Here is a 62,066-nt window from a genome sequence, read left to right as displayed (position 1 = left end):
TTTATTACATGACACCATCAGAAATCTAACTGATTAACATATCTTCTTCCACTTTCACTATTGTAATATTTTACAAATGATCTTCTCCCCTGCCCCCATCAAAAGCATTTTTGACTAAAGTAAAAAAACTTGAATGATTCAGATACAGCAGACAACTGTAAACAACTTTTCAATGCATTTCCATTATCAAAATGTGCATAATCTTTTTATATGCAAACTTTCTGATGCACCAGTTCATTCTGAGCATGTGCAAGAATTCACAAAATATATGTATAGGCATTTTGTGATTGGTTAATGGCTGTCACATGATAAAGAGGGAAGGAAATTTGAACTAACTGACATTTGTCAGAAGAAAATCTACTACTCATTTGAAATTCAGACAAAGGGGCATATTTATCAGTGCAAGTGGACATGATACAATGTAGTGTATCATGTCTGCTGCACATCGATAAATGTCGACAGCATACGCTGTCAGCATTTATCATTGCACAAACAGTTCACCAGAACTGCTTGTGCAATACCACCCCTGCAGATTGGCGACCAATCAGCCGCTAGCAGGGGGTGTCAATCAACCCGATTGTATGCCTCAGAGCAGGCGGACAAGTTATGGAGCAGCGGAGGTTGATAATTCGGCCCCTATGTACTTCTGCATTATCTTTGTTATGCACCTGTTGACTATGTAATTATACATTATTTAATGGTCCTTTATATAATCTAACTCTCTCAACATTCTTTTTAGGTTTCTACTTTCCAGTCTATTTAGTGGATTCCATTATTGAGCAGTATAAAGTTAAATAAAAACCGGACCCTAGCCTACAAAGCCCTTACTAACATATCTTCCCTTTTATATCTACGTTAATTATCATATTTGGCTAACTCAGCGAATTCCATGAGACCTATTGCACTTCCTGCTTTCATCTCCCCATATCCCATAATAGTCTCCTGTCGATCATACTTAGGATCAATTAATCAAGTGTTCCTGTTGTCTTTTGTCTATATCAGTGATAGCCAACTTCCTAATACATGGTGGCCGCAGGTCAATAATTTAGAGCCTTAAAGGTCGTACATAAATTTATGGGTATTAAACGCAAATAACCTATTTCCTAAAATGTCCAGAGGCACAAATTCAGATTTAGGTAAGGTTGCAGGATACACTCCATATGCTATTTTCCTCTCCAAAAAAGCTTTTTTCAATTTTCTTAAATCTCCAAAGCACATATTTTAGTTCCAATTTTAATCAGGTGCCATAAAAACTAATGCACATTCTGCTGTAGATAGTAGGCTTCTGCAGGAGTAGGGCCCTCATCTTCCTCTGTAAGGAGTTTATTAACTTTTATTTTATTGTCATGCTCTATCGAATATATACTCGTGTTAATTATGTATTTATTATTCTCTGTATAGTACTATAGAATAGGTTGATGCTCTATAAAAATATAATATTGTTCGTCCACTACAACATGTGGTTAATAAGTAATCAATGCAAAAATAAAACAATATTCACCTGTGATTTCTGTTCACCACAGCAAGCACTAATGCTTCCAACGAAGCCATTTATGATCTGGATAAAGCAGAGAATGACTTGGATTGCAGACAGACCCAGTAGGATAGAAAACAGTGTGACATTCCACACAACAACATTCTTTGGTTCTGCGCACTGTGACCAAGATGCATGATCCCCCAGATATCTATGGAAAGACACAAAAAGACCGTTAATGCTTTGCCATCAAAGCACACACCAGAAAGATTTTCCTGTAATTGTTTAGACATCATATTATTTAAATATTATTTTAGATTTAGTTTTTTCTTCGTGTTCTTAGAATATGTATAAGGAAACCGTAAGACTTACAGTTAATTTATCATGACAGTTGTGCCAAGGGATGTGTAAACTTCTCAAATGTCATAATGTGACACATAATATTGTATAAAAATGTTCTCAGCTGTTTTTCATAACATTTTTAAGGTAATACAATAATTCTAAAGTAGCAATACGCAAAAAAAGAGAATAAAGCTTATACCCAAGATTAAAAAAAAAAAGTTAAATGTTCAATGTAGTACTGCCACAGAAAGGTTAAATCATTGCTTCTACTGGTATACATGGGGTATAAATGAATGTTCCTTTCATCACTAGCACAAAAGATGTCAAAACATGATTATTCTATAATTAGCACAAACAGGGTTAAACCACTTTATTGTGTATATGTTTCAAACATATCTGGGTAGATTTAACAAATGTCGAGCATTTAACATTGCACAAACATTTCTAATTAAATGTTTGTGTAATGCCACCCCCTGCTCACTGGCTGCCAATCGTCAGCTAGCAGGGGCTGTCAATCATCCCGATTGTAGCGTATCGGGATGATTTCACTAAGGAGCAGCGGTCTTATGACTTCAAGCCTGAAACAATGGGGCTCTGAAGCAGCATCCGCTGTTTCATAAATGGAGCCCAAAGAGTTCTCACTCTATAGACTAGATTAATAGATGTTTGATAGGTTGTTAAAGGCCCTTTCTTGAAATTGAGCATCACTTCATCTATATTTTATACAGACCCCTTAGTGGACGTTCCTGTTATTAACGAGTTGTGTTAAGTATTGAATACATGAAATCTAACAAATGCAAACAGAACCTATCCCTGAGTGGCTAAAACAATTACAACCTCAAGAATTTTGGGAACACGAATGTTTCTTTTGTTGTAGAAAATTAGTCTCACTGGATAGAATGAAAAGTGTCTCAGAGAACTTGCAGGAAGAAGAGGCTGACTGTTGGTAATCTTAGGGTGTGGCTGGGATTTTTCATCTACACGAACACCAAGCATGCAGAATTCATAAAGATCTTATTGCTGCATGAAGTATTTTATCTTGTGATTGTGCCATGCTATTTCATATCTCATGGGTTGTGCCATGCTAATTCCTATCTCATGGGTTTTGCCATGCTTCATCATATCTCATGGGTTGTGCCATGCTATTTGAAATCTCATGTGTTGTGCAATGCTATTTCCTATATCATGTGTTGTGCCATGCTATTTCATATGTCATGGTTTGTGCCATGCTACATCATATATCATGGTGTGTGCCATGCTATATCATATCTCATGGGTTGTGCCATGCTATTTCATATCTCATGGTTTGTGCCATGCTACATCATATCTCATGGTTTGTGCAATGCTATTTCATATCTCATGGGTTTTGCTATGCTACATAATATCTCATCTGTTGTGCCATGCTATTTCACATCTCATGGGTTGTGCCATGCTATGTCATATCTCATGGGTTGTGCCATGCTATCTCATATCACATGGGTTGTGCCATGCTATGTCATATCACATGGGTTGTGCCATGCTATTTCATATTTCATGAGTTGTGCCATGCTATATCATATCTCATAGGTTGTGCCATGCTATGTAATACCTAATGGGTTGTGCCATGCTATTTAATATCTCATGGGTAGTGCCATGCTATTTCATATCTCATTGGTTGTGCCATGCTATTTCATATCTCATGGTTTGTGCCAAGCTACATCATATCTCATGGGTTGTGCCATGTTATTTCATATATCATGGGTTTTGACATGCTATTTCCTATCTCATGGGTTGTGCAATGCTATTTCCTATCTCATGGGTTGTGCCATGCTATTTCATATCTCATGGGTTGTGCCATGCTATATCATATCTCATGGGTTGTGCCATGCTATTTCCTATCTCATGGGTTGAGCCATGTTATTGCATATCTCATGAATTGTGCCATGCTATTTCCTATCTCATGGGTTGTGCCATGCTATTTCCTATTTCATGGGTTGTGCCATTCTATTTCATGTCTCATGGGTTGTGCCATGCTATTTTATATCTCATGGGTTGTGCCAAGCTATTTCATATCTCATGGTTTGTCCAATGCTATCTCATATCTCATGGTTTGTGCCATGCTACATCATATCACATGGGTTGTGCCATGCTAGTTCATATCTCATGGGTTTTGCCATGCTATTTCCTATATCATATGTTGTGCCATGCTATTTCCTATATCATGGGTTGTGCCATACTATTTCCTTTCTCATGGGTTGTGTCATGCTATATCCTATCTTATGGGTTGTGCCATGCTATGTCATATCTCATGGGTTGTGTCATGCTATGTCATATCTCATTAGCTATTTCATATGTCATGGGTTGTACCATGTTATTTCATATCTCATGGGTTGGGCCATATTATGTCATATCTCATGGGTCGTGCCATGTTATTTCCTATCTCATGGGTTGTGCCATGCTATTTCCTATCTCATGGGTTGTGCCATGCTATTTCCTATCTAATTGCTTGTGCCATGCTATGTCATATCTCATGGGTTGTGCCATGCTATGTCATATCTCATGGGTAGTGCATTTTATTTCCTATCTCATGGGTTGTGCCATGCTATGTCATATCTCATGGGTTTGGCCATGCTATTTCATATCTCATGGGTTGTGCCATGTTATTTCCTATCTCATGGGTTGTGCCAAGCTATTTCCTATCTCATAGGTTGTGCCATGCTATTTCATATCTCATGCGTTGTGTCATGCTATGTCATATCTCATTAGTTGTGTCTTGCTATTTCCTATCTCATGGGTTGTGCCAAGCTATTTCCTATCTTATGGGTTGTGCCATGCTATTTCATATCTCATGCGTTGTGTCATGCTATGTCATATCTCATTAGTTGTGTCTTGCTATTTCCTATCTCATGGGTTGTGCCATGTTATTTCCTATCTCATGGGTTGTGCCATGCTATTTCATATCTCATGCGTTGTGTCATGCTATGTCATATCTCATTAGTTGTGTCTTGCTATTTCCTATCTCATGGGTCGTGCCATGTTATTTCCTATCTTGTGGGTTGTGCCATGCTATGTCATATCTCATGGGTAGTGCATTTTATTTCCTATCTCATGGGTTATGCCATGCTATGTCATATCTCATGGGTTCGGCCATGCTATTTCATATCTCATGGGTTGTGCCATGTTATTTCCTATCTCATGGGTTGTGCCATGTTATTTCATATCTCATGGGTTGGGCCATGCCATGCTATGTCATATCTCATGGTTTGTGCCATGTTATTTCCTATATCATGGGTTGTGCCATGCTATTTCCTATCTCATGGGTTGTGCCAAGCTATTTCCTATCTCATGGGTTGTGCCATGCTATTTCATACCTCATGGGTTGTGCCATGCTATGTCATATCTCATGGGTTGTGCCATACTATGTCATATCTCATGGGTCGTGCCATGTTATTTCCTATCTTGTGGGTTGTGCCATGTTATTTCATATCTCATGGGTTGTGCCATGTTATTTCATATCTCATGGGTTGTGCCATGCTATGTCATATCTCATGGGTCGTGCCCTGTTATTTCCTATCTCATGGGTTGTACCATGCTATTTTCTATCTCATGGGTTGTGTCAAGCTATTTCCTATCTCATGGATTGTGCCATGCTATTTTATATCTCATGGGTTGGGCAATGCTATTTCCTATCTCATGGGTTGGGCAATGCTATTTCCTATCTCATGGGTTGTGGCATGCTATTTTTAAGTTTTCTGTTGTGCATATGTTAGAGGGGACTGTTCTATTGATGGTGTTTATTTTTCCCTTTTAATGAGTTTGTTCTGTAAGGATTTAAAGACATGTTTATGATGCCACTATTCTTTCCATTAGAACTAGATGAGTAGTTACAAGATTGATGCTGCTTCTTTGATTATATTGGAGAGTCACATACAACTCATGAATGTGATGCGAGTGGGTACAAATCTCTTTAAACTGTGCATTTCTTTCAGCTGTGATGTTGCAGGGAGTTTTTTTCCACAATATATTTGTTTCTCAAATGGTTTTCATTGAGTCTAGGCTCAGGCGTTACTGGCAGTGAAAAATGATGAAACAAAAATCATTTCTTTGGGTGTTACTGGTTCCAGGAAGGTAAATGCCCGGCTCTCTGTGTTATAGGTAGTCACCAGGAGTAAGATCCCTGTTTGTTTGTTTGTTTGCTAGATTGCTTGTTTGTTACTAGAAGCCATGCAGGGTAATAACCCTGCCCTGTATTTTCTACTGCCACAAAAGGGAAATAAAATTGCCTTCAGCAAAGGAGGGTGGTTAAAATTGCCTTTTTATGTGTGTTACTAGCATCCAAGGGTGCAAAGTCATTTCAATTTAAATCCTATTATTTTGTGTATTACTAGACTCCAAGAAGCAAAATCAATTCCTTGTCTATTGCTGACAGCTGAGGGGATACAATAACTGCTCATTGATGACAAATATCTATGACTTGAGTGGGGTTATTAGTATTTTAGATGAGGTCCATGATGCAAACCCCACCTGCCAGTATTCCATGTTTATATTTTATTATACTTCTATTTTTATTACGTACCCTCCATTTGTTCCCTTGAATATATAACTCCATACGCTGCCATCAGAGCAGTAGGGCCCTTCAACTAAAGCCAATGCTGAGATAATTAGACAGTAACCGGATCCAGCAATCCCTATTAGAGCTGCGAGAATTGATGACAACATCTAAAGGTAAAACCAGAAAAACACGTTAAATCTTTTACTTCCTCCAAGAACAAATTCCCACGTATTTCCCTGTAAAGACAACTTACAGCACAGCTTCTCCCACATGACTCATGGCCGCAGCAGCCACAACAATCTTCATTCTCTAATCCAATAAACACAAAGGCTGGAATAAGCATCTGGGAAAGAAAATTCAAATTATTTAATACAAATATTTATTACATAGCCCATTAAATTCCTGATTCCTCTTCCTTTTTCATTCTTTAAAAAGCACAAGAACAGTAGACCTGTGTGTAACTATGACATAAGGTGAAATATCAGTTTCTCTGATTTTGGATACACACATCTACCTAGTTTTCATATTAAAGGGAGATTTTAGATCTCAATGTATTTTGAATTTGAATAAAATCATTACACACATCATGACACATGTATTAACAATAATGCTTTTAGCAAACTACAGTGAGCTTCAGTGATGCTGATCTATGAATGTGCACTGCTTCTGTCACAGAGTGAAAGAAAACCAAAGCTCCAAGATATTGGTACCAATATGAAGATGTGAAGCTTCACCAACTGGCACAAGTAAGGGGTTATAATAAGAGAACAGCTTTGAAGAGAGGAAAAACATAAACAAGGTGGGTAGTAACCATGCTTAGTATTCAGGGGTGGTTTGACTGGGGGGCAATTGCCCCCTGAGTTGCTTTTGGTGGTAGAATCAGTGCTGATGCAGGTGCAGTGCCAGGCAGTTTATTTTTCAGATGCATGCTCTTGGGATAAAACCTATAGGGGCACATCTGTAGAGTGCACAACTCAATTAACTTTTTACAATAGCTTTTATCAGTGCCCACAGTGACTAGCAAGCACTGCACTTGATTTGCGCACATGAAAACCTGGTAATCTTAGGGTGTGTTACCGAAATATTAAATAAAAAATATTTTAAAAAAATATAATAAAATAATTACAAAGGTTTTAAACATACTGTAAATTATTCTAAATAATGTATAGAGTTTACCTATATATTTTACAGTATGTTTATTTTTTTTAATCATTTTTATTTTTTTAAATTATTAGCCCACATAATTACCACAACTTTCGTTAATCAATCCCTCTCATCCTCTATCTGTTAATATACATATTTTCTTATTTTTCTTCATAAATATAGCAACGATTTTGAAGGTAGTATGTGGAATTCATATTCTATTTACTGTAAAAAAGGAAATTCTTCAGGAGAAATCCCCCATTTTGCCCAAGCTCTAAACGCTAGTATACAAATTCTTTCTTAAAGGGACATAAAACTTTTTCTTTTATGATTCCGATATAACATAAAGTTTTATATAACTTTCCAATTTATCTCTATTATTAAATGTACTTCATTCCCTTGGTATACTTTGTTTAAGAGGCAGAAATGCAGTACTGGTAGTTAGCTGAACACATCCGATAAACCAATAAGAGGAGTCATATATGTTCAGTGACCGATCAGCAGTTACCTCCCAGTAATACATTGCTGCTCCTGAGCCTACATAGGTGTGCTTTTCAACAAAAGGATTCCAAGATAATGAACTAAACTAGATAAGCAAAGTAAATTAGAAAGGTATCCGGAGCACTACATGGGAGGAAATAGTGCTGCTACCTAGTGCTCTTGTAAATGTATAACATTCTTGCAAAACTGCGGCCATATAGTGATCCAGAAATGAGCCCGCTACTAAGCATATGTCCCTGTCTACTTCCAGCAAACAAATCTGGCATTAAGTATACAACTATGAATTGAGTTAAATAGGCTATTTTGTAACTGCAATTTGTTTGTAAAGTTTTCGTAAACCAGCAACTTACATTTACAAAGTTGGCTGATAAGCAAAAATAACCAACTTGCTCCACAAAGTATATCAGGTTACCTATCTACAAATAACCAACTTGCTCTACAAAATATATCAGTTTACCTATCTACAAATAACCAACTTGCTCTACAAAGTATAGCAGGTTACCTATCCACAAATACCCAACTTGTTCTATGAAGTATATCAGGTTACCTATCCACAAATAACCAACTTGCTCTACAAAGTATATCAGGTTACCTATCCACAAATAACCAACTTGCTCTACAAAGTTTATCAGGTTACCTATCCACAAATAACCAACTTGCCCTACAAAGTATATCAGGTTACCTATCCACAAATAACCAACTTGCTCTACAAAGTTTATCAGGTTACCTATCCACAAATAACCAACTTGCCCTACAAAGTATATCAGGTTACCTATCCACAAATAACCAACTTGCTCTACAAAGTATATCAGGTTACCTATCCACAAATAACCAACTTGCTCTATGAAGTATATCAGGTTACCTATCCACAAAAAACCAACTTGCTCTACAATGTATATCAGGTTACCTATCTACACATAACCAACTTGCTCTACAAAGTATATCAGGTTACCTATCTACAAATAACCAACTTGCTCTACAAAGTATAGCAGGTTACCTATCCACAAATACCCAACTTGCTCTATGAAGTAGATCAGGTTACCTATCCACAAATAACCAACTTGCTCTACAAAGTATATCAGGTTACCTATCCACAAATAACCAACTTGCTCTACAAAGTATATCAGGTTACCTATCCACAAATAACCAACTTGCTCTACAAAGTATATCAGGTTACCTATCCACAAATAACCAACTTGCCCTACAAAGTATATCAGGTTACCTATCCACAAATAACCAACTTGCCCTACAAAGTATAGCATGTTACCTATACACAAATAACCAACTTGCTCTATAAATTATAGCAGGTTACCTATACACAAATAACCAACTTGCTCTATTAAGTATAGCAGGTTACCTATAGTATATACACAAATAACCAACTTGCCCTACGAAGTATAGCAGGTTACCTATCTACAAATAACCAACTATTATATATGATCAATGCTACTGGCAGCCAAGAGTTAATTTTAAGACGGGACCATTTCCTTTAATAGTAGAGGTCCACATTATAATAAACCAGATGCATTGATTAGAAAAAAAAACCTACAGATAGCTTAACCAGCTTTGTGTGTAACTTGGTGAAAGGGCAGAGTAAAAAAAATCAGATTCAGTTAGGCCAGTTAAGCTTGGATGTTTTTAAAACTAGTATAAAGTTGGTTAATTGTTTTAGAATTACTTGACTTAAACCTCTGTTCAAGGGGCCAAGTTTAACTGACTACAGGATAGGTCCCATTGGTTTTTATACAAAGGATTTACTTAGAAACTGGTTTGAAAACAACTAAACAAGATAATATTTTTATAAGCAATAATGCTTTTTAAAAAGTGAGATTACCCTTGAGCATACAGGCATTATACTGCATAAAGATTAATTGTATTAGAAGATAACAATCCATTTTTGGAATGAATATTTATATCTCTACTTACTGTACTCATGTATTCTACTGTAGAATATTGTTGCACATTACAAATAAAGATAATCATTTCTCTGAGCACAATCTATTTTTTAATGGCTATCTTCAAATCCTGACCTGTTGAAGGAAGAGGACGGTTTGCTTATGTAATGTAGTCACTATGTAATACATTCCCCAGAATGTAACAGAACTTGCCAAAGCAGAAACTTGCTAATCACTAGTTTATAAAATCACTAGATGCAAACAAAAATAAAGGGTAATTCCTCCACATCAGGGGAATATTCTTTCTTACTCAAAGGAAACTACAAAAGTTTTAAATTCCCATTGTCACAATAACCCACAGTCAAGTGTGTTAGGCTGATAATCTATTATGACTACACTTTTTATCAAAGTAGGAAAATATTTCCTTTCTATGTACTATAAATAGAGTTTTCAAATGCCCTTGATTATTGTGTACAGTTTAAACCAACATTGAATACACATAAACTGGCGTCTAATTGTTTAAAAGGTCATAATAGTAAAAATCCATTTCTGCATGTGGGTTTAAATAGTATTTGCTCATTTTGTTTACTCATTTAGGTGCATATATTAATTGGAGCACCAACTTAACTTCTTTCTATATGATTATATACAATGATTTTTCATGCACATTGTTTGAGCTAATTAATTTGGATGTTTAATTTAAAAAATTTTTTTTTTAATTGTTGCCTGACTTCCATTAAGACCCGTAAAAAACAAAAAATGCACCAGCACTAGCCCAGCCACACTTTGAGTAAAACTTCCTGTATACCAGTACACGATTGTAAGACCGTTATAAATACCATAAAGTACTGTGCAGTTATAATAACATTAATCCAATTATGTGGACCAAATTACTGTATTTATTTATTTTTAATCAAAGCTCATGAGCAAATGATCAGTCACTGTATTCAGACATAGGGCTCCATTTATGAAGCAGCGGTTGCTGCTTCGGAAGTTAAGAAGTAGCGGTTTTAAGACTTTTAGGTGGCGGATTGAAATCATCCCGATCTAATCCGATAGGGATGATTGACAGCCCCTGCTTGCGGCTGATTGGCCACCAGTGAGCAGGGGGCAACATTGCACAAGCATTTTACCAGTAATGCTTGAACAATTTAAAATGTCAAGCGGACATGATTCGCTACAGTGGATCATGTCCGCTCGAAATTGAGTAAATCTACCCCTTTGTCTTTGTTCCATAAAACAAAGGCTATTTTAAAATATATTGTTTTTTTCTTTTAATTTCTATTATTTAATTTAGCACAAGCTCAACAACCCAACAACATTGAAAACAAATTTAAACCCATGGGGATTCTTATTCATTGGCAAAAACGATTTCACAATGTACAACTAAATACCATTTTTGAATAATTACAATTTATTGGGTTTTTTACATAATTTTTTTGGTCCCAGAGTGAGGCCCGGAGTTTAAGACAATTATGAGTCTTTAAATACCCTGGAATATCTAATGTGTACTATTGCTAAATATTGTTACGCACAACATCTTATGCTATAAATCTCAATGTGCATTCTTAAGCTGTAAAGAGAGAAATGATCACTGTACATGCAATACATACTTTTTCAGGTATTTACTGCTTAGCATTGCATATTACTAAATGATAATGTCATATTTATTTTTGAAAGCAATGTCATTTTTTAAATGCATTATAAAGTAACAATAGTACTGTTTCATTATTCATTACTAGGTAAAAAATAGAATTATCTATAGTATGAAAATCATTAATATTATTTTTGCTACAGAGATTTTTTTTTTAAATATATTTATTTAGTTATTCATTTTGCATTGTAACACCCCTGAATGATTTTTTTTTTATCAGAGTAAAATTCTTAGGGCTAGATTACAAGTGGCGCAAGGGTTTTTGCGATTGCTTTGCGCAGTTTAAATTGAGCTCATATTAAGTTGAGCACAATCACAATGGCGTGACTGTTATCACAATTTATGCTAGAATCATTACCGTGATCTCAGAGCTGTGGTTAACTGTTACACACATCAAAAAAGTGTCACAAAACCCATAAAAAATACATTACAAAGTACAGTTACACTCATAATAACACTATCTAATAAAATTATTTTAAAAAAAGTGCACACAAAAGTTATTAGGGCTCAAAGTAGTGTTAGGAAAAAAAAAGGCAGGCAAAGGGCTTTAACATTGAGATACATACATATACATGACTAAAGATGTATATGTATATATATATATATATATATATATATATATATATATATATATGTGTGTGTGTACCTATGTATTTATGTAATATGTATTATTATTATCATTTATTTATAAAGCGCCAGCAGATTGCGCAGCGCTATACAAAGAATAAAAACATTACAGGGATAGAGTAATACACAAACAAGTACAGTAGGGGTAAAAAACAGTTGTAGGTGCAATACTTGAGTTATACAAAAGGAGAGGAATGCCCTGCCTTTGAGCATGTATTTATATGTGTATATATGTGTTTACAGACATAAATACACCTATAAAAACATAAATACATATGTATACATTTATAGACATATATATATAAGTGCATTGGAACCCTTTGCTGTTAAATAGAAAAAAAAACGAGTAAAAGCATATTTATGCAATATTCATATTTTCATGTTGGGCTTGCGCATATTATAATATGTGATCAGGTACGTGCATATGAAAATATGCAATCGTGTTTGCGGGCGAGTCGGGTGTTAGTTTTTTTTTTCCACTTTATTTTCTCCATTGACTTCTATGGGGGAATAGGTTATTGTATGCCCAACAGACTAATTGCGCTAGAAGTAAGCTGTTTGTGCTCATCGGGTTAGCGCAAGAGAGATCATTTTTAACTTTTGATTCATAATACCAGCACAAACCGACGAGCGTAAAAAGTTAAATTCTAGCGCAATCACTGCTCTAGAGGAAGCACAAAATAACACTCCACTTGTAATCTGGCCCTAAATATTTTTTGGGTGTTTTTTTCCTACTGCACCTGGTGTTCCCAGATGCTCTACCTTCCAGGTACTGACCAGGCCTGGCCCTGCTTAACTTCTGAGATCAGACTGGATAGGGTGCATCCAGGGCAGTGTGACGGTAGACCAAATGTTTTATATATTGTACTATACTGTTACAAATGATTACACCTATATTAAAAACTGAAAATATATGTAATATCCTGCTAACTGAGCTCATTAAAGTAAACTTTTTTTATTTTTTTTTATCCAAATCAGTACTTATTTTCTATAACTCACAAGCCACAATAATGGGATTAGTCACCCTTTCCAAAAATCACTTGTATAGACTATTCTAATGCCCTTCTTGCTATAAGGTGGAATTAGTAGTTGTAAGTATATTTCTTTATTCTGTTAACATGTTGCATTGCCTTCCATCTTATTTTTTTGTGCAATTTACTGATGTACCGTATTAAAAACAAATAATATAGCCTGTAACAATATAAAATAAACAGGTGTTATGAACAAAGCTACGTGGCAAATATTCCCAGTAATAACTGTATAAATGATCTAATACTTACCAGCAAGCCAGCTCCTCCAATGCCTTCGAAAAACCACACATATCTACTCAAGAGATTGCCTGAAGCATACTTAGTTTCTCCATTAGGAAAATAAAGAAGGATATTTGCTACAATACAAAGTATTGCCAAAGTGAGAAGCAGCGAACCAATGCACCTTGCACACTTCCCAACACACATCTTTTTAGAGTCTGTTGCTAAAATCAGTTCTCTCCAAAGTCCTAAATCCTCTGACTCTTGGCACCCAACAGAATAATGGGTGTGTGCCTTTGGAGCAGTTTCTTAAATACACAGTTGTAAGTATTAGTCACCAGGGTGAAACTCATTAATATTAGATTTGACTTCTCATTATAATAACTGAGAATGTAATTACCTTTTAGGTAAACCTTTTATCAACATACAGAAACAAAGGAGGGGAATGCTTGTCAAATTATTTCAAATCAATCCCTTATTTGTATGAGTAGTCATCTCAAAGACATAGCACCAGTTCCTATGACGTTTCATACTTTCAGCAAGCTTTTAGTGATGCCAGGTTTCAGGTTGTATGTATAAATACACATATCAATTTACATGTTTTTATGTCTCCATAATCCCCTGACAACTACGGGGTTTACCAAATGTCAGTAATTATTTATATTGTTTATTCATATTCACTGTTTCAATCACTCACTAAGTATAATATATTTTATACTTTGCATTTGGCCCAATTAGTCAGTTTTAATTTCACTAAATTATACAAGTTGTTTTTTTTTTGGACTTAACACAAATTAGAAGTTGCCAAGCAAAATAGGTATTAAAGGGACATGAAACAGTAAAGACATTTCATGCAACCCACTCTAATTATGGGTATTGCCATTTTGGAACCCAGGTTTCACTGCAGGTATCTGAAGGAGATTTGCTGGACATATGCAAACACATGTCAGCACCCTAAGAAGGGAATAACCGCAATTGCGAGATCATAGTGTTCTCTACACTCTAATCCATATTACAAGTGGCGCGCAATTCAAATTACCGCAAATTAGTTTGCGTGAATTTGCGGTAAAATGCGCTCATATTACAAGTTGAAAGTTAATGCATTTACTGCTCAAACTTTTTACCTGTCCTGAACGGTCCCGTAAAGAGTTTGTCCAGATAAAACAGTTGCACTTAACTTCACTATGAACCCCTAAACCGTCACCCCCACATCGCAAAATACCTCTTTACACTATTAACCCATAAACCACCACACCCCCATCGCAAAGTAAGCTTCTACACTATTAACCCCTAAATAGGCTGACCATATTGCCGCTTTAAAAAGGGACACATATGAAAAATACATGTCAGGGTTCTCATAATGGAACATTATTCCAGCCCTGACATATGTATTTTTCATATGTGTCCCTTTTTAAAGTGGCAATATGGTCAGCCTACCCCTAAACCACCACACACCCCACATTGCAAAGTCTGCACTGCACTATGAACCCATAAACTGCCAGCCTCCCTCATTGTAAACTACCTTTAGATGTTAGTGGGTTACTTTGCATTGGTTGGCTGGTGGTTTAGGGGTTAATGGGGTAGTGCAGACTTTGCGATGTGGGGGGGGGGGCTGGCGGTTTAGGGGTTAATAGTGTAGAAGCTTACTTTGTAGTGGGGTGTGTAGTGGTTTAGGGGTTAATAGTGTAAAGAGGTAGTTTATGATGTGGGGGGTGGCGGTTTAGGGGTTCATAGTGTAGTGGGGACTTTGCAGTGGGCTATGTGGCATTTTAGCCTAGGGGTTATAAGAATTGGGGTCTTATGGCGATTCGGGTTAACATGCGAGTAGGGTGTTTTTTCACTTTTTTTCTCCATTGACTTCTTTTCAGAAGTAGGTTATTGTAACTGCACTAGCGGGAAACCTTTTTTGCGTGAGTCGGGTTAGCGCTGGAGCGATACATTTTTACTTTCAACTCATAATACTAGCGTAACCAGACACAAGCAAAAGGTTTACGGCTAGCGCAGTTAGCGCTCTAGCGAAAGCGCTAGTTAGTGCTCCACTTGTAATCTGGCCCAAAATGTATTTAGCGTTTCATTTTTTTTTAATGTTAATAAAAAATTACCTCAATGATGCAAATAGCTTTATCCAAGAGTTTAAAGCAGATTTAAATATTGTGTGGCCGTTTGCACAATGTAAGTTGTTATAATAGTGCCATTTTGATGGTTTAGTAGCTCAATGTTAGTGACCACCAGTTCACACTCAGGCCACTACTCTTAAGTGACAACTTGCTTCTTGTAGTTACTAAATAGTACTAGCTCCTACCTCTTGTCATCAATGAGTTTCTTAATCCAAGTGGCATATGAAGGTCGGCACTATTTATTACCAGTCACATCTGGCAATTTTTCTCTTAATTTTTTTCTTCAGTTGCCACATGATTAATATTAAAATATTACACAGTAGGCAAAGATGACAATGGACATTGCCTAATAAACTATTTTGGAAATAATGCTGTAAAATAAATATAATAAAGTTTTTTGAATATGTCCTTTGCATCGCAATTGCACATTTGTATATAAGCAATATTATGTATTTATTTAGAAAATAAAAAGTGCATTTAAAATGTGTCCCTTTTCCTAACACATATTGGGCTAGACCCCACTATTTAAAGGGACAGAAAACACTGTAGTCATCTTAAAGCCTTACCTTAGATTAAGCTGCAAATAGCCTCCTGCACCCTTTCTATATCATGCAGCAGGAACAGTAAAAAAAAAAGTTATTTTAAAATGATTATTGTTTCTGGCCAGCTTGAAATGGCTGCCAAGCTCAGCCCACTGATGACATCATGATCTGGGCTGCATCTAGGCACTCTGCTGAATAGCACTGACAGTCTGTTAGATCCAACTAGTGAGCCTTTTGTGATTGGATGCTATATGCATCCCAGATCATAATGTCATCAGAGGCTGAGCTTGGCAGCCATTTCAAAGTGGCAAGAAACAATATTAATTTTAAAATATATTTTTACCTTTCCTGCTGCATGATATAGAAAAGGTGCAGGAGGCTATTTGCAGCTTAATCTAAGGTGAGACTTTAAGATGTCCAAGGTGTAGACTGTCCCTTTAACAATTAATAGTAACACCAAAAACCTCCAAATCTATGACGGATTTTGTTGTTGCTCTCATTTGGTTCTTTTAGAAATAAAATATAACCTGGTTTATTGTGGACAAAAATTCAACAATATATAACTATATTGGCACCCATTTAGTTACACAATTTACATAATATATGTAATGAAAGAACAGGGAATACCTTCTACTGGTATATATGAATTGTATTGGTTGATTAAGCCATAAGAAATATTAAAATAGTTAATATTATGTGAGAGGAAGAAAAAAAATGGTGTGTTTTTATGATCTCTATAATGTGGAAAACACAACTATTCAAAACAACTTAAAAGGACACTGAACCCAATTTTTTTCTTTCATGATTCAGATAGAGCATGAAATTTTAAGCAACTTTCTAATTTACTCCTATTATCAAATGTTCTTTATTCTCTTGGTATCTTTATTTGAAATGCAAGAATTTAAGTTTAGAAGCCGGCAATTTTTTGGTGAACAACCTGGGTTGTTCTTGCTGATTGGTGGATAAATTCATCTACCAATAAAAAAGTGTTGTCCAGAGTTCTGAACCAAACAAAAAGCTTAGATGCCTCCTTTTTCAAATAAAGACATCAAGAGAACGAAGAAAAATTGATAATAGGAGTAAATTAGAAAGTTGTTTAAAATTGCATGCTCTATCTGAATCACGAAGGAAAAAAAATTGGGTTCAGTGTCCCTTTAAGGCTGGATATTATTATGCCTGTTGCTCCTTTTAGTGAAAGAGACAGCTTGTGAGCTCTCACATCTAGCTTACTAAAAATGGCAGCTTGTGACAGGAAGTAACCTCCTATACTTTGTATATGAGCCACTACAGTAATATACTGACAGTATCATACCACAGGGTATAGTGCTGTTTCAGAGGAATGTGGTAATGCTAAACATAGTGTAGGATGTACATTATGGGTAGCGTTTTTTGTGACCCTCATGTCAGTCACTCAGCCACAGAAAGTGTGCCAGAGTGGCACTGGATGTTTTAAAAGGCCTGTAAAAATGCTGTTTGGCTAATTCCTTATTAAGATCCTGGCATTTCTGCTTCTGACCTCCCTTAGACTGCTTTCAAGATATTGCCACTTGCCTGCCCCCTTTGCTGACTTTCATGCTTTGGACTGATCACCTGTCTGCTTCTGACCAGTTGGACTACTCTTCCGCCTACCCCTTTGGCTACATAGCCTGGTTGTTGCTGACTCTCCTGATTCCTAACTCCGGTTTGCTTATCATCTGTTCATCTGATTTGTCCTCTGCTCCTGACACTTGCTTACAGAAATACTATGTTATAAGTAATTATACTTTAAGGATTTAAAGGGATACTGAACCCAATTTTTTTTCTTTCATGGTTCATATAGCGCATGCAATTTTATGAAACTTTCTAATTTACTCCTAGGGGCATATTTAACAATGTGCGAGCGGACATGATACGATGTAGCGTATTATGTCCGCTGAACATCGCTGTCCATTGATAAATGCCGACAGCATATGCAGTCGGCATTTATCATTGCACCAGCAGTTCTTGTGAGGGGGCTGGTGCAATGCCACTTCCTGCAGATTTGCAGCCAATCGGCCGCTAGCAGGGGGTGTCAACCCAATCTAATTTGATCGGGTTGATTTCTGTCCGCCGCTTCAGAGCAGGTGGACAAGTTATGAAGCAGCGGTCTTTAGACTGCTGCTTCATAACTTCTTGATTACTTCTGTTTCCGACGAGCCTTCAAGGGGCCTCAAGCTCCATACGGAGCTTGATAAATATGCCCCCTAGTATCAATTTTTCTTTGTTCTCTTTGTATCTGTATTTGAAAAGCAGGAATGCAAATTTACGAGCCGACCCATTTTTGGTTCAGCATCCTGGATAGCGCTTCTTGATTTGTGGCTGCATTTAACCACCAATCTTCAAAACACTATCCAGGTGCTGAACCAAAGATGGGCCGTCTCGTAAGCTTACATTACTGCTTTTTCAAATAAAGATACCAGGAGAACAAAGAAAAATTGATAATAGGAGTAAATTAGAAAGTTACTTAAAATTGCATGCTCTATATGAATCATTAAAGAAAAAAAATTGGTTTCAGTGTCCCTTTAAACATTAATTAGTTAAAAGTAAAATAGTAGTATTTTTAATCACATACATTTAGTAACTGGTCTACAACCTTTAATACACACTACAACCTCTTAGCTAGTTTTATGTCACAAAATTTTCTCTACTATTCTAAAATACTCTACTATGGTAATTCTAAAGCCATATTGATATAATAGAAATGTCCAGGCAATATATAAGAATATGTGGCACCAAATTGCAAGGTGTGGACCATCCTGACACAGTAATGTACCTGGAATTCAGAGCCACACCCTGTGTAATACTAGACATCAGTTCAGCAAGTTGTATAAAACCTCATTTGAAAGGACATCCAGGTACATTACACTGTCATAACTACTAAGTCAAAGAAACAAAAAATGAATTACAACATAGCAATTCATAGAGTATAGGGAAAGCCCTGAGTATAAACTTACAAATGAGTTGTTTGCTTGGGGTGTGGTATCAGAACTTCCACTTACTATTTACAGTCCACAAAGGGTAGATAATCATTCTTCTGCTAAATTTGCTGTCGGCTAGATTATGAGTTTTGCGATAAGGTGAAAAAGCAGCGTTAACAGGTCCTAACGCTGCTTTTTTACGCCCGCTGGTATTACGAGTCTTGCAGGTATAGGGACACTGCACACTTTTTTGGCCTTACCGCAAACCTACTTATGTAAATTTTGTAAAGGCTTTTTTCTATGGGACTTCCATAGCGCCGGTATTACGAGTCTGCCTGGGAGGCCAAAAAAGGGAGCGGTACAGCCTCTACCGCCAAGATTCCTAACGCATTCTAAAGTCAGTAGTTTTACACTACTACGCTGTAGCATAAAACTCATAACTAAAGTGCTACAAAGTACACTAACACCCATAAACTACCTATTAACCCCTAAACCGGGGTCCTCCCGCATTGCAAACACAATAATAAAATTTGTAACCCCTAATCTGCCGCTCTGGACATCGCCGCCACTATAATAAACATATTAACGCCTAAACCGCTGCACTCCCACCTCGCAAACACTAGTTAAATATTATTAACCCCTAATCTGCTGTCCCTAACGTCGCCGCCACTATCCTACATTTATTAACCCCTAATCTGCTGTCCCCAACGTCGCCGCCACTATACTAAAGTTAACACCCCCTAACTTAAATATAATTTAAATAAATCTAAATAAAATTCCTTTCATTAACTAAATTATTCCTATTTAAAACTAAATACTAACCTACAAAATAAACCCTAAGCTAGCTACAATATAACTAATAGTTACATTGTAGCAAGCTTAGGGTTTATTTTTATTTTACAGGCAAGTTTGTATTTATTTTAACTAGGTAGAATAGTTACTAAATAGTTATTAACTATTTAATAACTACCTAGCTAAAATAAATACAAATTGACTTGTAAAATAATACCTAACCTAAGTTACAATAACACCTAACACTGCACTACAATTAAATCAATTCCCTACATTAAATACAATTAAATAAATAAAATTAGCTAAATAACAAAAAACAAACAAACACTAAATTACAGAAAATAAAAAACAAATTACAAGATCTTTAAACTAATTACACCTAATCTAAGAGCCCTATAAAAATAAAAATGACCCCCCCCAAAAAATAAAAAAAAAACCTAGCCTAAACTATCAATAGCCCTTAAAAGGGCCTTTTGTTGGGCATTGCCCCAAAGAAACCAGCTCTTTTACCTAAAAAAACAAATACAAACAACCCCCCCCCCCCAACAGTAAAACCCACCACCCACACAACCAACCCCTAACTAAACTAACCCTAACTAAAAAAACCTAAGCTCCCCATTGCCCTGAAAAGGGCATTTGGATGGGCATTGCCCTTAAAATGACATTTAGCTCTATTGCAGTCCAAAGCCCTAGCCTAAAAAATAAACCCACCCAATACACCCTTAAAAAATCCCTAACACTAACCCCCGAAGATCCACTTCCCTGGAGAAGTCTTCATCCAAGCGGCAAGATGTCCTCAACGAAGCCGGCAGAAGTGGTCCTCCAGACGGGCAGAAGTCTTCATCCAGACGGCATCTTCTATCTTCATCCTTCCAACGTGGAGCGGGTCCATCTTCAAGACATCCGGAGCGGAACATCCTCTTCAATCGACGGCTTCTTCGGAATGAATGCACCTTTAAGTGACGTCATCCAAGATGGCTTCCCTTAGATTCCAATTGGCTGATAGAATTCTATCAGCCAATCGGAATTAAGGTAGAAAAAATCCTATTGGCTGATGCAATCAGCCAATACAGGGAGTGCAGAATTATTAGGCAAGTTGTATTTTTGAGGATTAATTTTATTATTGAACAACAACCATGTTCTCAATGAACCCAAAAAACTCATTAATATCAAAGATGAATAGTTTTGGAAGTAGTTTTCAGTTTGTTTTTAGTTATAGCTATTTTAGGGGGATATCTGTGTGTGCAGGTGACTATTACTGTGCATAATTATTAGGCAACTTAACAAAAAACAAATATATACCCATTTCAATTATTTATTTTTACCAGTGAAACCAATATAACATCTCAACATTCACAAATATACATTTCTGACATTCAAAAACAAAACAAAAACAAATCAGTAACCAATATAGCCACCTTTCTTTGCAAGGACACTCAAAAGCCTGCCATCCATGGATTCTGTCAGTGTTTTGATCTGTTCACCATCAACATTGCGTGCAGCAGCAACCACAGCCTCCCAGACACTGTTCAGAGAGGTGTACTGTTTTCCCTCCTTGTAAATCTCACATTTGATGATGGACCACAGGTTCTCAATGGGGTTCAGATCAGGTGAACAAGGAGGCCATGTCATTAGATTTTCTTCTTTTATACCCTTTCTTGCCAGCCACGCTGTGATGGAGCATTGTCCTGCATGAAAATCATGTTTTTCTTGAAGAATGCAGACTTCTTCCTGTACCACTGCTTGAAGAAGGTGTCTTCCAGAAACTGGCAGTAGGACTGGGAGTTGAGTTTGACTCCATCCTCAACCCGAAAAGGCCCCACAAGCTCATCTTTGATGATACCAGCCCAAACCAGTACTCCACCTCCACCTTGCTGGCGTCTGAGTCGGACTGGAGCTCTCTGCCCTTTACCAATCCAGCCACGGGCCCATCCATCTGGCCCATTAAGACTCACTCTCATTTCATCACTCCATAAAACCTTAGAAAAATCAGTCTTGAGATATTTCTTGGCCCAGTCTTGACGTTTCAGCTTGTGTGTTTTGTTCAGTGGTGGTCGTTTTCAGCCTTTCTTACCTTGGCCATGTCTCTGAGTATTGCACACCTTGTGCTTTTGGGCACTCCAGTGATGTTGCAGCTCTGAAATATGGCCAAACTGGTGGCAAGTGGCATCTTGGCAGCTGCACGCTTGACTTTTCTCATTTCATGGGCAGTTATTTTGCGCCTTGGTTTTTCCACACGCTTCTTGCGACCCTGTTGACTATTTTGAATGAAACGCTTGATTTTTCGATGATCACGCTTCAGAAGCTTTGCAATTTTAAGAGTGCTGCATCCCTCTGCAAGATATCTCACTATTTTTGCCTTTTCTGAGCCTGTCAAGTCCTTCTTTTGACCCATTTTGCCAAAGGAAAGGAAGTTGCCTAATAATTATGCACACCTGATATAGGGTGTTGATGTCATTAGACCACACCCCTTCTCATTACAGAGATGCACATCACCTAATATGCTTAATTGGTAGTAGGCTTTCGAGCCTATACAGCTTGGAGTAAGACAACATGCATAAAGAGGATGATGTGGTCAAAATACTCATTTGCCTAATAATTCTGCACACAGTGTAGGATTGAGCTGGCATTCTATTGGCTGTTCCAATCAGCCAATAGAATGTGAGCTCAATCCTATTGGCTGATTGGCTGATTACATTTTTTTTACCTTAATTCCGATTGGCTGATAGAATTCTAGCAGCCAATCGGAATCTAAGGGACACCATCTTGGATGACATCACTTAAAGGTACATTCATTCCGAAGAAGCCGTTGATTGAAGAGGATGCTCTGCGCCGGATGTCTTGAAGATGGAGTCGCTCCGCGTTGGAAGGATGAAGTTAGAAGATGCTGTCTGGATGAAGACTTCTGCCCGTCTGGAAGACCACTTCTGCCGGCTTCATTGAGGACATCTTGCCGCTTGGATGAAGACTTCTCCTGGTAAGTGAATCTTCGGGGGTTAGTTTTAGGATTTTTTAAGGGTGTATTCGGTGGGTTTATTTTTTAGGTTGGGGCTTTGGGCTGCAATAGAGCTAAATGCCCTTTTAAGGGCAATGCCCATCCAAATGCCCTTTTCAGGGCAATGGGGAGCTTAGTTTTTTTTAGTTAGGGTTTTATTTGGGGGGTTGGTTATGTGGGTGGTGGGTTTTACTGTTGGGGGGGTTGTTTGTATTTTTTTTTACAGGTAAAAGAGCTTATTTCTTTGGGGCAATGCCCCGCAAAAGGCCCTTTTAAGGGCTATTGGTAGTTTAGTTTAGGCTAGGTTTTTTTTATTTTGGGGGGCTTTTTTTATTTTGATAGGGCAATTAGATTAGGCGTAATTAGTTTAAAGATCTTGTAATTAGTTTTTTATTTTCTGTAATTTAGTGTTTGTTTTTTTGGTAATTTAGCTAATTTTATTAAATTTATTTAATTGTATTTAATGTAGGGAATTTATTTAATTGTAGTGTAGTGTTAGGTGTTAGTGTAACTTAGGTTAGGTTTTATTTTACAGGTAAATTTGTATTTATTTTAGCTACAAACTTGCCTGTAAAATAAAAATAAACCCGAAGCTAGCTACAATGTAACTATTAGTTATATTGTAGCTAGCTTAGGTTTTATTTTACAGGTAAGTATTTAGTTTAAAATAGGAATAATTTACTTAATGATAGGAATTTGTATTTAGATTTATTTAAATTATATTTAAGTTAAGGGGTGTTAGGGTTAGACTTAGATTTAGGGGTTAGCGGTGAGAAAAAACTGCACGTTAGCAACGCACAGCTCATAACGCACAACTCGTAATCTAGCCGTTAATGTTATTGTCAACTAACGTGATAAATTGTTATGTTGAGCTGCACCATCAATCATTTCTGTAAAGAGACTGAGAATATTCCAGCTACTGTAAATTGTCACTAAAGGACATTCCATCTATAGCAATACCAGAAAAAGCACAGACATTAAACTCAAGAAATTGCTAACAAAATATGAAAGAGAAGCAAATAAATATTATTAGGTCTTTATCACCTTATACATACACCGTGGTGTATCTGGTTTTGTGCTCTTGTGGGCACTGAAAAATATTATCCCCCTATAACCCCGCGCACAAAATGTTATTGTGCACTGCCCCCACTAGGCAACCAGGGATCATAGGCCCGATCCGATATGCAGCGTCGCCCGCAAAAGCCGGCGATGCCAAATTTTGCGCGGGTTTGGTATCACATATATGGCGTAGCATACAAGTTACGCGCGTATATTTCAGCCTTCACCCGTATTTTTTTGACCCATAGACTGACATAGAAAACACGCGCAATTTGATATCTAATATACAGCGTAAGGACTTATGCTCAACAATATACATATCAGCAGCTTGATCTCAAATAGTTAAATCTCTTCAAAGCATTTATTATTCCTGCCCCTGCAAGTGTGTCAAACCAATCACAAACAGCACAAACTCTCAACAGGAAGCCTCAAAAACCCGCCAATGCACATCCTCATTAGCCACCATGTTTTCCTGCTTTCCATAGAGAGGCAGTATCATGGGGCACAAGGGTGCATCATGGGGCAAAAGGGGTGCATCATGAGGCACAAGGGGTGCATCATGGGGCACAAGGGGTGCTGGAAGCCCTACAAGCCCCTGTTGTTCCGTCTATACATGCTGATTCTATAGTTGCTGCAGAGGTCCCTGGTCATGGTACTGCCCCTGCTGCTGCCCCTGCTGCAGCTGGTCATCAAATTACATAATGCAGATTTCCACTGCATGTAAGTGAAACTACTACATCCCACCTTAACCACCCTAATCACTGAAAATATCTCATTTGTTTAATTCATGTTTAGGTCACTATGATTTATTGACTATCATTAAGAAGAATGAAAATTAATGTTTATACCTTATGTTCACACCTTCTGTAAATACATTATTATTTAGATATATATACCCATGTGCAGGGATAGGCAAGGTGTCCTTCACTAAAGGTCTTTACCTTAGAAAATGTCCGCCACAGCCTTGGCTCGTGCCTATCCCTGCACATGTGTCAATTTCTATTGGATGTGAGAAACATTGATTTACATCTTATAAGTGAATATTACTATATGTACCCTTCATACACAACTATGTGATGTGGTTTATAGAACATGAATATGTCATAAACATGATGATATTACCTTTTTTGGGCCATTTCCACACAGGCCTTATTATATGTTTAAACAATATTAGTGTACTAAAACACCCCTCACATGGATGTGGATGACAATTATATGGTAAATAACAGAGGACAAGATTTATGTTGAACTATAAGAATATTTTTTTCTTTTTTAGGCTTCTTGGATGAGGGGGCTGAGGTGACTGGAGTTGATTTCCTGGTTCTCCTGGTTTGGGAAGATTCAGATGATTCTGCTGGAGTGCTGGCCACAGATGATAGGTTGGAGGCAGTGTCCTGCTGGTGTGTGAAGTGCTCAACCAACACACCCAAGAGTTGGTTTTGTTCCCGCCATCTGTTGTCAATCTGCATCTGCATATCAGAAATAATTCTCAACATCTGTGACTGGTTTTGTACAATTCCATTTAATGATGCTGCCATGTCCCTCTGCAGCTCTATGGTACGCTGGAGTAATGTCTGTTGGCTCCTGTTAAACCTGTGTTGGCCTCTTTGTCTGCTCTCGCAGCTTGTTATGAGCCTCCTCTGGAGTGAAATGTATTCCTCGCCCAGGGGAGAATACAGTGGATCTTCAGGCTCTTGAGCAGCAGTGATTCTAGGTGCAGGTTCAGCTCTATCTGCTGGTGCATCATGGACAACTTCAGCTGCTGGTGCATCATGGACAACTTCAGCTGCTTCTGCTTCATGGACAACTTCAGCTGCTGGTGCTTCAGGGACAACTTCCGCTATATGCTCATCTGCAGATGGTGGAGCTCTCCCGAGGGAAGAGGATGGTGGAGCTCTCCCAAGGGAAGAGGATGGTGGAGCTCTCCCAAGGGAAGAGGATGGTGGAGCTCTCCCAAGGTAAGAGGATGGTGGAGCTCTCCCAAGAGAAGAGGATGGTGGAGCTCTCAGGGTGGATTGGTAGTCCCATTGACGACTAGTGTGTGACCACTCAGCCTATCCAGTTTGCATTTCTTGCGACATCCCCTGTGTGTAAAAGCCATGAATGCTCTGATATTGTGTTGGGGGGGGGTAAAGACATGGACCCTTCGTGGCTGACTTGGCTCCCCCTCAAAGCCAAAATAATATTCCTCAGGCCAGGTATTTTGCCAGGGGTCGTATGCTAATGGTGGTGGCATCACTTCCGGGTCCTCAGCTGAGGCAATCCAACCCTGCTCATGCCTGGGAGCATACTGTCTATGTTGCTGCCTGAAGACTGTTGGTGGAGGTGGCTGCATGCCTGTGACTGGTGGTGGAGGTGGCTGCATGCCTGTGACTTGTGGTGGAGGTGGCGGCATGCCTGTGACTGGTGGTGGAGGTGGCGGCATGCCTGTTTGCACCCTGGTGACAGGAGCTTCTGTGGAGGAGTCAAATGATGAGAGGGATTAGTACAGTCATATATATGTCCATGTGGGCATACAATGTACATTGATACATGCTAGGGCCTATATTCTCATGTCAAACTCTATAACATGCATGTGCACAATGTGATTTGTGATATGAGGGATTTTAATATGCACAGTATCCAGGTATTGTCAGCCGCTCTGGAATCAATCCGGAATGTAACCCAACTGCTAGCGTGAATTGAAAGCACACGCTAGCACACTGAGAAATATCCAGGACGTGACCCACTCAGGAAGCAGATTAGAAGATAACAAAAATGAATATTGTTCCAGAATGCAGGAAAGCCACAAAGGTTAAAACGTCCCTTTAAGTAGTACAAAGAACAAAAAGGAAATGCTCTTACTTGAAGCTTCTGAAAAAGGTCCTCTTTAGCAGGCTTGTAAAACAAAGGAAAAGTTCTCTTTTGCAGCTTGTAAAAGTATAATGTCCCTTTTAGCAGGTTTATAACAAACAGAAAGGCAAAGTTCTCTTTTGCAGCTTGTAAAAGTAAATGTCCCTTTTAAGCAGGTGTATAACAAACAGAAAGGCAAAGTTCTCTTTTGCAGCTTGTAAAAGTAAATGTCCCTTTTAAGCAGGTGTATAACAAACAGAAAGGCAAAGTTCTCTTTTGCAGCTTGTAAAAGTAAATGTCCCTTTTAAGCAGGTGTATAACAAACAGAAAGGCAAAGTTCTCTTTTGCAGCTTGTAAAAGTAAATGTCCCTTTTAAGCAGGTGTATAACAAACAGAAAGGCAAAGTTCTCTTTTGCAGCTTGTAAAAGTAAAATGTCCCTTTAAGCAGGTCTTGTTTAACAAAGAATAGGTTTAAAGGTAAAGGCCAAAGCAAGGTCAGGCAGGCAGAAGTCGGCATCCAAATATCAGCAAAAGGTATAGGCAAAAGACAGGGTCAGGCAAGCAGAAGTCGGCATCCAAGTATCAGCAAAAGGGTAATAGCTACAGGCAAGGTCAGGCAGGCAGAAGTCAATGTCCAAATATCAGCAAGTAGGGATTAGGCAAGAGGCTTGGTCAGGCAGGCAGAAGTCGGTACACAGAAGAACAAAACTGATATGGTACTCACAATCCAGGGAAACAAACAAACGGGCCCAGATTCAGATCTCCCGCCGAGATTTAAAGGGCAGGAGCGTAACCGTCATCAGAGGGGTGTGAGAGAAAGCGTCATGTTGCTAAGCAACATGACGTCAGAGACACAGAGGAGTTCCGGGAGCCGCGGCGACACGGCGATGAACGGAAGCGCTCATGACAGCACCCCCTCCTCAAGGACCCCTCCGGGGGACAGGACCAGGTCTATCAGGATGAGTCTTGTGGAAGGTCTTGACCAATATAGGAGCATTTACTTGATGAGCAGGTTCCCAAGAACGTTCCGTGACTGGATAACCCTTCCAATGAATGAGATAATACAATTTCTTGCCCCACAATTTGGAATCTAGAATATGGCTGATCTCAAACTCAGGATGTCCATGCACCAATAACGGTGGAGGTTTAGAAAAAGGCTTAGAATACCTGTTAATCATCACAGGTTTTAAAAGAGAAACATGGAATACCGGATGGACTTTGAGAGACTTGGGTAAAGCTACCCGATAAGCAGTGGAACATACCTGACCCAGTATTCGGAAAGGACCCACATATCGTGGTCCCAATTTGTTAGAAGGTTGTTTCAGGCGAAGAAATCGAGAGGAAATCCAAACTTTATCACCAGGGCGATATTTGGGAGCCTTTTTCCGTCGAAGATCCGAAAAGAACTTGTAACGTCTAGAAGTTACAGAAAGAATACGATGTATCTTCTGCCAATGTCGAGTTAATCTTCGGGCTGTAAGATCAGAAGCAGGATTCACTGTGGAGGAAGTATGCAAAGGGAATGTCCTAGGCTGATATCCGTAAGCTGCATGAAAAGGAGAAGTCTGAAGGGAGGAATTGTACCGGGCATTATGGGCCAATTCAGCCAAAGGAAGGTAAGAAGTCCAGTTAGAATGATAATGATCCACATAATGTCTAAGATATGTTTCAAGACACTGGTTTACTCTTTCAGTCTGACCATTCGATTGTGGGTGGTGAGAAGTAGAGAGAGATATAGTAGTACCAAAATGTTTACAAAGTGACCTCCAAAATCGAGAAACGAATTGTACCCCTCTATCTGAAACAATATCTAGAGGAAATCCATGGATTCTTACAATATGTAGAATAAAAAGTTCAGAGAGTCTTTTGGCAGATGGTAATCCTGGCAAGGGTACAAAATGAGCCGTCTTAGTGAACCTGTCGACCACCACCCAGATAGTATTGTTCCCAGTGGACAAGGGAAGATCGGTAATAAAGTCCATGGATACATGAGTCCAAGGCTGGTGAGGTATAGGCAATGGTTGGAGTAATCCTGAAGGAAGTTGGCGTGGAGTTTTGTTCATGGCACATTGTGTGCATACTGAGACGTAATCCTTCACATCTTGAGAGAGTGTAGGCCACCAGACATGTTGTTTGAGGTTTCGAGTGGTAATACTGATGCCAGGATGTCCAGAAAGGGGACTATCATGAGCCCAAAATAAAATCTTGGAACGAAGGCGTTCAGGAACAAAGAGTAAACCATTGGGAGGTTTACAGGACAAAGGAAGATGCTCTTGAGCGGACTGTAATTCTTGTAACCAAGAAGTTGTTAACTGGGCAATGACTTCATGAGGTTGGAGAATGGTACCAGACTCAGGAACTGGGGTATCTTGAAATTGTCTGGAAAGTGCGTCTGCTTTAATATTTTTTGAACCAGGTATGTAAGACAAATTATAGTGAAACCGAGAGAAGAATAAGGACCAGCGTGCTTGCCTGGAATTTAGTCGTTTGGCTGTTTGGAGATACAGAAGGTTCTTATGATCAGTAAGTATAGTAAATGGCAAAGAAGTACCTTCCAGCCAATGTCTCCATTCATCCAATGCCATCTTGATGGCAAGCAACTCTTTATTCCCTACGTCATAGTTAAATTCGGAAGGAGTGAATTTTTTAGAGAAAAAAGCAACAGGATGAATCCTTCCAGTCTCTGGTATTCGTTGAGACAGAACCGCTCCAGCAGCAACAGAGGAAGCATCCACCTCCAGAATAAATTGAAACTCAGGATTTGGATGACGAAGGATAGGAGCTGAGGAAAAAGCTTCTTTGAGAGATTCAAAAGCTTCTATAGCCTCAGACGGCCATACTTTACAGTTTTGTCCTTTTCTTGTGAGAGAAGTAAGAGGAGAAGTAATAGTAGCAAAATTCTTGATGAACTTTCTGTAATAATTGGCGAAGCCTAGGAAACGTTGTAAAGCCTTCAAAGAATCAGGTCTAGGCCAATCCAAAATGGCAGAAAGTTTAGTAGGGTCCATTTCGAATCCAGATGCCGATATTACATAACCCAGAAAGGGTATGGATTTTTGATGGAAAGAACATTTCTCCAGTTTAGCAAACAGATGGAATTCTCTTAGACGTTGAAGTACTTTCTTGACGTGGTGCACATGATCTTGGTGGTTCTGAGAAAAAATTAAGATGTCGTCCAGGTATATGATAACAAAAATATTCAAAAAATCACGAAAGATCTCATTTACAAAATGCTGGAAAACCGCCGGAGCATTGCATAGCCCGAAGGGCATGACCAAATATTCATAATGCCCAAATCGAGTGTTAAAGGCAGTCTTCCACTCATCTCCTTTGCGTATACGGATCAAGTTGTATGCACCACGTAGGTCGAGTTTGGTGAAAATGGTGGCTCCCTGAAGATAAGTAAAAAGTTCAGGAATAAGGGGCAGAGGATAACTGTTCTTGATGGTAATCTGATTCAATCCACGATAATCAATACAGGGTCTTAATCCGCCATCCTTTTTTCCCACAAAAAAGAAACCAGCCCCTACAGGGGAAGAGGAGGGTCGAATAAATCCTCTAGCCAGATTGTCTTTTATATATTCTTCCAGAGCCATGTTTTCTGGTTTAGAAAGTGGATATGTCTTGCCTCGAGGATAGGCAGCCCCAGGAAGGAGGTCAATGGGACAATCAAAAGGGCGATGAGGAGGAAGACGTTCCGCTTCTTTTTTGGAGAAGACATCCACAAAGTCATGGTAATGCATAGGTAAGGATTCCGGAGTTTCAACTGTGAGAGCAATAGTGAGTGGTAACTTAGTAATATTTTGAAGACATTTAGTCTGGCATGTAGATCCCCAGGAAGTGAGTTCACCGAAAGTCCAAGAAAAAATGGGATTGTGAATCTGGAGCCAGGGTAATCCCAAGATAATGGGAAATTGCGGAGTGGGAATGACATCGAAACAAATTGTCTCAGAATGAAGTATTCCTACGGTGAGGATTAAGGGTTGAGTAGAAAACTGAATGTATCCAGAACCCAAAGGATCTCCACTGACCGTAGAGACTGAAATGGAATACTCCTTCTTTAGTAAGGGTATAGAATGAGTAGAAACAAATGTAGAGTCAATGAACACACCTCCAGCACCAGAATCAATTAGAGCTTGGGTATAGATCTTCTTATGTCCAATTAGAAGAGTTACTGGAACAAAGAGTTTCTTGTATAGGGAATGACCACTATTTTGGCTTAACTCAGTTCCCTGGACTAGAGTTAAGCCCTGGCTTTTACTGGCCTAGTAGGACAATCCCTTAATAAATGTCCTTTAAGGCCACAGTACAGACATAAGCCAAGAGTCCGTCTTCTTAAGCGTTCAGTCTCAGTTAATTTTATACTTCCTACTTCCATGGGTTCAGCCTGATCAGTAGTAGGAGAGGCTGGAGTGACTGGATTAGAAAAACGAGGAGCTAAACGAAAAGGAGTTCGAGTGGAAGTCCTCTGTGTTCTATCCTTTTCTTGTTGGCGTTCACGAAACCTGGCGTCGAGACTGATACAGAGATTTATTAAGGCTTCTAAGGACTCTGGAAGTTCACGATACACCAATTCATCCTTGAGACGCTCAGAAAGTCCTTTACGGAAAGCGGCTCTGAGTGCTCCCTGATTCCAAGTGGTTTCAGAGGCAAGGGTGCGGAACTCAATTGCATATTGAGAGACTGGTTGATTTCCTTGACGTAAATCCAGGAGAGTTGCTTCAGCAGCGGATGACCTTCCAGGTTTATCGAATACGTTTGAGAATGTAGATAGAAATGTATCAACATCCAACAGTATAGGATCATTCTTTTCTAGCAAAGGTGACACCCAAGCCAAGGCTTTTCCTTTCATTAAGGAAATAAGAAACGTGATTCTAGAAGAGGCAGTAGCAAAGAGAGTAGGGCTATTTCGGAAATGAAGACGGCATTGATTCAAAAAGCCTCTACATTCTTCAGGATTCCCATCATATTTATCCGGAAGAGGAATCCTGGGACTTAGTTGTACCTGAGACTGATTGTTAGGAATCGGAGGAGGTAATGCCTCAATCGGATTTGGATTGGGATTAGGATTGGGAGGTGCGGTAGCAACCAAATTTTGTAATAGAGCAGTAATTTGATCAAGTTTAGTGTCCAGAGACTGCAAGTGAGTGGCATGAGAACCCAAGAGCTGTCCCTGGTGAGCCACGGCCATAGATAATTCAGTGGGGTCCATTTTTAAGGCCCGTTTGTAATGTCAGCCGCTCTGGAATCAATCCGGAATGTAACCCAACTGCTAGCGTGAATTGAAAGCACACGCTAGCACACTGAGAAATATCCAGGACGTGACCCACTCAGGAAGCAGATTAGAAGATAACAAAAATGAATATTGTTCCAGAATGCAGGAAAGCCACAAAGGTTAAAACGTCCCTTTAAGTAGTACAAAGAACAAAAAGGAAATGCTCTTACTTGAAGCTTCTGAAAAAGGTCCTCTTTAGCAGGCTTGTAAAACAAAGGAAAAGTTCTCTTTTGCAGCTTGTAAAAGTATAATGTCCCTTTTAGCAGGTTTATAACAAACAGAAAGGCAAAGTTCTCTTTTGCAGCTTGTAAAAGTAAATGTCCCTTTTAAGCAGGTGTATAACAAACAGAAAGGCAAAGTTCTCTTTTGCAGCTTGTAAAAGTAAATGTCCCTTTTAAGCAGGTGTATAACAAACAGAAAGGCAAAGTTCTCTTTTGCAGCTTGTAAAAGTAAATGTCCCTTTTAAGCAGGTGTATAACAAACAGAAAGGCAAAGTTCTCTTTTGCAGCTTGTAAAAGTAAATGTCCCTTTTAAGCAGGTGTATAACAAACAGAAAGGCAAAGTTCTCTTTTGCAGCTTGTAAAAGTAAAATGTCCCTTTAAGCAGGTCTTGTTTAACAAAGAATAGGTTTAAAGGTAAAGGCCAAAGCAAGGTCAGGCAGGCAGAAGTCGGCATCCAAATATCAGCAAAAGGTATAGGCAAAAGACAGGGTCAGGCAAGCAGAAGTCGGCATCCAAGTATCAGCAAAAGGGTAATAGCTACAGGCAAGGTCAGGCAGGCAGAAGTCAATGTCCAAATATCAGCAAGTAGGGATTAGGCAAGAGGCTTGGTCAGGCAGGCAGAAGTCGGTACACAGAAGAACAAAACTGATATGGTACTCACAATCCAGGGAAACAAACAAACGGGCCCAGATTCAGATCTCCCGCCGAGATTTAAAGGGCAGGAGCGTAACCGTCATCAGAGGGGTGTGAGAGAAAGCGTCATGTTGCTAAGCAACATGACGTCAGAGACACAGAGGAGTTCCGGGAGCCGCGGCGACACGGCGATGAACGGAAGCGCTCATGACAGGTATGTGTTTCATACAATAGTTATGTGTACATGTCAATAATGGAAAAAATGTGTTCTTTAAGTGACACTATGGTCACACAATTTACTTTAGCCTGATGTAGGCACAGAACGTGCTTTCTGAGCTAAAAGTATTGTGATGGCTATAGTGTCCATTTACTGAAAACTCTACATGTGGCTTGTGGCCTGTGTTACTCTGAGACATGTTAGTATTGCATTATTCCACCTCATATCATGAATTGCATTGTGTTAAGTAGCATTAATGTCAAATATAATTGTAGATGTTTTTGTTAGTAGGCCAAATACCATGCTCCTCATTGTGTACATGAATGTGTGACATTAAAGGGCCACTAAACCCAAAATCTTTCTTTCATGATTCAGATAGAGAATAGAAATTTAAACAACTTCTATTATTTATTTTGCTAAATTTTTTAGATATCCTTAGTTGAAGAAAAAGCAATGCACATGGTGAGCCAATCACACGAGGCTTCTATGCGCAGCAACCAATCAGCAGCTCTGAGCATATCTAGATATGCTTTTCAGCAAAGAATATCAAGAAAATAAAACAAATTAGATAATATAAGTAAATTAGAAAGATGTTTAAAATTGCATTCTCTTTCTAAATCATGAAAGAAAAAGTGTGGGTGTCATGTCCCTTTAAAGGATGTTATATCTCAAATACATATAATACTGGTGTGTGGGATGTTTCTCACCAGCATGATGTGCTGTGGTTGCAGCCCCTGAGTCACAAGCCCCTGGAAGTCCACGGACTGCTGTGATACTCAGGGAGCTGCGTATCATCTCCTGCCAGGTGTTGTATTTGGTTTCCAGGGGTGGACCACCGCCTGTTCCCCTCTGGTGCATGGCTTCCTGCCCCATATTCTCTTTCACCCTCCTCTTACAGTCGTTCCACCTTTTTTTTAAGTCCCCCGACAGTCCTCCTCTGCGGGGCCACACTGTTTACAGCATCCTCTAACGCCAACCATGCTATCTTACGCCTTCGGGCAACACCTTTGCCCTTCTCCTGGCCAAAGAGGGCACTGTGGTTGTCCATGATGGCCTGGACTAGCGCAACATTCTCATCGAATGAGAAGTTTGGGCATCTCATGCGCTCATCCTCTGTGGCCACCTGGCTTGCTCCCTGGGATGTCCCTGGTGTGGGTTCCTCCCTATCCTCTCCCTCCTTACCCCCCTCTGTCCACATGTGCACCCTGTGTCCCTCTTCTAAGTGTGCCTGGTCTCTGGGCATCTCCCCTCCCATCATCACTTCTAACTCTCCCTCTCCCCACTCCACTTACTCCCTGACGGGGACCCCGCTGCTCCTCCTGTCCGCTACAATACTCCTCTCCCTGCAACTCCGCTCCCCTCCACCCCTCCGCCCTACCTCTCCCTGACATTCTCACACTACACACACTCACACTCACTCCCAGTTCAATCACACACAATCACAACCAAACACTCAGCTTATCACACTGTAAAATTGAAATAAAATGTGTGAGGTGTTAGAAAAAAGAAGTGTTGTGTATTTTGTAAATATATGTATGCAAAATGTGTGCAATATGTAAAAATAAGGCGTAAGTACTTGCGACAACTAAAATGTGTATTTGCGCACTTTTAGGAACAACGCCAGTTTGTCCTACTTACGCCACTTTAGCATCTGACGGCGCCGTATATTGGATACCCCGATGTGCAAGGTGAAATTACGGGTGGCACGGGTTCCCTCGCTTGTGCCGAAAACTACGCCGTATATCGTATCACGTCCCATATCTGCGCATGCTGCTGAAAAAAACTTTCACTAGAAGCATTTTTGCTGATGGAAGTATATTGTAAAATTGCTTCACTATGCACATTTCAATGTTTGACCTTTCTATTCCTTTACTGAAAATAAAACATCATTGCAATAAATATGTATTATGTATTCTGCTTCCTTTTGTTGTAGAATGCCTCTTTCCAAGGAGGCTGGATCTCAAAGTACTGGCAACCTGTAATTACACACCAAAGATTCACCCAGCCCTGCATTCTGTTAAAGGGACATAAAATACTTTGTACAATAGTTTGCTGTAGTCCTGCAATAAATTAAAATACTAAGCATGAAAACTAAACATTCTAAATACAATAATACTCTGCTGCAATTGTTTTTCAACTGTGAATCACCCATCCACTTGCTTTATTTAGAAGAACCAATCCAAACTTCTTACTGGAATACACACGGCTTCCCACTGTTAGAAGAGATTACAATGATTAACAGTATATTGTTACCTCTGCTGTGGTTGATATGTTGCCGTATGCGCTTCCAATTCTCAGAATTGAAAAATGTTTTCAGAGTAAAATTACAGGAAAAGGGGACAAAATAAATAATGAAAGTATATTGCAACTTTTTTTTACTGTGCATACCATTTTATTATACTCTCAAAGGGCTTCATGGTCCTTTAAGCTGGTTATTAACATCGCTGATCATTGCAAACAAAATCATTGTTTGTATAGCAATGAGAATATTAGGTGGTTTAGGTGTGGATATTGTTGTAGGACAGAAACTGCAACATATGCTTGCACAATAACTTAATAGGCTTCTTTTTATATAAATATAAACCTGTGAATTTGCACATTTTATATATATATAATAATAATTATACTTTATTTATGAAGCGCCAACATACTCCGCATCGCTGTCCATGGGTACAATTCATTCCCGTGGGAACTTACAATCTAGAAGAGTAGGACTAGGAGGTTGAGAAACAGGAGGTGAGGACTGCGAGATTGAGAAAAGATGTTAATGCATAGTTAGATGAGGGAAATGTTAGGTAAGTGAAATGTATTTATTATTGAGTTGGGTGGTAGGCTTCGCTGAACAAAAAAGTCTTCAGGTAGCATTTAAAGGAATAATGATTTGGGCAAAGCCTGAGAGCACGAGGGAGAGTGTTTCAGACGGTAGGTGCTGCACGACAGGGAGTGGCGTTGGTGAGAGCTTTGTATGTATGGGTGAGAATTTTTAATTTAATTCTGCTGTGAATGGGGAGCCAATGAAGGGACTCGCTGAGAGGTGCAGCAGATACAGAGCGACAGGAAAGGTGGATTAGCCTGGTAGAGGCATTTAGGATGGATTAAAGGGGGGAGAGGTGGGAAAGTAGGTTATTGCAGTAGTCAAGTCGGGAAATAACAAGGGAGTGGGGAGTGGGGAGTGGATTATTTGTTTTGTGGTGTTAGCGCTCAGAAAAGGGTGAATCTTGGAAATATTGCATAGGTGGTTGTGGCATGATGAAGAAAGGGATTGGATGTGGGGAACGAAAGATAGATTTGAGTCAAGAGAAATTCAGAGGCAGCGGACTTGGGGCAAAGGGGAAATGGTGATGCTGTCGACAGAGATAGAAAAGTCAGAAGTCGGCGTAGAGCTTGAGGGGGATTAGGTGGTGAGAGGCCATCCAGGAAGAAATGACAGAGGGAGAGAGAGCAGGAGTGGAGAGGTAGATCTGGGCGTCATCAGCATAGAGGTGATATTTGAAGTCATAACTGTTGATAAGTTTACCCAGTGAAGAAGTATAAATGGAGAAGAGTAGAGGAACAGATCCTTGAGGTACTACAACAGACAGAGGCATTGGAGAGGAGGAGTCACCAGCAAATGACTCAGAAAAAGACCTGTGAGAAAGATAAGAGTGAATCCAAGAAAGAGCCTTGTCACAGAGGCCAAAAGAGCTAAGGGTCTGTAGGAGGAGGGGGTGGTCAACTGTGTCGAAGGCAGCTGAGAGGACAAGTAAGATGAGTATAGAGTAGTGGCTATTACTTTAAGAGAAGATCGTTAGTAACCTTGGTAAGGGCAGTCTCAGTTAAGTGTTTGGGGCAGAATCTAGATTGCAGGGGGTCAAGCAAGGAGTTAATGGACGGGAAGTGGGTTAGGCGATTGTAAACTAGTTTTTCAAGGAGTTTTGATGTTAGTGAAAGCAGTGATATGGGGCGGTAGCTTTCAGGAGAATTAGGGTCAAGGGAGGGTTTTTGGAGTATGGGAGTGACTTTTGTGTGTTTTAAAGAAGATGGGAATGAACCGGTAGAGAGAGATTGGTTGAAGATGTGAGTAAGAGCAGGAGTGAGGGTGGAAGACAGGGAGGGTATTTGATGGGAAGGGATAGGGTAGAGCGGGAAGGCAGTGAGGCGTGATAAAGATAATAAGGAAGAAACTTCATTCTCAGTGGCTGGATGAAAGATGCAGAGGGTTGCAGAGTTGAGTAACTGTGCCTGTTGTTAGAAGATTGCAGGTTGGTGTTGAGATGTTGCTTCGGATAGTTTGTGTTTTGTTTAAAAATTAGTCTGCCAGGTCTTGAGGACTAAAGACAGACGGGAGTGGGGGGTGGAGAAGGTGGGTAGAGGAGAGAGTTAAAGGTGGAGAAGAGTTGTTTAGGGTTTGAGGAAAGAGTGGATATGAGAGAAGAGAAGTAGGTTTGCTTGGCTAAGTGAAGGGCAGAAGTGTACGAATGAAAAATAAACTTATAGTGTAGGAAATCAGGTTCAGAATGAGTTTTCCTCCAGACACGGTCAGCAGTACAGGAGCATTTTTGAAAATAGCGTGTTTGCTGAGAGTGCCAGGGCTGTAACTGACGGTGTGATGTTTTGCGCAGTCGGGGAGGTGCAAGTATGTATAGTGCAGAGGAGAGAGTTTTGTTATAGTGGGCTGTAGCAAGATCAGGGAAGGTTATATTGGAAGTGTGAGGGAGGAGATCTAGAATGATTTTTGAAAATTGGAGCGGATCCACAGCGTGTAGATTTCTACAGGTGCGGGATGGAGAAGTGGGTTTAGCTGTTGCATTAATTTTATAGGAGACCAGGTGATGGTCTGAAAGTGAAGGGGGAGAGCAGGATCTCAACACAGCCGCCATGTTTCTCACCTGGCCTCGGGGTATGGCTAAAGTGGAGACCACCATGTGTGAGAGCAGCAGTGGAAACGGTGTCAGAAGAAGATAGCCAGGTTGCCTGATGCTAATAGTAGCAAGATGGAAAGTAAGAGTAGGTGAGAATGAGATTTATAGCAGTGGAGTATTTCTGTGAGGGGGCACAGTTTAGTGACATAGATTATAAAATAGAAAGTAGTTCATGAGAGCTAAGGTATGGTTAAGAAAGGAGAAGAAAGGATAGAGGGGCCTATGTAAGCTGCATGTGGAGAAGGGTAAGGTATGAGCATGTGAGTATGCCTGTGTAATAGGCATGAGACTGTTAAAAGGAAAAGCAGTCCTGAAAACATACCAGAAGATTAAGTGCAAAAAAAAAAAAATATTTTGCTTGCCTCAAATCTTCAAATCTTGTTTAATTCTTGTATAATTCTTAGTGATGTCACTTAAAGATTGTCACTTTGACTGATGAGAGCTTAGTGAGATGGAATGCTCTGTGAATGCTCCCCTTAGCTGGTCTTAAATTTATAAGGCTTCAGCAAACAGCTGAGTTTACTAAATTAATTGATTGGAGACAGGGAGATAAGTTACACCCAGGTGAGAAAAATAAGAACTATAACAAGAACAGAGGGATGGATTCAAGAAAAGCAAATGGGGTGGGAATTAATTAAGAAAAGTTAAAGAATAAAGAGATGCACCTGCTGGGAACAGGATATGAGCAGATTAGGAGTAGACAGTGGGTTAAATGGACGTACCAGAGGTTAAGAACAGTGTAAAAGATCCAGGAATAAACAGTGGGTTAAAGGGACATACCAGAGGTTAAGAACAGTGTAATATATATAACTAAGTTTCACATGCATAAAAAGAGAAAATCGCTAACACTAAAACAATGATGACTTTTACTAGAAGCACTTTTTTGCAATATATGTATATTGGAAAAATTATTCTATCCAAAGATGTATGTCATCTAAGAGAATTTCAGTTTTGACCTGACTGTCCATTTAAGCTACTCATTTAGCTCTTACTTTGTCTTTAATAACCCTTTAATGAATGTTTTTTTGTTTTTGTTTTTACTTAAATAAAAGCAATTCCTGCTCTTTCCAGTTTGAGAGAGAACTTTCAAACACAATATAAATTTCAGGTTGTCGTAATCTGTGTGTGTAATGTATATACCTTCATGTGTGTAGTGTGTATACTGGGTGTATGTTTGTTATGTGTGTGTACTGAGTATGAGGCTAGATTACAAGTAAACCGCTATTTATAGCTCCCGCATAAACTCATCTCGACTTTGTCTTTTTCAAGTTGAAAGTAAAGTAACTAACCCAACGTGCAAAAAGCCAAACTTAGAATATCGCAACTGCGTTAGACTTCAATGGAGTGTGAAAAATGGAAAAAAACACCCATACTCTCATGCTATCCTGAATCACCATAAGCCCCCTACTTTAATAACCTCTAAACCACCACATAGCCCACCGCAAAGTACTCTAGTACACTAATAACCCCTAAACTGCCACAACCCATATCGCAAAGTACCTGCTACAATATTAACCCTTAAACTTCCAAGCCCCCACATCGCAAAGTACCCACTACACTTTAACTCCTAAACCACCACACCCCCAAATTGCAAAGTACCTGTTAAACTATTAATCCCTGAACTGCCACATTCCCACATTACAAAGTACCCACAACACTAACTCCTAAGCTGCTACAACCACCATCGCAAAGTATCCACTAACCTACCATTACAGAATATATTTTTTTTTACTAAAAATAAAAAACCACAGTTATGTCTATTCTTAAACTAGAGCCCCACTTAAAAAAAAAAAAAAAATGATTCAGCTCTTTTCCACATAAAAAACTACCACATTCTACAATATAAGTAACCCCCACAAAAAAACCTTAAAAAACTCTAAAAATTTCCATGAAAAGGGCATTTGGTTGGCCATTGCCCTTAGAATGCCATTTGGTTGGGCAGTGTCCTGAAGCTCTTTTGCTGCCCAAAAAGAAAAAAAAACCCACCCATAAAAAGCCTACTACTATACCACTAAACCCCAAAGATCCTACATGATCACCAACTACAGTGCTCATCTTCTATCGATGGAGGTGGTCTTCTATCTTCATCCATCTTTATCCATCATCTTTTCTTCTTATCTTCTGATCTTCCGTCCAATGTCCTCTTCTTGTGGTCACCCGCCGCAATTGCTATTGGCTAATTTTCAAATCAAAATTCAAATCAGCCAATAGAATTAAACATTTTTCTATTGACTGAGTTAAATTTTGATTTGAAAATCAGCTAATAGCAATGCAATAGGGGGTACCTCGCATTCAAAATGCAGTGTGCGGTGGGTAACCACCACAGCCGGAGTTTAGATAAAAGACCAAGGCTGCTGAGATAAGAGGAGCACTGCAGTTGGTGATCACGTAGGAGTGGGATTTAAGTTTGGTGAATACCATCTTTTGGGGTTTAGTGATAGGCTTTTTTTGGGTGGGCTTTTTTTTTAGTATAGGGTTTGTTTCTTTTTTCTTTTTGGGCAGTAAAAGAGCTTTAGGGCACTGCCCTACCAAATGCCATTCTAAGTAACAATGTCCAACCAAATGCCCAAATTAGTTTAATTTTTAGAGTAGCTTTATATAATATAGGTTTTTTTGGTGTAATTGGGGGGTAACTTATACTGTAGAATGGGGTAGTATTTTTTTATTTTGTTGAAAAATGAATAAATCACTTTAGGGCAATGCCACACAAAAAGCTCTTCTGAGGACTATTGCTAAATTTTATTTTAGTGTTATTAAAGGTTTTTTATTTCGGAGTGTTTTTAAAAAAAAAAATTTATTAATGGGCTTTAGTTTTAGAATAGGCATAACTATGGGTTTTTTTGTGGATATCTTTAGTTTTTTTCTGTAATGGTAGTTTTTTGTTTTCTGTAATGTTAGCTTTTTTCTGTATTGTTGTTTTTTTTTTTTTTAGTAACTTGGGGGTGTTAGGTTAGGGAGGTTAGCTAGTTAGCTGTATTAGGTGGTTTAGCTGGTTGGGGGGGTTAGAGGTTAATGGGTACTTTGTGATGGGTTGTGGCTGTTTAGAAGTTAATAATGTAGAGGGGTACTTTGTGATATGGGGGTGTGGTGGTTTAGGGGTTAATAGCAAAAGCGGGAACGTTGTGATTTGGGTGTGTGGTGGTTTATGGGTTAATAGTGAAGAGGGGTACTTTGTGATGTGGGTGTGAGGTGGCTTAGGAGTTGATAATGTAGCGGGGCAATTTGCAATGTGGGGGTGTGGTTGTTTCAGGGTTAAAAGTATAGTGGGGTACTTTGTGGTGGTTTAAGGGTTAATAGTGTAGTTAAGTGCAACTTTTTCCTCCGGCCAAACTCTATACTTGAACTTTCAGGTCGTGTAAAATGTTTGAGCGTTAAATGAGATTCTGTTTGAGTGATCACATTTACTTTCAACTTGGAATACAAGCACACATTAACGCTCATAGAAAATATGGGGAGTGTAAATTACTGTTAGTTTATCCCTGCATGTGCATGTAGTGTGTGCGCAGTGTACGTGTATGTGTAGAGTGTATGTATAGAGTATAAGTGTATATATAGAGTATGCTTTGTGTGTGCGTGTGTTTGGTGTGTATAGTGTATGCCAAGCGTGTGTGTGTAAAGCGTATGCACTGTGTATTTGTATGTGTGTCTATATATAGAATATACACTACCATCTCTGACATGGACATTGTTACATTACTCTATATCATGCTTCTATCGTTGGCCTAGCGTTCATTGAGGTGGTAAATTTTAGAAACTGTTAGTAAAAACATTTATCTCTATTAAAGTCTATGGGAAATATTTATGTTACTACCAATTTCCAAACTTTACCACCTTAATGGAAACTAGCCCTTGGTTTCCTTTTATTTACAATACTTGATCGTTGTACAATAATCTAAAACAGTTATAAGCTGTAACAGAGAAAAATCTGTAATATTAGCTACAGAAATAAAACTTCTACTGAAATAAAAAAAGTACTCCTTTTATTCAAAAATACATTTCAAATCATATTACAAGGGTTATTTAACTTGAGTATTTTATTTAAAAATGATCATCTCGTATCTAAAAATCGTTACAATTTCTTAAATTTCCCTATAATATTGTTACTTTTCATCTTAACATTTTAGCAGGTGACATATTATTGACTGACCAACTCTCTTTAGTTAGTATTGCAAATGTTTTTCTTGCTGTTGCAACATGTGTACACTACTTTGCTAAAATTAGAATCCATAATTAAATATAAAGTAGTATTATTGTAGTGTCATATGATGTATTTTGTATGTAGTTTCATGGCTTAAGAAATAATTGTAATTTCCTTATCATTAAATCAATGTCACATGGCACCATCTGCGTCACATTAACCAGAGAGAGGACTGACATCTGTTGACTCATATAAGAAACGCACGTCTTTTTTTATTGTAAAGTATCAGGATTGGTGCCAATAAATCAGAACAACTCATGACCTTGTGGGATAAAAAAAAGGTGACAAAATATTGAAATGCATTAGAGCATGTATTTTTTTTTATTTGCTGTATCTTCCCCTGTAATCTGCATTCACATATAACCTTTACAAGAACTTTTAGAAATAATATAGGCTCTTACATGAATAGTGTTCCAGACATTCTATATTGCAGCTACTAGGCTCAGCATTGCTATTAATAGGTTATGAAACCCAAATGTTGAATCATCTAAAAGTGATGCAGCATATCTCTAATAAGCTGACTAGAAAATATCACATCAACATCTCTATATAAAAAAGGACAGTATTTTACCTCAAAATTCCTCAGCATCCATATCCCAATCACAATTTTTGTCCCAGGACTTGCATATGTAGGCACAATCACTTTATTTCACTCCACATTTTAAAGGGACATGCAAGTCAAAATTAAACATTCTCAATTCAGAAAGAGCATTGAGAAAGCCGGACAGATAGCTCAGCATGCTAAGGCTAAGGCTTGATTGTGCCTACATATGCAAGTCCTGGGACAAAAATCCTGTTTGGGATATGGATGCTGAGGAAATTTTGAGGTAAAATACCGTCCTTTTTTATATAGAGATGTTGATGTGATATTTTCTAGTCAGCTTATTAGAGATATGCTGCATCACTTTTAGATGATTCAACATTTGGGTTGAGCTCTGTAGCAACCCAAGGGTTGCAGGTTGGATCCCCATCAAGCTCCACTCAGCCTTTCATCCTTTCGAGGTTGATAAAAATGAGCAGCGCCTTGAGACCCTTATGGGTGATTAGCCATGCTTTACAAGTACCCAATACATACTTCTATTATCAAATTTACCATTGGCATCCATTGTTGAAAAGCATACCTAGGTAGGCTCTTCAGCAGTAATGCACTACTGGAATCTAGATGGTGAATGGTGACTACACACATATTTTTACCTCTGTGATTACCTTGGCCTCTAGTTATCAAAACCTCAACCGCAAATACACTGGAATTCGCCGTAGTTATCAAGCCCTACAGCCCGGCAAAAGTAGAATATAGCGACGTAACATACGATCTGCCAGACTCAATCCGACACAGATCGATGGTTACATCACTACAGATGTTCCAAACGCAAGTTCGGCACAATCTGACTACTTTTGGTAGTTATCAAATACCTACCAGGTGCGCTTGCCACTATTCTGGGCCAGCGTACCTGGTTTTCAATGCGCCGCCCTGGAGGCGGCGGATCCCATAGGAATCAATGGGAGTCTGACAGCATCGAGAGCTCATGTTCGCTGCTGCCCGATATCCCATTGATTTCTATGGGAACGTCTACACCTAAAACCCTAACATGTACCCCGAGTCTAAACACCCCTAATCTGCCCCCCAGGCCCGCCGCACCTAAATAAACTTATTACCCCCTAAACCTCCGCTCCCAGACCCCGCGGCAAATATAATAAATATATTAACCCCTAAACCTCCGCTCCCGGACCCCGCCGCCACCTACATTATACCTATTAACCCCTAATCTGCCGCCCCCTATACCGCCGCCACCTACATAAATTTATTAAACCCTATTCTGCCGATCCCGGGCCCCGCCGCAAATAAATTAATTGTTTAACCCCTAACTTGCCGCACCCGGAGCCCTCCGCCACCTACATTACATTTATTAACCCCTATCCTGCCCCCCCTACACCGCCCGCCACCTACAGTACATTTATTAACCCCTAATCTACCCCCCCTACACCACCGCCACTATATTCTCTATATCATAACCTTTACATGTGTATAAGTCTTGAAAATAATTTAAAAATAAGTTGGAAATTTCTTCGGGTTTCGAAAATTGTTTCCCTTTATGTTGAAGTTTTTCAATAGTAGGTTTTTTTCCTTCGTTTTTAACCAATTTAGCCAACATTTTTCCAGATTTATTACCAAATCTATATAGTTTGGCCTGGAGTCTAAGGTCCTTGTGAGTTTCTTGAGTTATTATAAAGGTATCTCTAGCGCTTTTAGCGCTATTATATTTTGCCCAATTTAGTTGAGACTTTTCAAGTAAAAAGCGGTTATAGGAGCTGATCAAAGAATTAATCATTTCGTTTCTCTTGTCCTCATTTTCTTAGTTAAACTTGCTATGTAAGAGATAATTTCCCCTCTGAGCACTGCTTTTGCAGTTTCCCAGAATATATTCGGACGCTGTATATAGTCGCTATTGAAATTAGCATACTCAAGGATCTTATTTCTAAGCCAATTTTTAAATTTTAAAAATACCAAGAGAACAAAGCAAAATTGTTGCTAAAAGTAAATTGGAAAGTTGTTTAAAATTACATGCCCTATCTGAATAATGAAACTTTATTTTTGACTAGACTTTCCCTTTCACTGTGTGTTCAAACCTTTTGTATATGCAAGCGGGAAATAATAACATTTCTTATGGCACTTTTATGTTACTTTAAGGAAGTTTAGTATGAAATATCCGAAGATTTTTGTGAAATCCCATGAGATTTATTTATTAAAGCTGATCAATATATGTTTATTATTTATTTACATCTGTTATTTGGTTTACTTCTTTTTCTTGGTATTCTTTTTAAAGCTTAGTTTATTTCTGTTTTCAGGAGTTTTCAGGAGTGTTTTGAGCACTCTTTATGGCAGCAGTGTTTGCAACAATGTTTGTAAGAATGTTATACATATGAACAGCCCTGAGCTAATCTCAGTTTGCTAGCATGAAATTAAGTGAATTGTTTTTTTTTTTTACTCAACATCTGAATCATGAAAGTTAAAGTTTATTTTTACCATCCCTTTTAAGAGGCAAGGAGAGATGAAGACTCCCCCCATCTTCTACAACATTTTGTCAACACCAATGCATGTTTACACAACATATGCATGTACAGGGTTTCGATTGGATAACAAGGATAGTCCAGGATGGAAATATCGCTTGAGGTTTATCGTTTTTTGGGCTTCATGCTTCATTCTTCAGGGAACATATCACAAATTCTGTAAAAACTATCTTTTAAAGAAGGAAAGTTATCAACAACTCTTTCAATGACCAAGACTGCCTAATCTACAAACATCAATGCCATAGAAGATTTATGGGACCATGGGTACAAAATATCTAATAGCGCTCAACCTACTTCCTTATGGCTCCTGGATATAGGGTATCTAGCTTACCCTAATAAGAACACAAAAAACAACAAATAATCTGAGAGCGCCAACTAGAGGCAAAGGAAGATTCTAACAAATAAATCAATGATTATCAGACATTTATTAAACATATACTTATTAGCATGGATCCATGTAACATATATACTCAAATATACTAAAAATACAATAATAAATAGTAATAACAAGCAAATGAAAAATAATTAAAAACAATAAAAATATATTAAAACTATTAATATCACCAATTATGGGGATAAGCGAGATGTGAGTCACATAAAATGATCTCTGGAGGAAAAGAGTCCAATATATGATCTCCTTGGTATAAAATTATATATACGAGTGAAAAAGTCCAGTGAAGAAATCCAGTGAAAAAATATAATGAAAGAATAAACTGATGATTCGTTGAAAAAAATTATTGTGAAAAAATCTTTTGAAAAAATTGGTGTATGTGTGAAAAAATTAAAATTAATAAATAAAAAATAAAAATAAAAACGGGGGATCCCCTAAAAAAGAGTGATTGTAATAGTGTCAAAAACTCAGTGATAAAGGTTAACTGTACACAGTTGGTTCATCATTTGGAAGCTTAGTGGCTAATAAAATAACAGAGCCACAGTAGTATTGGTGGACAGGCCCATGTGCGTATGTACAAAAGATGCTATCAGGACAGGAATATCCATTAAAAACAAAAAAACAAAACTGAAATACATATCACATACCACCCAACATTTCAAAATTCAAAAGAGGGACAGCCCCCCACGACAAAAGTGTGATATGTGGTGGGCAGGAGCAGTGATGGGGCTTAAAAAATCATAAGACCAAAGTAATATAAATAAAATTCTAAATAAAGTCATATCTTATAATACTCTTACGGCTAGATTTAGAGTTTTGTCGGTAAGGACCCGCGTAGCTAACGCCGGCTTTTTTCTGTCTGCACCATAAAAATAACTCTGGTATTGAGAGTCCACATAAAGGTTGCGTTAGGCTCCAAAAAAGGAGCGTAGAGCATTTTTAACGCAGCTTCAACTCTCGATACCAGAGTTGCTTACGCAAGCGGCCAGCCTCAAAAACGTGCTTGTGCACGATTCCCCCATAGAAAACAATGGGACTGTTTGAGCTGAAAAAAAAACTAACACCTGCAAAAAAGCCGCGTTCAGCTCCTAACGCAGCCCCATTGTTTGCTATGCGGAAACACTTCCTATGTCTGCACCTAACACTCTAACATGTACCCCAAGTCTAAACACCCCTAACCTTACACTTATTAACCCCTAATCTGCCGCCCCCGCTATCGCTGACCCCTGCATATTATTATTAACCCCTAATCTGCCGCTCCGTAAACCGCCGCTACTTACATTATCCCTATGTACCCCTAATCTGCTGCCCTAACACCGCCGACCCCTATGTTATATTTATTAACCCCTAATCTGCCCCCCACAATGTCGCCTCCACCTGCCTACACTTATTAACCCCTAATCTGCCGAGCGGACCTGAGCGCTACTATAATAAAGTTATTAACCCCTAATCCGCCTCACTAACCCTATAATAAATAGTATTAACCCCTAATCTGCCCTACCTAACATCGCCGACACCTAACTTCAAGTATTAACCCCTAATCTGACGACTGGAGCTCACCGCTATTCTAATAAATGTATTAACCCCTAAAGCTAAGTCTAACCCTAACACTAACACCCCCCTAAATTAAATATAATTTTAATCTAACTAAATTAATTAACTCTTATTAAATAAATTATTCCTATTTAAAGCTAAATACTTACCTGTAAAATAAATCCTAATATAGCTACAATATAAATTATAATTACATTGTAGCTATTTTAGGATTAATATTTATTTTACAGGCAACTTTGTAATTATTTTAACCATGTACAATAGCTATTAAATAGTTAAGAAATATTTAATAGTTACCTAGTTAAAATAATTACAACATTACCTGTAAAATAAATCCTAACCTAAGTTACAATTAAACCTAACACTATACTATCATTAAATTAATTAAATAAAATACCTACAATTATCTACAATTAAACCTAACACTACACTATCAATACATTAATTAAATACAATATCTACAAATAACTAAAATGAAATAAACTAACTAAAGTACAAAAAATAAAAAAGAACTAAGTTACAAAAAATAAAAAAATATCTACAAACATAAGAAAAATATTACAACAATTTTAAACTAATTACACCTACTCTAAGCCCCCTAATAAAACAACAAAGCCCCCCAAAATAAAAAATGCCCTACCCTATTCTAAATTACTAAAGTTAAAAGCTCTTTTACCTTACCAGCCCTGAACAGGGCCCTTTGCGGGGCATGCCCCAAGAAGTTCAGCTCTTTTGCCTGTAAAAAAAACATACAATACCCCCCCAACATTACAACCCACCACCCACATACCCCTAATCTAACCCAAACCCCCCTTAAATAACCCTAACACTAAGCCCCTGAAGATCATCCTACCTTGTCTTCACCATACCAGGTTCACCGATCCGTCCTGAAGAGCTCCTCCGATGTCCTGATCCAAGCCCAAGCGGGGGGCTGAAGATGTCCATGATCCGGTAGAAGTCTTCATCCAAGCGTGGCAGAAGAGGTCTTCCATCCGATTGAAGTCTTCATCCAAGCGGGGCAGAAGAGGTCTTCCATCCGATTGAAGTCTTCATCCAGGCGGCATCTTCTATCGACATCCATCTGGAGCGGAGCGGCAGCATCCTGAAGACCTCCGACGCAGAACATCCATCCTGGCCGACGACTGAACGACGAATGACGGTTCCTTTAAATGACGTCATCCAAGATGGCGTCCCTTGAATTCCGATTGGCTGATAGGATTCTATCAGCCAATCGGAATTAAGGTAGGAATATTCTGATTGGCTGATGGAATCAGCCAATCAGAATCAAGTTCAATCCGATTGGCTGATTGGGGTATGTGGGTGGTGGGTTGTAATGTTGGGGGGGGGTATTGTATGTTTTTTTTACAGGCAAAAGAGCTGAACTTCTTGGGGCATGCCCCGCAAAGGGCCCTGTTCAGGGCTGGTAAGGTAAAAGAGCTTTTAACTTTAGTAATTTAGAATAGGGTAGGGCATTTTTTATTTTGGGGGGCTTTGTTATTTTATTAGGGGGCTTAGAGTAGGTGTAATTAGTTTAAAATTGTTGTAATATTTTTCTTATGTTTGTAAATATTTTTTTAATTTTTGTAACTTAGTTCTTTTTTATTTTTTGTACTTTAGTTAGTTTATTTCATTGTAGTTATTTGTAGATATTGTATTTAATTAATGTATTGATAGTGTAGTGTTAGGTTTAATTGTAGGTAATTGTAGGTATTTTATTTAATTAATTTAATGATAGTATAGTGTTAGGTTTAATTGTAACTTAGGTTAGGATTTATTTTACAGGTAATTTTGTAATTATTTTAACTAGGTAACTATTAAATAGTTCTTAACTATTTAATAGTTATTGTACCTGGTTAAAATAATTACAAAGTTGCCTGTAAAATAAATATTAATCCTAAAATAGCTACAATGTAATTATAATTTATATTGTAGCTATATTAGGATTTATTTTACAGGTAAGTATTTAGCTTTAAATAGGAATCGTTTATTTAATAAGAGTTAATTAATTTCGTTAGATTAAAATTATATTTCATTTAGGGGGGTGTTAGTGTTAGGGTTAGACTTTGCTTTAGGGGTTAATACATTTATTAGAATAGCGGTGAGCTCCGGTCGGCAGATTAGGGGTTAATAATTGAAGTTAGGTGTCGGCGATGTTAGGGAGGGCAGATTAGGGGTTAATACTATTTATTATAGGGTTAGTGAGGCGGATTAGGGGTTAATAGCTTTATTATAGTAGCGGTGCAGTCCACTCGGCAGATTAGGGGTTAATAAGTGTAGGCAGGTGGAGGCGACGTTGAGGGGGGCAGATTAGGGGTTAATAAATATAATATAGGGGTTGGCGGTGTTAGGGGCAGCAGATTAGGGGTACATAAGGATAACGTAGGTGGCGGCGCTTTGCGGTCGGCAGATTAGGGGTAAATAAGTGTAGGTAGCTGGCGGCGACGTTGTGGGGGGCAGATTAGGGGTTAATAAATATAATATAGGGGTCGGCGGTGTTAGGGGCAGCAGATTAGGGGTACATAAGGATAACGTAGTTGGCGGTCGGCAGATTAGGGGTTAAAAAATTTAATCGAGTTGCGGCGATGTGGGGGGACCTCGGTTTAGGGGTACATAGGTAGTTTATGGGTGTTAGTGTACTTTAGAGTACAGTAGTTAAGAGCTTTATAAACCGGCGTTAGCCCAGAAAGCTCATAACTACTGACTTTTTTCCTGCGGCTGGAGTTTTGTCGTTAGATTTCTAACGCTCACTTCAGACACGACTCTAAATACCGGAGTTAGAAAGATCCCATTGAAAAGATAGGATACGCAATTGACGTAAGGGGATCTGCGGTATGGAAAAGTTGCGGCTGAAAAGTGAGCGTTAGACCCTTTTTTGAGTGACTCCAAATACCGGAGGTAGCCTAAAACCAGCGTTAGGAGCCTCTAACGCTGGTTTTCACGGCTAACGCCAAACTCCAAATCTAGGCCTTAGGTAGCAAATCAAACACAAGCTCAAACCACTGGTATAGCTGTCTGAGCTCTGTATTATATTAGCCTTTGCAGAGACAGTGCTAAATATTTTTATCTTAATTGGACATTTAATAAAAGATAAAACTGCTCTCTGCGTTCCCCATTAATATTCTAGATTCTGGCCTTTAAAGTCAGCGAAAATGCACAGTAACACAAGCTACACATATACATGTAAACACACTAATATACACAGAAACACACACTATATAGCATATACGTACACATGCAGATACACAAACACACTACATAGCATACACTTATACATGCAGATACACACACACACTACATAGCATACACTTATACATGCAGATACACACACACACACACACTACACAGCATACACTTATACATGCAGATACACACACACACTACATAGCATACACTTATACATGCAGATACACACACACACTACACAGCATACACTTATACATGCAGATATACACACACACTACATAGCATACACTTATACATGCAGATACACACACACACTACATAGCATACACTTATACATGCAGATACACACATACACTACATAGCATACACTTATACATGCAGATACACACACTCTACATAGCATACACTTATACATGCAGATACACACACTACACAGCATACACTTATACATGCAGATATACACACACTATATAGCATACACTTATACATGCAGATACACACACACTGCATAGCATACACTTATACAGGTAGATAAACACAGACACTACACAGCATACACTTATACATGCAGATACACACACACACTACATAGCATACACTTTTACATGCAGATACACACACTAAATAGCATACACTTATACATGCAGATAGATACACACACACTACATAGCATACATGTATAAAGGCAGATACACACAGATACTATACAGCATACACTTATACATGCAGATACACACACATACTACATAGCATACACTTATACATGCAGATACACACACACTACACAGCATACACTTATACATGCAGATACGCAAACACTACATAGTATAACTTATACATGTAGATACAGAAACACTACATATCATACACTTATACATGCAGATACAAACACACACTACATAGCTTACACTTATACATGCATATACACAGACACACTACATAGCATACACTTAAACATGTAGATATACACACACACTAAATAGCATACACTTAAACATGCAGATACACACACACTACGTAGCATACACTTATACATGCAGATACACACACATTACATAGCTTACACTAATACATGCAAACACACACACACTACATAGCTTACACTTATACATGCAGATACACACACGCTACACAGCATACACTTATACATACAGATACACACACACACTAAATAGCTTACACTTATACATGCAGATACACACACACTACATAGCTTACACTTTTTATACATGCATATACACACACACTACATAGCTTACACTTATACATGCAGATACACACACACTACATAGCATACACTTACTCATGCAGATACACACACACACTTATACATAGAGATACACACCCTACATAGCTTACACTTATACATGCAGATAGACACACTACATAGCATACACTTATACAGGCAGATACACACACACACTTATACATACAGATACACACACACACACACACACTACAACATATATGGGTATCTGTAATTCATTCTATGGGGTCCTGGAGTTGGCAAGCACATTAGCTGGCAGTCTGAGGCTGTCACTGTTCATTACCCTGGTGTTAGCACTGCTCATCGTATAAAACTAAAGGCATGCTAGTATTATCACCAGGGGTTAGATGTCATCACTACCAGATTTTAGAGGTCACCATTACCTGAGGTCAGAGGGTATACAGGCTTCTTACTCCTGCTTAACCCACACACCATTTATTTTCCACAGGGAATCTAACAGGTATCTAACCTGGGAGAGAAAAGCCAACTGCTTCTGAGTATAGGCCCAATAAAATTAAAAAAAAAAAAATGAATGGGGCAATGCGGGACAGATGGCAAGCTTTCGGGACAGCAAGACAGACCTCTAATTGGCCTACTGCAGTAATTTTATTAATTAAAATTTTGGGGATAAAGGCACTGAAAAATGCCTTTACATAGCGGTCTATGGGAACTGTGTGTTCCCAGTTAATATATATGTATATGCTTATATGCACACATATTTTTGTGTTAATATGTGTATATACACATATTAACACATAAATATATTTTTATTTAAGCATATATATACATATTTAAATTTGCTGCCATTGCTGCGCTACTTACCCCTTTGCTGTGCTAAGGTTTTGATGCCATTCCTGATGGCATGAGAATGAGGCTCCCATTGGAGCCTATGGAAGCGCGCTCACAACATTGCTGACAACTTGTAATACCAAAGCACATTAGGGTGCACTGGTATTACACAGTGGAGTGCAAATATCGCTTTCATGAAAACGATATTTAGCGCTTCACTTGTAATCTGGCCCTTTCTGTTAAAGCTAAATAAATGTCCCAGTTTTTGAACTTGCAACTTTTAATAGGAAATCCCACCTTTACGCAAATCCTTGATGAAAATGTATTGTTTTTCTGCCAGGTAAAAAAAATATTATTTATACTTGTGTGGAAAATTGATTATAGTAAAATCCCTACAGCTACCATACAGATCGCTAAACACTTAGGGGTCGATTTATCAAAGGCTTTAGCCAGCCTTTGAGCCCCTAAGGCTGCAAGTTCTCACAAGAGAACCTGTTCGCCGTATTTAACAAGCAGCGGTCACCAGACCACTGCTTTCCTAACCTTTCGCCACTTCTAAGGTGGCAAAATTCATTCTCTGCAATCTAGTATGACCAGGGAGATTGACAGCTCCTGCGCGTCATTGGCTGTGTGCAGGCAGGGGGCGAGATTGCACGCAAATGCAAAATAGCGCTCGTGTGCAATGGTAAATTCCTCCAGGGAAATTCTCCCTGCCAGAGGCGAGCTGCGGCAGACAGGGGCGCCTATATGCGCCCCTGTCCTCCTCAGCTTGATAAATCTAGCCCTTACTGTTCCCTCTGATAGAAATAAAATAGTAATAACTTCCTTGCAAGATTATAAAAATAATTTTATTATGCACAAACATGATGCATGAAAAATAGAGCTAACAATAACTTATTTATTTTAATGCCTATGAAAAGCACCACAACACTGCCAGCTCAGATGAATGGCACCAAATGTCCTGGCTACTAACAGGAAGGTTCTGTGTAAGGTGGGGCCATTTAAAAAGAATTGGTTGTGCGTCTTTGTGCTGTTTTCCCATAGACTGGTGTTTGGTTTATGTGCTATACAAGGGGATAAATTTAAAGTACCAGTCAGTGACATTCAGTAGTCTGAATGTAAACAGAAAATATCAACAGTGAGAGTTTGGCCAATGCTTCTGCTGTAGTGAGTAAATAATAGGATTTATTGCATATAAGGTAAGAAACCCCTCGTCTCTCTCTTCCCAGAAAGCAGAAACAAAATCACCTCTAAAATAGTACAGGAGCAGATCTAGAAAACAACTGGAGAGGGGAAAAAATGAGAAATAAAAGACAATTCAAACAGAAAACTTGAATTAGCCATGATGAGAAATAGTTAATAAATATAAATTAGAACTTACATTTGAAGATGGTTAAACATCTAGGGCCCGATTATCTAAAGCTCTCTGTGCTGTGAAATGAACTAAAAGGTCTTGTCAATATTGTGAGGTCCCTAAAAATAAAGGCAGATTTTATCTTAAGTGAGTTGTTTTTCTAGCAATCAAGGGTTGTGGGTGTGAAGAAGAGACACATGCATTACAATATAATGCTCAAAAAAGCCCCCAAAGATTCAATGTGATTTTTCTCCATGCCCGCTAGTTTTTGATAATCAGACTGTAACAATCCCTTAAAGGGAAATGAAACCCACCCGCATACAATTTTAAACAACGTTCCAATTGACTTCTATAATCTAATGTGCTTCCTTCTCTTAGTATCTTTTGTTGAAAAGCATTCCTTAGCAGCAGCAATGCACCAGCTGGGAGCTAGCTGTTCATTGGAGGCTGCACATATTTGCCTCTCGTCATTGGTTCACCCAGTGAGCTCTGCTAGAGAGCTCTGCTAGGTCCCAGTAGTGCATTACTGCTCCTTTAAAAAAGAATGAAGCAAGTTTGATAGCAGAATTAAATTGGGTTAAAGTGTATGCTCTATCTGATTCATAAAAATACATATTTTGGGTTTAATATCCCTTTATAGTATGAGGTTTTGACCATACTTGCAGGTATCTGAAGCATTTGTTTCTACAGCAGGAAGAAGGAACAGCTGTTGCTAAGGGACTGCTAATCAAACACTCACATGGAGAGAAAACACACAAATTCTTTTGAATTCTTTTTTTACACCTTATATTGTAATATAGGAGTCGCTCCTTCACATAAAGAACACAATATAGTGACATAAACATCTCTGTTTTGAGAGGCCTTGCGGTACTGAGAAGTCTTCTAAGCTCATCTCGCCTGAGCGGAGAGCTTTAGATTATCGGGCCCCAAGTGTGCCCTTAAAGGGACAGTTTACTCAAAAATTTTCTCCCCTTTAATTTGTTCCCAATGATCCACTTTACCTGCTGGAGTGTATTAAATTGTTTACAAATAGCTCCTTTACCCTTATATTGGCATTTGAAATTGTTAATTTAGCATGTGGTATCCCCACCTAGTCTGAAAGTTTGTGGCCGCACGTACCAGCTATAGATAAGCTTTGTAAACACAGCCAGCAGAAGAAATTACACTCCCAGTGTGATAAAGCAGAGATAAGGTAATAAAATGTTGATTTTCCATTGTTCTCTCCAGGTACTGGTAATTGTTTTAAGGACAGATATAAGATAAAGAAGCAGGTATATGTGCACAATGTGATACAGTAATGAGATCTGATTATACCTACAAGCTCAACCTATTTTATTAGGCTGTGGCTTCAAAACACAAAATCAGAGCTTTAATATACAGAAATAAACCTTAAAAAGCTAATTTTCATACATTTTTTACTCTGCAGTTGGTAAAAAAAGCAATTGTAAACACATTAAGAGAAAAACTATTTTACAGTATACTGTCCCTTTAAGCCATCAGGTTTTTATATATTAGGTCTACACTGTCTGGGATTTACCATTGTCTATGGGAGTTATAGTTGTCTTGAACTTTTGTATCGTAATTTGTGATTCTAGTTACCTGGGTTTACCATATAAAGTAAAAGTGTATTAAATGGGTATTAAAAGGCTATTAACCCTTAGTAAAATTTATACTCATGTACAAGTGCATGGACAAATTAATAAAATGTAATCCCCAAACTTTGTTAACTGTTCATTAAAACAAAACTACAACATTTGTTAAAGGGGGGCAGGAAAAGAGACAGTAAGCCAGGGGGGTGGGAGGTAGGTGGGTTTTGCAAGTTTGTATCTCAGCCCCTAAGCCACTTCATTTGAAAGAGGGGAGTCTACCATTTCAAAAGAAGTGTCACATGCCCCTCTAAATTTAAGGGGTTTACTGTAAAAATTGTGATTACCTGTATCAGCATTTAAAATGCTATTTAACCAGAGGCGGAGGAGGGCTCTAAAAAAGTCCTTATCTTCTCCCCTGTTTTAGCTGGAGGGACAAATGGCCTCTCTTTCTTGCCCCATAGCATGCATCTGATTACTGTTAAAAGATCCCCAAATATGATTAATGATTTATTTACTCAAGTATACTAGTTTATATTTGTTTTGTTTTTGTTTTGGCTAGTTTTACTCACCACCTCTTATGGGCCAAATTATCAAGCTCCGAATGTAGCTTGATGCCCCTTGTTTCTGTGTGTGTGGAGTTAGCACAACTTTAGAGCTCTGGTTAACTGTTATGCAAGACAAAAAAGTTGTACAAAACACATAAAAAATACATGTAATAGTAGTTACACTCATAATAACACTGTCTGATAAAAATGATTAATAAAAAATAATAATACATAAAAAATATTGCATTAAATATTATAAGGGATCAAAGATGTGAGGTCTCAGGTGTTAGAAAAAAAAAGGTAGGCAAAGGGCTTTAACATTTGTCTTATGGTTGCCAGTAAAAAATATTATTTTTTTAAGTTGCTTTTTATTATTTGTTAAACATATATTTGTTTTGTAGTGTAGGGTTGCCCCTCACCCTACTCATCTCCCCCCTCCAAGTGATCAATAGTTTTCTGTAGTTTAGGGACCAACCTCCGTCTCTATCTCATATTTTTCTGTAGCAGAGGGCCCCATCCTTACCACTCCCTTCCAAACAGTTTTTTTGCCATAGTGCAGGGAACCCCTCCCCCTCCACCTTTGTTAATTTATATATATATATATATATATATATATATATATATATATATATATATATATATATATATATATATATTATTTTTTTATGTTTCCCAGCATTATAGCTAATCTGATGATATTTAGTAGCTTGGCTATGGACTCAAGTTGATGGACTGAATGAAACAATTTTGTTCTGCTTTCTCGATTCATCTATTCCTCATGTGCATATGATACTTTTTTTTCCCTTCAATTTTTAACACCAAAAATAGCTCAGAACAAAGTAACACTTGAAAAGGAGCCAGGGTTTGGGCACACTGCTGGAACACCCAGGATATATTAATAACTGCCTCTCAGAAACAGTTATATGGTGAAGAATTGGATGGCTTCCACTGCCTCATTAATAAATGATCTGCCAGTTTGTTCCTTGAGCACTGTGAAGAGTTGTGGCCCTGATAGATCAGTAAACACTGTATAAGAGATGTATAAGATAATTAAGTATTTAAGTATGTTATCTCAATTAACTAATAGATGGGGGCTCACTGGAATTGGACAGACTTTACAGGTATGGACCATTATGTCCTCCTGACATGAAGGAGTTCCAGTGTTGTGAAGGGTATAAGAGTCCAACAGCCACCAATAGCCCCTCCCATGAAGTGAGTCTGCCCACCATGGCATGTTTTCTGCTTCCAGGAGTGAGATGTCTGCAAAGAAGAGCCTGAGATTTCTGTGGAATGGGTATACACTAAAGAGTCTTGTTAAAAAACAACTGGGGTTTCCAGTAAGAAGCTGAGGGTCAGGGGCACTGTTCCCGGTTGTCCCTATCCAAGAGATCCAATTCTCTTTTTTTAACATTACAACCAATCCTACAGCAGACCACAGTAATAAAGATGTATAAGTGAATGAGTGCCTGATTCAAGAGCTACATATAATTATAGACAACTACACTTTAATAAAATGTTTATTGAAAAACATTTATATTAGATAACAAATAACTAGGTAAACAACCAATCAAGCTGAGCTCACTCAATAACAACCTAAAAATCTAAAAGTGACCCTGCAGAACTGAAAGGAATAAGTTATTTCGCATGGAGGGTAGTCATGACAGAGTATGGAAGTAAACCTCATTTGCATTTCAGATGGTTACAAGAGAAGGAACAGCTACTAAACATTGGGGAGATAATTTGTTTTGTTTTTTCCTTGATATTACTGGAAAAACATTTTCCCTTCCAGAAGATATTAATGCCAGTGATATAAGAGAAGTTCCTTGAATAAAGGCCTGCTCTATTGTTTTCTTGGATTAGACCTTGCTCCACAGATTACCTATGAGGGTAAAGCCAGGTGGATCATAGATGAACAATTTGTGACACTACATACGGCATTGCACTGATTCTGATATCCAAGAGAGTGATCTGTAAATGATAGAAATGAGAAGTCTTTGCTTAATTTGTAAACAAATTAAAGGGTATAAATTTTTACATTAAACCATCCCTTTAAATATGGACACAATATAAAATCAAAGCTAATATTTCAATGTCATAATTTCCTATTTATTAATAAAAATGCATATGACTTTCCTAATTTCTTTCATAAGATGATAAAAGTTTACGAGCCATCACATGTAGGATTTAAGTCTAGTCCTACAGGAGGAGGCTAAAGAACCTACACAACAGAAATGTAATACCTACCACTTTCCCATGATTCCTTTGTCATTTTATGTCTTAAGGAAGGAGAATGGTGAAAATTGAATAGCTGATCTACACGTCGATTGAAAGGGATTCTCAGACAGGAGTATAACTGGCAGTAAGAGTAATTCTCCTGCGGGAGTTTGTCACTTGCCTGCCGCAGGTGTTGCTGGAACTGGTCCTGCAGCCTCCTCCTGTTGTTGGTGCATCAGAGTTTTCCTTCCTTAGATCATGTGTCAATGCAAACTACACAGGATGGGCTCTTCTACTGGAAGCAGGTCTCCTGCAGCTTGGTAAGCACATCAGAATTAGTTCCAAGATAAGTATGTATTTGCAATAACATAGACCACAGGCTATTAGCATGAACATGTACACATGATTCAGATAGCCTGGGGACATAGTTACATACACCAGATAAAACTACATACAGTTTTTAGCACTTTTGAATGCTTTTACACAAATTACAGTAAAATTGAGGTGCTGTCTCTCTAAATTTATTTCTGGTATTTAGAACATACCAGAGCTCTGTTCCTCATTCTCAGCAGGCTCTCAGATTATCAAGATTTTTTTCTGAAGCTGTGGAGCTCACTTTCAGAAGTTTCTGATCTTCCTTCTGTTACTTCTGAAGCCTAGAAAGGCAACTTTGGTTTGTGGTAATAGAGAGCGTTTTGTGTGGTTGATTTTTCATCCATGGAAAAGAAGGAACCAAAGAACTGTGTTTGTATGTATACTTAGTAGCAAGGAAGTCTCCATCCTGAATGAATTAATGATCATTCTACCAGAGTAGTCACCACCTTTTGGGCTTTTAGAAGTTAAGCTTCCATTGAAAAGGTGTGCAAGGCAGATACTTGGTCATTTTTCATACCGTTACCAAATTCTACCATTTTGACATGTTTGCCTCTTCTGAGGTTGCTTTTTGGTAGGAAAGTTCTGCAGGCTGCAGTGTCTTGTAGCTGTTTTTCCCACCATATTTCATGGTGGTGTTGTGGACTTCACAGCTTTGGTATAGGATACCACATGTGATGACTCATAGATTCTCACCATCTTATGAAGGAAAACCTGATAAATTAATTTCTTTCTCTTGGACATACCTGTATGTATGATCAAGGAATCCTGGGAAAAAAATTATATATATTAAGGAGCCTGGGAATGCTTGTAACAATACAACAGCTCTGAACACTAAAATTCTCAAAATGAATGCCAGTTAGTGGGAATTTGTTTATAAATGATGTTTTTGGCACAGACACTCCCCTGTTTACCATTCATCAGTTCCCTAACCAGTGGACCCTGAAGCCAAGAATATATCCAAAACTCAGTAACTCCCCTGCTTACCTATAAAAATCCTCTAGTCAGCCTTTATCAAAAGAACACCAACACCTACAGGCTGGGAATTTTTTCAACTAGCGGTAATAGCTTCCTCTGGAACCATTGTGCTGGATGCTTCATGTTTGCACCCAGGACCTTCTATGCTTGCCCAAGGAGACTCCAGCAAAGTCCTTGAGATTTTTTGAAGCATGATATTTTTCACACCAAGCTTGATGTCTTGTACCTTCTTGCTTACCAGATTTTGATGTTGTAAGAGTTGCTTCCTGAAATCAGTCCTGAGATTCAAACCAAAGTGATATGCATGTCTGCTGACCCTCAGAAAAATTATCAGTCTAAATCTCTACATCGACCTGAAAATTGAATATTCAAGTACAATCTATCTTCTTCAAGTTATTCTGTTACTGCATCCAAGAAGAGGTTTTCTTTGGCAGCCAACTGGAGCCAGCCTAAGCAATCTACTCTTTCTTCTCCCTCTATGGGTGTCTTGGAACCTAGCCCGTTTGCACGCATTTCTGTTGTTGAATTTAACTCTTCTGTGGTCACTCCTGTCTTTGAACCTAGCCTCAGTGTGAGCATTCCTGTCCTCAGCCCTGGTGTGGGTACTCCTGTCCTTGAACCTGGCCTTGGTGTGGCACTCTTGTCCTCTGCCCCCTTATAGGAATTCCTAGCCTTGAACCTGGCCCTTGACCCTGATGTGGGCAGTCTTGAACCTGACCCCTGAAGCTGGTCTCAGAATCCTGCAAAATATCTTATTTACCAGATTTCTATTACTGTGATTATCTAGTTATCTACTACTGCTGTATTGGATACTATGAACACTGCAAAATATTTCAGTTACCTAGGATCTATTACTGTGTTTATCAAGTCTACATTCATATACTCTGATACTCATCACTACTTGTTTTCTATGGAGACTGAATACTATTAATCTTAGCATAGATGTTCCATTTCCAGTTCCTTAACCCTGCAGTAGCTCTCTGCATTTATGAACTGCAGCATCTCAACTATCCATGTCCAGGATCCTGATTCCCGGGTCAAGGGTCGGTGCCTCCAACTCCCTACCATTGTCCCGAAGATCTGTCTCCTGAGCGGTAATACACCATATTGTGACACCTTGGCTCTATTATGCACACAAATAATCACTTTGTCTTGTGTGCCAGATTATATAGATACATTTTTTGCAGAAGGTATAGCTGAATTAAAAATATATCCACAGGTATCAAGCAAATTAAACAAAGATTATTCAGAGCTCTCGGCACTGATACCTATCATGGCTGCTGTGAAAAAGTATCCTCTGGGCATGATTATATATGGGGCGTTTGCATATACAGCGCTGAATATAAATGCGGCACGTATATTTTTTAGTCCCATAAACTAACACAGAACCGCGTTGCAAGTCACTATCACATATTCAGTGCAAGGACTTACCCGGCGGAAATGGAGAAATTTTACTCCATTTTCAACTCACCACACATAGGCAGGCGCAGCAAGCCTTGCACTGAATATGTGAGCACCGTAACTCCCTGGAAGTTCTAACACCTAACGCATGCACAATATCTACCTGTAAACCGTTACCCCCCCCCACCACAATAACTAAATAAAATCTATTAACCCCTAATCTGCCAACCCCCACCTCACAAACCACCTAATAAATGTATTAACCCCTAATCCGCCATCCCCCACATCGCAAAGTAACTAATTAACCTATTAACCCCTAAACCGCCATTCCCCCACAATGCGTTAAACCTAATTACTCTATTAACCCCTAAACTGCCAACCCCCCACATCGCAATAAACCTAATTAAGTTATTAACTCTCAAACCGCCAACATCGATACAATAAAGAAGCAGTGCTTACCCATCTTCTTGCAGACAATGCCACACAGCGTTGTTTCAGCGTTTCTTCGGCGTGTACACACTTGTGCCCCCCCCTTCACCGCTGACGTCAGAATCCAGGAGCCATACAGGAGGAGTCTCCGCCCAAGACGTCCGATAAGCAGCAGCCAATACAAGAACAATTAGTACGGCTGCACCAGAAAAACTGACGAGGAGAGCTTCGTAATGTGGTAAAAAGGATTTAATGGACAAAAATATAAAATCAAAAATTATACTGACATAGTCACCATCAAGTGAAAAATAACTCATGTGTTCACATCGGTAGCTTCGCATTTTAAATTTAAATTTGAACACAATGGGGATTCCTCATTGGCTCTTTTTCAAGCTATTGATCATGTACCCTGGAGTTAACAGGAAGCTGTACTAATTAGATAGCTTGAGGCTATTTAAGAGTAGCATTAGGATTTGTTAGATATGTAGTGATCAAGTGCGGTAGTCCCGCACGAAACGCGTATACTGTTTCTTTTTTGCTACTCTTTACTCACTCCGTTACGGGAGTGAGTTATTTTTCACTTGATGGTGACTATGTCAGTATAATTTTTGATTTTATATTTTTGTCCATTAAATCCTTTTTACCACATTACGAAGCTCTCCTCGTCAGTTTTTCTGGTGCAGCCGTACTAATTGTTCTTGTATTGGCTCCTAAACCGCCAACCCCCCACAACACAAATAACTAATTTAATTACTAAGCCCCCTAACCTAACACCTCCTAAATTAATCCCAATTAC

At 38.6% G+C, this 62,066-nt stretch overlaps 1 protein-coding gene across 1 annotated transcript; it reads right to left on the bottom strand.

Moving 5' to 3' along the window:
• Nucleotides 1-1,474: 1,474 nt before the first annotated feature.
• TM4SF1 (transmembrane 4 L six family member 1) lies at nucleotides 1,475-13,678 on the bottom strand. The gene is made up of 4 exons (XM_053711626.1): nucleotides 13,448-13,678; nucleotides 6,601-6,690; nucleotides 6,372-6,514; nucleotides 1,475-1,685 (listed from the first exon to the last, which is right to left on the bottom strand). The coding sequence occupies exons 1-4, from the start codon at nucleotides 13,622-13,624 to the stop codon at nucleotides 1,475-1,477; spliced, it is 621 nt and encodes a 206-aa protein (XP_053567601.1). The 5' UTR covers nucleotides 13,625-13,678.
• Nucleotides 13,679-62,066: the final 48,388 nt, after the last annotated feature.

The sequence above is a fragment of the Bombina bombina genome, chromosome 4, assembly GCF_027579735.1.
Source record: "Bombina bombina isolate aBomBom1 chromosome 4, aBomBom1.pri, whole genome shotgun sequence".
Classification (NCBI taxonomy): Eukaryota; Metazoa; Chordata; class Amphibia; order Anura; family Bombinatoridae; genus Bombina; species Bombina bombina.
Note: the sequence above shows the minus strand (reverse complement) of the source record. Positions and strands in the feature narration are given on the sequence as shown.

Excerpts from the sequence above, each read along its gene's own strand:
- TM4SF1 (XM_053711626.1), bottom strand. The coding sequence starts at position 13,624 with ATGTGTGTTGGGAAGTGTGCAAGGTGCATTGGTTCGCTGCTTCTCACT. Across the intron at positions 6,691-13,447 it reads TTGGAGGAGCTGGCTTGCTG|ATGCTTATTCCAGCCTTTGT; the intron begins GTAAGTATTAGA and ends TTTCTTTCCCAG. Across the intron at positions 1,686-6,371 it reads TTCAAGGGAACAAATGGAGG|ATATCTGGGGGATCATGCAT; the intron begins GTACGTAATAAA and ends GTCTTTCCATAG.